The following is a 72,089-nucleotide window of genomic DNA, read 5'->3' as shown; positions in this document are numbered from 1 at the left end:
CAAATCCTAAACCTTTAATCCAATTGTCCTAGTGAGGTAGGACAAGTATCCAGATATTTTACACACCAAATGTGTCAGATGACATGATTCATGATTTTTAACCCTTTAGACTAATTTTGAGTAATTTTCTCTATGATGGGTTTTCATATTTTATCTTGGAGGTCTATGGTGAATTTTTTATTAATTAAGTCTTAATAAATAGATTTAATTAATAAATTAATTATTTGAGGAAATTAATATAAAATATCATGTTATTTGATATTTTGAATTATTGAGGAAAAAATAAATAAATAAAAGGAAATTAGAAATTAAAATTAATAATAATTATAAAATAATAATAAAGTAATAAATAAATAAAATAATAAAAGTTACAAAAATTAAAATGAAAGTTATAAAGATTAAAATGGAAATTATAAACATTTAAATAGAAATTATATAAAAGTAAATTGGAGTTATAAGCTTGCATGGGAATTAACACACTTCTCTATTTTTCATGTGTCAACAACACGGGGGTTAGTGCATCAATTAAGCACATGGTGTCTACAACCCTATGGCTCATCTTGAAGGTTGGAAAAGACCAATGCTTAGTTGGTGACACCTTCCAGCTATTTCTAGAAGCATTCTAGATGTTTCTTGAAAGCTCTCTATATTCAGGCATTCTTAGAAGTTTAGACATAGCATTGGGAGTGCAACTGGAGCATTGGAGGACTCAAGAATTCTGAAGAAGGGAGAAGCTTGCTCTGCAAATTTTTTGAGGAAGAGCGATTTAGCATCAGAATCTGAGTAGATTCTTGTAATTTTATTTATGCTATTTCCGCATCATGCATTCCTTATCTTCTTTGTGTCTTCCATATGTCTTCTGAGAAGTTTCATATTTATATGCATTCTCAATATGGGTAGATTAATTTATTGGAGAATTTTATATGCATTCTATAAATATTTTATTTGTAATTGTAGATATAATCTTTGTGGAAAAAAAACATACATGGTTATATGTTCAGATCTGCATACATATACATATACATATACATATATATATTTATATATATGCATATGTATACATTTATTATGAATCTATTATAAAATTTGAATATATATATATATATATACATATATAGATATATATACATATATATATATACATATATATATATATATATAGTACACCGAATGAGCTATTGATAAATCGCAATGGGAAATTTTAAATCGCATCGTGATTCATATCGCATGAAACAATGTTTAAGAAAATGTTTATAATGAAATATCGTGGGCACAAATTGTACCCCACGCCTGCGGAGGGCAAAGGCCTGCCGTCACAAGTTTGCGACGATAGGGGTACTACATATCCGCTGTCGGTGCAGTGCCTGCGACTGCAGGTACTATGTACCGTAGCAAGAGAAAAGGGGGGGATTATTTAATAGTAATGTTATACTAAAAACATTTATGTTAAAACATTTAAAACAATCGATATACATGAAATTGATTTTATAAAATTTAATAACTATTTATATATTTACATATGTATGTATGTATGTATGTATGTATGTATGTATGTATGTAATATGTAAATATGTTATTAATAAATTTAAGTTAATATTATTTGATAAATAATTTATATTGAAGGTTTATTTTCACAATGGTGACTTTTTAATAATTTTCAACTATTAAGATTTAATTGTTTAAATAAATAGTTGATAGTTTGGTGGAGAATGTGTCAAACAAATATTATAATTGGAAAATGGATTTTTAGTCCTATTAAGGAAAACTTATATCCAAAAAAAATATATATGTGTTTCTCCATTCATTTTTCAAACTTGGAAACTTAAACTAAGATCTCTACATTTAAATTCAAGTTGTAAAACCAAAACATGTGTTTACATTGTGTATTCTTTATGCTATTATTTTGGGTTTTGAGTTGACTAGTGTTGACCAGTATAGGATGTATACCAGAGGCTTGGGGGTTATGTGATTGTGGTGACATGATGATGTTTTAATCTCGATATTTATAAACCCAACCATGGTTATGTGATGGAATGCTCTATGTATTGGATGTGATTACTGATTGTTATAGTTGAGATTCTTATGTATGAGATATTTGACTTAACCATTATTTTTGGTCATCGATCAGTTATCCTTGGTTATTTTCTAATCGCCGTGATGAGAGTAAAATGTGGATTTATTCTTGATGATGTCATGTTGTGACATGTTTGACTCAACCATTTTTGGAGTCTTCGATCAGCTTGATTGAGATATTTTAGTTATTGAGAACCATTGGATACTTTGATTATCAGTGATACTTCAGTTGCCAATAGAGAGTTGTTGTGTTCATAAGTTTCTATGGATGCTTGCTCATAGAGATTTGATGCTTTTATGCATATTTGATGATTTTATTATGGATTATTTTTGTGATTTTGAGATTTAAGATTCCATGAGCATTAGGGTAGGATATCTGCATGTAGTGACGGGAAGTGGCTTGCAATGGGGGTCAAGGCCCTAAGAGGCTGCCAGGGTAACTCATTGTAAGTTGGATTAATAAGTGATAACATTCACACCTAATACTAACTGAATGAACCTAAAAAGATAAGTGTTTTTTTCTCGCCCATGCCTTGAGTACTTGTACAGGCTAGGATGGGAGTAGTGAGACGCATGGTTGTGACCTTGCATTCCGTAGTATGCCTCGTCAGTATGAGAGGATACTAGTGGCCGCATGAAATCAGTATGGACCTGTGGAGTTTAGCTATTTGCCAGGGTAACTTGTACGTGATAATTGCAATGAAACTTTTCCGCTTGCATAGTAGGTTCCTACATGTCATTGTGTGCCTCTGGGATTAGATGTCAGATTTTGTGTTTGGAACCTTTGAGTTAGTATAACCTTTGAGTTAGTATACTTTTAGGATTCTCAAACTTATGGAAATTTGTGCTATGTGATTTTGATAGCCTATTTGGGACTTGAGATTATCTCTTCAGCATGGTGGGAGTGGACCACTTAGGTACCATGCGGTCGGATGGTAGTTTATTTTCCACTCTTATCATTTGAGATTCATTGAGACATCGTGGCTGATGTGTCCTTCATGATGGTGGATATGTATCCTTTTTCATTGATGATTAGCATATGTTAGATGATGTTATCTTATGCTTCTATTTGCATGTTAGATTACTTTTTGCATATGATGTTGTATATATTAGGAGTGACATTCCTACTATGTTAGTACTGATGATCTCTTCGGTGATATGGAAGTTTATTTATGGAGGGATGGCTAGGATCCACAATGGTCTAATGATGCTATTAACGGTTGGGAGGAACTGTGCACTTAGTTTATTATGTTTGATCTTTATGATGGATGTATATGTTTTCTATGATGATGTATCATGGATTAGAATAGGATGATGTACCTTATTCTATGTATATATATTCTTTTGAGGTTGTCATACCTTGTGACATGTACAGTGGATGATTGAGTATTTGAAATGTAATGTAAAAACATTGGAATTATCATTATTATTTCATATGGATGTAGTACTTGATGGATTCATGTATGTAATTCAACGTTAAGGGATCTTAAAAGATGTAATCTGTTATGTATGTTATGTTTACTTTCAGATGGACATTACTATTGCTTCCATTATTGTGCATAAGTTATATGTGGTGTTTACTTTCATGGAAAAAAAAATGCTACTAAACTTAGTGAGATTCTAGGTTAATTCTTTGGATCCCTTGGCGGGGCATTACACTAATCTTAATTAAATTTGATTTAATTAGATTAGATAATAAACTATATAAAACTAATGCATATTAATAAGATTCTAATAAGGAAAGATTGCAATAATATCTTTAATTCATTCCATGTTTTGATATATTATTAATGTGAAGTTTAAGCATAAAGAACTCTTGGTTATGAGAAATGAAGAAATATCTATCCTTGAATAAAACAGTCCTAGTATAAGGGTCATATCTCTCTAATGAAACATTGGATCAGCCTGAAATTGAAATATGTTGGAGAGGGCTAAATTGCACCAATTCCGACAGAGCAATCGAATAAATTCGATCATGATAAAAACTTATGAATGACTGAGTTTGGGTCTATCCAAGGGGCAGTGACAAGACAATTTGTGATGAATTAAAAATTTTCTCTTAAAATAATTATTCTCTAAATTTAACCATAAAAGGGTTTAATTCCAAATCTTATCTTTCTAATTTAATATAAATTCAAACCCAAACCCGATTCATATTTATTTATTTCTCCTTAATTGGATCTAGGGTTTTTCTATTATTTTCTTCTCAACCACATAGTATATCTAGATTCCAACTTCAAAATTGCAAATCCAATTACAAAGAATATTCAGACACATATAGCAGATGCGATGAAGACATGAAGAGAAAGAGTGAAAATAAATTATGTGATTATCACGAGTGCACTTGGATACTGATGCTAATTTTTCATGCCTCAGAAGTCCATAGAGAATTCCTTCCTTCTCCAACATTCGCATTTCCTCCAAGATCCAAGCTAACCAAATCTTCCAAGTGACTAGAAGTGCTAGAAGAAGCATGGAAGCATATAGAAGCATATGAGCATGTAAAAATATATGAGCATGTAAAAACATATGAGCATGAAGGAGCATATGAGCATGAAGAAGAATATGAGCATATAAGCTTGAAGCTTTCATTTTTAGCTTGTAGCTTGTAGCTTTCATTAAGCTTGTCCAAACACACTAGGAGAGCCTCTATTTAAAGGCCTCTAAGATGCATCTAGAGTGTCTATAAAAACAACTAGAAGATAAGCATGACAACCAAGCATGGGTCTTCTCCAACCTTCTAGATAAGTCTTAAGGTTGTAGAGACCATATGCTCAAATAAAATGCTAACTTTTAAGTGTAGACATATTGTGTATTCTTAGAGTACAAACCCCTGTGTTGTCTACATGACAACTCTAAAAAATTTACCAACTCTTATGTGAGCAAACATTAAAATAATGCACAATCATTAAAATAATATTTACTTTACTCTTTCCAATTTTATTTATTTATTTATTAAATCTCATGCACTAACTTTAATAACTCCACTTTTCAATCTTAATATATTTATATTTCAATCACATGAGATTTAGAATCTTTTAATAATTTTAAATATATTTTTCACTTTTAAATTTTATTTTCCAAAACTTAATTGCTAAAATATTTGTTAGCTTTAATAATAATATTATTTAGTCATTTATTTAAAAATGAGCTCCAAATATATTATTATTAAAATGAATATTGTCACATTCCAAATTTAAACTTATAACTTTTATTTTTAAATTTAATTATTTTATTTAATTAATTTTTCAATTAATTAAATAAAATAAATATCAAAATATGATATTAAATTTCCATTAAATTAAACCATTAATTAAATCTTTTAATTAGTCTTAATTAATAAAAAAAACATCGAAGACTCACGAGGTAAAAATATGAAAACCCATCATAGCCAAAATACATACAAAATTAAGCCAAAGCTTAATATCATGAATTGCGTCATCCAATGTATTCAGAAAGTACTCAACTTAGATACTTGTCCTAATTTTCAATTAGAATAAATGGCTTAAAAAGTTGGCATTTGGACTTGAGAATTATCTCCCCTCTCTTATCATTGAGATAATGTGATAGGGTACGCTCATCCTAGCAATTCAGGAAAGTCAATATTCGATACCTGCAACTTGCATAAAAACCATGCATGTACAAGCACAATATATACTAACTAAACAGGTAATGGTAGTAAGTAGTGCATTGTGTAGATCTTGACTAGCAGGTGACTACGACTCCCTTCCTTAACCATATCAGACATGTCATATAAAAGCAAACTTGCACACGATACACATGCAAGTATGGGGTAAGTATCCATAAGAAAACACATATGATAAATCATCTTACTAATCATCATTAATAATTGCAAACATTGGAAATAATCGTCATACATACATGAAATATAAAGTACCAAGTAATCTCATCATGTATTAACTGAATCCATAGAACAATATCTGATAGTCTCAACACAATGTTGCTAACCATCCACATGAAACAAATTCTAAAAGAGTTTGACAATGTTAGAAAAAATATGAACTAGGGGCAGGCACTATAATTAAATAATTTTATTTAATTAATTTGAAATACTTTTCCCATTTAATTAAATAATTATATTTAATTAATCAAGATAGGCATATTTATTAAATATATGTAGAAATATGAGCAAATGTGAGTATGAATTCTAGTAGTGATTCGATGCAAATTCTTCAAATTTAGCTTCTCCTAAAATGAAGAGATGAGAGTCTCTTAAATAGACTTTCCTGAAATTCATCAATGGTTGAGATCAAATTCAATCAATGGTCAAGATTAAAGTTGAAGTTCAGTCATAAAAGTAGATTCTCAAATTAAAAGAAGTTAATAGATTTAATTTGAGTAAAACAAAGAGTTAACTGATTTAATTTGAGTAGAAAAAGGAGTTAACTGATTTAACTCATTTTTTATCAATAGTGAACTGAAAATTTCCCTTTTTGAACTGAAGAGAGGTTTTGTTGAGATATTTAATTTAATAAAATGAGATATGCTCTCATAATTACATTTTCCATTTAATTAAATAATCTTTTAATTAATTAGAGATACTTTTCTTATTTAATTAAATAACTTCATTTAATTAATTAGCAATGGCTTCCTATTTAATTAAATAATTTTGTTTAATTAATTAGAAGTAAGTACTCTATTTAATTAAATAATTACATTTAATTAATCAAGATAGGCGTATTTATTAAATGTATGAAAAAATATGAAGAAATATGAGTATGAACTCCAGTAGCGATTCGATGCAAATTTTTCAAATTCATCCTCTCCTAAAATGAAGAGATGAGGGTCTCTTAAATAGATTTTTTTGTAATCCATCAATGGTTGAGATCAAATTCAATCAACACTCAGGATTAAAGTTGAAGTTCAGTCATAAAGGGAGATTCTCAAATTAAAGAGAGTTAACAGATGTAATTTGAGTAAAATAAAGAGTTAACTAATTTAATTTGAGTAGAAAAAAGAGTTAACTGATTTAACTCATTTTTTATCAATAGTGAACTAAAAATTTTCCTTTTTAAATTGAAGAGAGATTTTGTTGAGATATTTAATTTAATAAAATGAGACATGCTCTCATAATTACTTTTTTTTTATTTAATTAAATAATTTTTTAATTAATTAGAGAGACTTTTCTTATTTAATTAAATAACTTCATTTAATTAATTAGGAATGACTTCCTATTTAATTAAATAACTTTGTTTAATTAATTAAAAGTAAGTACTCAATTTAATTAAATAATTTCATTTAATTAATTAGAAATACCATTCCCATTTAATTAAATAAATACATTTAATTAATCAAAATAGCCATATTTATTAAATGTATGTATAAATATGAGCAAATGTGAGTACGAATTTCAGCAGTGATTCGATGCAAATTTTTCAAATTCATCCTCTCCAAAAATGAAGAGATGATGGTCTCTTAAATAGACTTTCCTGGAATCCATCAACGATTGAGATCAAATTCAATCAATGCTCAGGATTAAAGTTGAAGTTCATTTATAAACGAAGACTCACAAATTAAAGGGAGTTAACAGATTTAATTTGAGTAAAATAAGGAGTTAACTGATTTAATTTGAGTAGAAAAAAGAGTTAACTCATTTAACTCATTTTTTATCAATAGTGAACTGAAAATTTTCCTTTTTGAACTGAAGAGAGATTTTGTTGAGATATTTAATTTAATAAAATGAGATATGCTCTCATAATTACTTAAATAATTAATTAATTAGAGACACTTTTCTTATTTAATTAAATAACTTCATTTAATTAATTAGTAATGGCTTCCTATTTAATTAAATAACTTTTTTTAATTAATTAGAAGTAAGTAGTCCATTTAATTAAATATTTTTGTTTAATTAATTAGAAATACCCTTCTCATTTAATTAAATAATTACATTTAATAAATCAAGATAGGCATATTTATTTAATGTATGTGAAAATATGAGCAAATGTGAGTATGAATTCCAGCAGCGATTCGATGCAAATTTTCAAAATTCATCCTCTCCTAAAATGAAGAGACGAGGGTCTCTTAAATAGACTTTCCTGTAATCCATAAATGGTTGAGATCAAATTCAATCAACGATTAGGATTAAAGTTGAAGTTCAGTCATAAAGAGAGAGTCCCAAATTAAAGAGAGTTAACAGATTTATTTTGAGTAAAATAAAGAGTTAACTGATTTAATTTGAGTAGAAAAAAGAGTTAACAGATTTAACTCATTTTTTTATCAATAGTGAACTGAAAATTTTCCTTTTTGAACTGAAGAGAGATTTTGTTGAGATGTCTAATTTAATAAAATGAGATATGCTCTCATAATTACTTTTTCTATTTAATTAAATAATTTTTTAATTAATTAGAGACACTTTTCTTATTTAATTAATTAATTTCATTTAATTAACTAGGAATGACTTCCTATTTAATTAAATAAGTTTGTTTAGTTAATTAGAACTAAGTACTCCATTTAATTAAATAATTTCATTTATTTAATTAGAAATACTTTTCCCTTTTAATTAAATAATTACATTTAATTAATCAAGATAGGCATATTTATTAAATGTATGTAAAGATATGAGCAAATGTGAGTATGAATTTCAGTAGCAATTTGATGCAAATTCTTCAAATTCATCCTCTTTTAAAATGAAGAAATGAGGGTCTTTTAAATAGACTTTCTTAGAATCCATCAATGGTTGAGATTAAATTCAATCAACGATCAGGATTAAAGTTGAAGTTCTGTCATAAAGGGAGATTACCAAATTAAATATAAGTAAAATAAGAAGTTAACAGATTAAATTTGAGTAAAATAAGGAGTTAACTAATTTAATTTGAGTAGAAAAAGTAGTTAACTAATTTAACTCATTTTTTATCAATAGTGAATTGAAAATTTCCCTTTTTTAACTGAAGAGAGATTTTGATGAGATATTTAATTTAATAAAATGAGATATGCTCTCATAATTACTTTTTTTATTTAATTAAATAATATTTTAATTAATTAGAGACACTTTTCTTATTTAATTAAATAACTTCATTTAATTAATTAGGAATGGCTTCCTATTTAATTAAATAATAGTGTTTAATTAAACAATTTCATTTAATTAACTAGAAATACCTTTCCCATTTAATTAAATAATTACATTTAATTAATCAAGATAGGCATATTTATTTAATGTGTGTGAAAATATGAGCAAATGTGAGTATGAATTCCAGCAGCGATTCGATGCAAATTCTCCAAATTCATCCTCTCCTAAAATGAAGAGATGAGGGTCTCTTAAATAGACTTTTCTGAAATCCATCAACGGTTGAGATCAAATTCAATCAACGGTCAGAATTAAATTTGAATTTTAGTCATAAAGGGAGATTCCCAAATTAAAGGGAGTTAACAGATTTAGTTTGAGTAAAATAAGGAGTTAACAGATTTAATTTGAGTAAAAAAAAGAGCTAACTAATTTAACTCATTTTTTATCAATAGTGAACTAAAAATTTCTCTTTTTGAACTGAAGAGAGATTTTGTTGAGATATTTAATTTAATAAAATGAGATATGCTCTCATAATTACTTTTTTCTATTTAATTAAATAATTTTTTAATTAATTAGAGAGACTTTTCTTATTTAATTAAATAACTTTATTTAATTAATTAGTAATGACTTCCTATTTAAATAAATAACTTTGTCTAATTAATTAGAAGTAAGTACTCCATTTAATTAAATAATTTTGTTTAATTAATTAAAAATACCTTTCCCATAATTAAATAATTATATTTAATTAATCAAGATAGGCATATTTATTAAATGTATATAAAAATATCAGCAAATGTGAGTATGAATTCCAACAGCGATTCGATTCAAATTTTTCAAATTCATTCTCTCCTAAAATGAAGAGATGAAGGTCTCTTGACTAGACTTTACTAAAATCTATCAACGGTTGAGATCAAATTCAATCAATTCTCAGAATTAAAGTTGGACTTCAGTCTAGAGGGGAGATTACCAAATTAAAGGGAGTTAACAAATTTAATTTGAGTAAAATAATGAGTTAACTAATTAGGGTCTCTTAAATAGACTTTTCTAGAATTCAACAATGATTCAGATCAAATTCAATCAATGCTCAGGATTAAAGTTGAAGTTCAGTCATAAAGGGAGATTCCCAAATTAAAGGGAGTTAACAGATTTAATATGAGTAAAATAAGGAGTTAACTGATTTAATTTGAGTAGAAAAAAGAGTTGATTGATTTAACTCTTTTTTTATCAATAGTGAACTGAAAATTTCCCTTTTTGAACTGAAGAGAGATTTTGTTGATATATTTAATTTAATAAAATGAGACATGCTCTCATAATTTCTTTTTTTATTTAATTAAATAACTTTATTTAATTAATTAGGAATGGCTTCCTATTTAATTAAATAACAGTGTTTAATTAATTCGAAGTAAGTACTCCATTTAATTAAATAATTTTATTTAATTAATTAGAAATACCTTTGCCATTTAATTAAATAATTACATTTAATTAATCAACATAGGTGTATTTATTAAATGTATATAAAAATATGAGAAAATGTGAGAATTTCCTAAAATTCATCAACGGTTGAGATCAAATTCAATCAACGGTCAAGATTAAAGTTCAAGTTCAGTCATAAAGGGAGATTCCCAATCTAAAGGGAGTCAATAGATTTAATTTTAGTACAATAAGGAGTTAACTAATTTAATTTGAGTAGAAAAAAGAGTTAACTAATTTAACTCATCTTTTATCAATAGTGAATTGAAAATTTCTCTTTTTGAACTGAACAAAGATTTTGTTGAGGTATTTAATTTAATAAAATGAAATATGCTCTAATAATTAATTTTTTCTATTTAATTAAATAATCTTTTAATTAATTAAAGACACTTTTCTTATTTAATTAAATAACTTTATTTAATTAATTAGGAATGGCTTTCTATTTAATTAAATAACTTTGTTTAATTAATTAGAAGGAAGTACTCCATTTAATTAAATAATTTTCTTTAATTAAATAAAAATACATTTTCTATTTAATTAAATAATTATATTTAATTAATCAAGATAGGCATATTTATTAAATGTATAAAAATATGAGCAAATGTGTGTATAAATTTCAACAGCGATTCGATGCAAAGTTTTAAAATTCATCCTCTCCTAAAATGAAGAGATGAGGGTCTCTTAAATAGACTTTCCTGAAATCCATCAATGGTTGAGATCAAATTCAATCAACTGTCAGGATTAAAGTTGAAATTCATTCATAAGGGAAGATTCCCAAATTAAAGTGAGTTAAGAGATTTAATTTGAGGAAAATAAGGAGTTAACTGATTTAATTTCAGTAGAAAAAAGAGTCAACTGATTTAACTCATTTTTTTATCAATAGTGAACTTAAAATTTCTCTTTTTGAAATGAAGAGAGATTTTATTTAGATATTTAATTTAATAAAATGAGATATGCTCTCATAATTACTTTTTTTATTTAATTAAATAATCTTTTAATTAATTAGAGACACTTTTCTTATTTAATTAAATAACTTTATTTAATTAATTAAGAATGGCTTCCTATTTAATTAAATAACTTTGTTTAATTAATTAGAAGTAAGTACTCCATTTAATTAAATAATTACATTTAATTAATCAAGATAGGCGTATTTATCAAATGTGAGTATGAATTCCAGCAGCGATTCGATGCAAATTTTTCAAATTCATCCTCTCCTAAAATGAAGAGATGAGGGTCACTTAAATAGACTTTCCTGAAATGCATCAATGGTTGAGATCAAATTCAACAAACGGTCAGGATTAAAGTTGAAGTTCAATTATAAAGGGAGATTCCATAATTAAAAGGAGTTAACAGATTTAGTTTGAGTAAAATAAGAAGTTAACTGATTTAATTTGAGTAGAAAAAGGAGTCAACTAATTCAACTCATTTTTTAACAATAGTGAACTAAAAATTTTGTTTTTTGAACTGAAGAGAGATTTTGTTTAAATATTTAATTTAATAAAATGAGATATGCTCTCATAATTACTTTTTCTATTTAATTAAATAACTTAATTTAATTAATTAGGAATGGCTTCCTATTTAATTAAATAACTTTGTTTAATTAATTAAAAGTAAGTACTCTATTTAATTAAATAATTTTGTTTAATTAATTAGAAATACCTTTCCCATTTAATTAAATAATTGCATTTAATTAATCAAGATAGGTGTATTTATTAAATGTATGTAAAAATATGAGCAAATGTGAGCATGAATTCTAGCAGTAATTCCATGCAAATTCTCCAAATTCATCATCTCCTAAAATGAAGAGATGAGGGTCTCTTAAATAGACTTTACTGAAATCGATCAATGGTTGAGATCAAATTCAATCAACGGTCAAGATTAAAGTTGAAGTTCAGTCATAAAGGGAGATTCTCCAATTAAAGGGAGTTAACAGATTTAATTTGAGTAAAATAACGAGTTAACTGATTTAATTTGGGTAGAAAAAGGAGTTAACTCATTTAACTCATTCTTTATCAATAGTGAACTAAAAATTTCCCTTTTTGAACTGAAGAGAGATTTTGTTGAGATATTTAATTTAACAAAATGAGATATGCTCTCATAATTAATTTTTGTATTTAATTAAATAATTATTTTGATTAATTAGAGACACTTTTTTTATTTAATTAAATAACTTCATTTAATTAATTAGGAATGGCTTCCTATTTAATTAAATAATGTTGTTTAATTAATTAGAAGTAAGTACTCCATTTAATTAAATAATTTCGTTTAATTAATTAGAAATACCTTTTCTATTTAATTAAATAAATACATTTAATTAATCAAGATAGGCATATTTATTAAATATATGTAAAAATATGAGCAAATGTGAGGATGAATTTTAGCAGTGATTCGATGCAAATTTTTCAAATTCATCCTCTCGTAAAATGAAGAGATGAGGGTCTCTTAAATAGACTTTCTTGGAATCTATCAACGGTTGAGATCAAATTCAATCAATGGTCAGGATTAAAGTTGAAGTTCAGTCGTAAAAGACAATTCCAAAATTAAAAGGAGTTAACAGAATTAAGTTGAGTAAAATAAAGAGTTAACTGATTTAATTTGAGTAGAAAAAGGAGTTACCTGATTTAACTCATTTTTTTATCAATAGTGAATTAAAAATTTTCCTTTTTGAACTTAAGAGAGATTTTGTTGAGATATTTAATTAAATAAAATGAGATATGCTCTGATAATTACTTTTTCTATTTAATTAAATAATCTTTTAATTAATTAGAGACATTTTTCTTATTTAATTAAATAACTTCATTTAATTAATTAGGAATGGCTTCCTATTTAATTAAATAATAGTGTTTAATTAAATAATTTCATTTAATTAATTAGAAATACCTTTCCCATTTAATTAATCAAGATAGGCATATTTATTAAATGTATGTAAAAATATGAGCAAATGTGAGTATGAATTTCAGCTGCGATTCGATGCAAATTCTCCAAATTCATCATCTCCTAAAATGAAGAGATGAGGGTCTCTCAAATAGACTTTCCTGAAATCCATCAACGGTTGAGATCAAATTCAATCAACGGTCAGGATTAAAGTTGATATTTAGTCATAAAGGGAGATTCTCAAATTAAAGGGAGTTAACAAATTTAATTTGAGTAAAATAAGTAGTTAACTTATTTAATTTGAGTAAAAAAAGGAGTTAACTGATTTAACTCATTTTTATCAATAGTGAACTAAAAAAATTTCTTTTTGAATTGAAGAGAGATTTTGTTGAGATATTTAATTTAATAAAATGAGATATGTTGTCATAATTACTTTTTTCTATTTAATTAAATAATATTTTAATTAATTACAGACAATTTTCTTATTTAATTAAATAACTTCATTTAATTAATTAGAAATGGCTTCCTTTTTAATTAAATAACTTTGTTTAATTAATTAGAAGTAAATACTCCATTTAATTAAATAATTACATTTAATTAATCAAGATAGGCATATTTATTAAATGTATGTAAAAATATGAGCAAATGTGAGTATGAATTCCACCAGCGATTCGATGCAAATTCTTCAAATTCATCCTCTCCTAAAATGAAGAGATGACAGTCTCTTAAATAGACTTTCTTATAATCCATCAATGGTTGAGATCAAATTCAATCCACGGTTAGTATTAAAGTTGAAGTTCAGTCATAAAGATAGATTCTCAAATTAAAGGGAGTTAACAGATTTAATTTGAGTAAACTAAAGAGTTAACTAATTTAATTTTAGTAGAAAAAAGAGTTAACTGATTTAACTTATTTTTTTATCAATAATGAACTTAAAATTTCCCTTTTTGAACTGAAGAGAGATTTTGTTGAAATATTTAATTTAATAAGATGAGATATTCTCTGATAATTACTTTTTTCTATTTAATTAAATAATCTTTTAATTAATTAGAGACACTTTTCTTATTTAATTAAATAACTTCATTTAATTAATTAGGAATGGTTTTCTGTTCAATTAAATAAATTTGTTTAATTAATTAGAAGTAAGTACTCCATTTAATTAAATAATTTTGTTTAATTAATTAGAAATACCTTTCTCATTTAATTAAATAATTACATTTAATTAATCAAGATAGGTGTATTTATTAAATGTATGTAAAAATATGAGCAAATGTGAGTATGAATTCCAGCAACTATTCGATGCAAATTCTCTAAATTCATCCTCTCCTAAAATAAAGAGATGAGGGTATCTTAAATAGACTTTCCTATAATCCATCAATGGTTGAGATCAAATTCAATCAACGGTCATGATTAAAATTGAAGTTCACTCATAAAGAGAGATTCCAAATTTAAAGAGAGTTAACAGATTTAATTTGAGTAAAATAAAGAGCTAACTGATTTAATTTGAGTAGAAAAATGAGTTAACTGGTTTAACGTATTTTTTTATCAATAGTGAACTGAAAATTTTCCTTTTTGAACTGAAGAGAGATTTTTTTGAGATATTTAATTAAATAAAATGAGATATGCTCTCATAATTACTTTTTCTATTTAATTAAATAATTTTTTTATTAATTAGAGACACTTTTCTTATGAATTCCAGCAAAAATATCAGCAAATGTGAGTATGAATTCCAACAGTGACTCAATGCAAATTTTCCAAATTCATTCTCTCCTAAAATGAACAGATGAGGGTCTCTTAAATAGACTTTCCTAAAATCCATCAACGGTTGAGTTCAAATTCAATCAACGGTAAAGATTAAAGTTGAAATTTAGTCATAAAGGAAGATTCCCAAATTAAAGGGAGTTAACAGATTTAATTTGAGTAAAATAAGGAGTTAAGTGATTTAATTTGAGTAAAAAAAAGAGTTATCTGATTTAACAAATTTTTTATCAATAGTGAACTGAAAATTTCCCTTTTTGAACTGAAGAGAGATTTTGTTGAGATATTTAATTTAATAAAATTAGATATGCCCTCATAATTACTTTTTCTATTTAATTAAATAATCTTTTAATTAATTAGAGACACTTTTCTTATTTAATTAAATAACTTCATTTAATTAATTAGGAATGACTTTCTATTTAATTAAATAACAATATTTAATTAAATAATTTCTTTTAATTAATTAGAAATACCTTTTCCATTTAATTAAATAATTACATTTAATTAATCAAGAGAAGCATATTTATTAAATGTATATAAAAATATGAGCAAATGTGAGTATGAATTTCAGCAGCGATTCGATACAAATTCTCCAAATTCATCATCTCCTAAAATGAAGAGATGAGGGACTACCAAATAGATTTTTCTGAAATCCATCAATGCTTGAGATCAAATTCAATCAACGGTCAGGATTAAAATTGAAGTTCAGTCATAAAGGAAGATTCTCAAATTAATGAGAGTTAACAGATTTAATTTGAGTAAAATAAGGAGATAATTGATTTAATTTGAGTAAAAAAAAGAGTTCACTGATTTAACTCATTTTTATAATTAGTGACCTAAAAATTTCGCTTTTTGAATTGAAAAGAGATTTTATTGAGATATTTAATTTAATAAAATGAGATATGCTCTCATAATTACTTTTTTCTATTTAATTAAATAGTCTTTTAATTAATTAGAGACACTTTTTTTATTTAATTAAATAACTTGATTTAAATAATTAGGAATGGCTTCCTATTTAATTAAATAACTTTTTAAAATTAATTAGAGGTAATTACTCCATTTAATTAAATAATTTTGTTTAATTAATTTGAAATACCTTTCCCATTTAATTAAATAATTACATTTAATTAATAAAGATAGGCGTATTTATTAAATGTATGTAAAAATATGACCAAATGTGAGTATGAATTCCAACAGTGATTCGATGCAAATTCTCCAAATTCATCCTCTCCTAAAATGAAGAGATGAGGGTCTCTTAAATAGAATTTTCTATAATCCATCAATGGTTGAGATCAGATTCCATCAACGGTCAGGATTAAAGTTGAAGTTCAGTCATAAATAGAGATTCCCAAATTAAAGGGAGTGAACAGATCTAATTTAATTAAAATAAAGAGTTAACTAATTTAATTTGAGTAGAAAAAGGAGTTAACTGATTTAATTTATTTTTTTATCAATAGTGAACTGAAAATTTCCCTTTTTGAACTGAAGAGAGATTTTGTTGAGATATTTAATTTAATAAAATTAGACATGCTCTCATAATTACTTTTTCTATTTAAGTAAATAATCTTTTAATTAATTAGAGACACTTTTCTTATTTAATTAAATTACTTCATTTAATTAATTAAGAATGGCTTTCTATATAATTAAATTACTTTTTTTAATTCATTAGAAGTAAGTACTTTATTTAATTAAATAATTTTATTTAATTAATTAGAAATACCTTTCTCATTTAATTAGATAATTACATTTAATTAATCAAGATAGGTGTATTTATTAAATGTATGTAAAAATATAAGCAAATGTGAATATGAATTCCAACAGCGATTCGATGCAAATTTTCCAAATTCATTCTCTCCTAAAATGAAGAGATGAGGTCTCTTAAATAGACTCTCCTGAAATTTATCAATGGTTGAGATCAAATTCAACCAACGCTTAAGATTAAAGTTGAACTTCAGTCATAAAGAGAGATTCCCAAATTAAAGGGAGTTAACAGATTTAATTTGAGTAAAATAAAGAGTTAACTGATTTAATTTGAGTAGAAAAAGGAGTTAACTGATTGAACTCATTTTTTATCAATAGTGAGCTAAAAATTTCTCTTTTTGAACTGAAGAGAGATTTTGTCGAGATATTTAATTTAATAAAATGAGATATGCTCTCATAATTACTTTTTATATTTAATTAAATAATCTTTTAGTTAATTAGAGACACTTTTCTTATTTAATTAAATAACTTCATTTAATTAATTAGGAATGGCTTCCTATTTAATTAAATAACTTTGTTTAATTATTTAGAAGTAAGTACTCTATTTAATTAAATAATTTCATTTAATTAATTAGAAATTCCTTTTCCATTTAATTAAATAATTACATTTAATCAATCAAGATAGGCATATTTATTAAATGTATGTAAAAATATGAACAAATGTTAGTATGAATTCCAATAGCATTTCGATGTAAATTTTCCAAATTCATCCTCTCCTAAAATGAAGAGATGAGGGTCTCTTAAGTAGACTTTTCTAAAATTTAACAACGGTTGAGATCAAATTCAATCAACATTCAGGATTAAAGTTGAAATTCAGTCATAAAGGGAGATTCTCAAATTAAAGGGAGTTAACAGATTTTATTTCAGTAAAATAAGGAGTATTTATTAAATATATGTAAAAATATGAGCAAATTTAAGTATGAATTCTAGTAGTGATTCGATATAAATTCTCCAAATTCATCCTCTCCTAAAATGAAGAGATGAGGGTTCGTTAAATAGACTTTCTTAAAATTCATTAACGGTTGAGATCAAATTCAATCAACGGTCAGGATTAAAGTTGAATTTCTGTCATAAAGGGAGATTTCCAAATTAAAGAGAGTTAACAGATTTAATTTGAGAAAAATAAGGAGTTAACTAATTTAATTTGAGTAGAAAAAGGAGTTAAGTAATTTAACTCATCATTTATCAATAGTGATCTGAAAATTTCTCTTTTTGAACTAAAGAGAGATTTTGTTGAGATATTTAATTTAATAAAATGAGATATGCTCTCATAATTACTTTTTTCTATTTAATTAAATATTTTTTAATTAATTAGAGACACTTTTCTTATTTAATTAAATAGTTTCATTTAATTAGTTAGGAATGGCTTCCTATTTAATTAAATAACTTTATTTAAATAATTAGAAGTAAGTACTCCATTTAATTAAATAATTTTGTTTAATTAATTAAAAATACCGTTCCCATTTAATTAAATAATTACATTTAATTAATCAAGATAGGCATATTTATTAAATGTATGTAAAAATATGAGCAAATGTGAGTATGAATTCCAACAGCGATTCGATGCAAATTTTCCAAATTCATCCTATCCTAAAATGAAGAGATGAGGGTCTCATAAATAGACATTCGTGGAATCTATCAATGGTTGAGATCAAATTCAATCAACGCTCAGGATAAAAGTTGAAGTTCAGTAATAAATAAAGATTCCAAAATTAAAGGGAGTTAATAGATTTAATTTGAGTAAAATAAGAAATTAACTGATTTAATTCGAGTAGAAAAAGGAGTTAACTGATTTAACTCATTTTTTATCAATAGTGAACTGAAAATTTTCCTTTTTGAACTATAGAGAGATTTTGTTGAGATATTTAATCTAATAAAATGAGATATGCTCTCATAATTACTTTTTCTATTTAACTAAATAATCTTTTAATTAATAAGAGACAATTTTGTTGTTTAATTAAATATCTTCATTTAATTAATTAGGAATGGCTTCATATTTAATTAAAAAAATTTTTTTAATTAATTAGAAGTAAGTACTCCATTTAATTAAATAATTTTATTTAATTAATTAGAAATAGCTTTCCCATTTAATTAAATAATTATATTTAATTAATCAAGATAGGTGTATTTATTAAATGTATGTAAAAATATGAGCAAATGTGAGTATGAATTCCAATAGTGATTCGATGCAAATTCTCCAAATTCATTCTCTTCTAAAATGAAGAGATGAGAGTTTCTTAAATAGTCTTTCCTGGAATCCATCAATGGTTGAGATCAAATTCAATCAACGCTAAGGATTAAAGTTGAAGTTCAGTCATAAAGAGAGATTCCCAAATTAAAGGGAGTTAATAGATTTAATTTGAGTAAAATAAGAAATTAACTAATTTAATTTTAGTAGAAAAAGAAGTTAAAATAATTTCATTTAATTAATTAGGATTGACTTCCTATTTAATTAAATAACTTTGTTTAATTAATTAGAAGTAAGTACTCTATTTAATTAAATAATTTTATTTAATTAATTAGAAATACCTTTCTCATTTAATTAAATAATTACATTTAATTAATCAAGATAGGCGTATTTATTAAATGTATGTAAAAATATGAACAAATGTGAGTATGAATTTCAGCAACGATTTGATGCAAATTCTCCAAATTCATCCTCTTCTAAAATGAAGAGATGAGGGTCTCTTAAATAGACTTTCTTTGAATCCATCAACGGTTGAGATCAAATTCAATCAATGGTTAGGATTAATGTTGAAGTTTAGTCATAAAAGGAGATTTCCAATTTAAAGGGAGTTAACATATTTAATTTGAGTAAAATAAGGAGTTAACTGATTTAATTTGAGTAGAAAAAGAAGTTAATTGATTTAACTCATTTTTTTATCAATAGTGAATTGAAAATTTCTCTTTTTGAATTGAAGAGAGATTTTGTTGAGATATTTAATTTAATAGAATGAGATATGCTCTCATAATTACTTTTTCTATTTAATTAAATAATCTTTTAATTAATTAGAGACACTTTTCTTATTTAATTAAATAACTTCATTTAATTAATTAGGATTTGCTTCCTATTTAATTAAATAAATTTTTTTAATTAATTGGAAGTATTCCATTTAATTAATGTAATGCCCCGCCAAGGGATCCAAAGAATTTACCTAAAGTTTGCCAACCATTTTTTTTAAACATGAAAGTAAAACCATTCATAACATCTACGAAAGCAATAGTAACATCGAACTGAAAGTAAACATAACATAATATATTAAATTCTTTAAAGATCCTTTAACATTGAATTACATCTAAATCAACTATTCATCTAACATCACATTCTTATAAAATAACAATGATACATCCAACATTCTTGAACCATATATGAGTGTCCTTTTTGTAACTACATTTTAGTTTAGCTCAATCATCCACTATATATGATACAAGGTATGAAAGGCTTAAAAGAATATACAATAAAGTACATCATCATCTAGTATTAATTCATGATGCAATTAAAGTGAATGAAACCACATGTCATACATGATACATCATCACAAAAGATATAAACATCTATCATAAAAGATAACTATATATCACAAACATATATAACTAAGTGCACGGTTCCTCCCAACCGTAAATAGCATCATTAGACCATCGTAGATTCTAGCCATCCTTCTGTGCGTAACATTCCAAAGCACTGAACAGATAATCGATATTAATATAGTAGGAATGTCACTCCTAAACATAGTACATCATATGTAGAAAGTAATCTAGCATGCAAAGTAAAGCATAAGATAACATCATCTAACATATGTAAATCATCAATATAAGAAACATACCAGTAAATACATCCATCATAAGGTATATCATCTATCATAATGATTCAAGAACAGAATGAAGATAAATACCAACCAAGAATATCAAGTCTCAAAAATAGAATATCAAATCACATAACACAAACATTTTTTAAAATAGGCATCCTAAAAGTATACTAACTCAAAGGTTCCAAATCACAAAATTGACATCTAATCTTTGAGGCACAACAATAAGTACACCACCAGAGGTGCAAAAAATCTATAGAGGAGACTCAAGCTACATACTAGGGAGTGTCATCACATGGCTACTTGAGTTACCTTGGACTGGTCCCTCATTAGACCTCAGACCCTCAAGCTTTGAATTACCCCGAAGTGGTTACTTTGAACTCTGAACCCTCAATGTGGCACATGTGAAAACCAAGAAGCCCTCTCAAGAAGATGAGGCACTTTTCCCATCGTTAGTCTATACAAGCACTCAAGGCATTGGTGGTTTAAATATATCTAACTTTTCTTTTTAGTGTGTTTTTTCTTTATAAATTTTAATTACTAGATTATCACTTATTACATAACATGCATTAGGTTACCCTGGTACTGACCACTTTGGGCCTCAGACCACTATGCAAGCCACTCCCATAGTCATGTACCTAGACAACCTCTCCTAGGCACATAAATTCATAGTTGTGTACCATACCACAACACTCATAAAAATCAAACTCGGTTCTTTAATAGGAAACTTGATAATAAGATAGTTCTCCCATCAAAGAACACATAAAAGCTCCACAAAATAAACTTTATAAATATAATCTCCAATATGAATCACAATATCCATTGGTTCTTAACAAGCAACCAAGAATATCTCAAAATAATACTGATCAAAGACTCCAAAATAGTTGAGTCAAACATGTCACAACATGACATCATCAAAAAATAAATCAACATTTTTGTCCCATCATGGCGATTGGAAGCAATTTGAGGATAACTGGTCAATGACTCAAAAATGGTTAAATCAAGTGTCTCAAATACACATAACTCAGCTTCACTCAAGAAGATTGATGAACAATAACAATTAGTAAATACAAACATCTCATAGAGCATTCTATCACATAACTATGGTTGGGTTTATAAAGATTAGAATACGACATCATCATGACATCACAATCATAACCCCTGAGTCTCTGGTAGACGTCCTATAACTGGTCAATACTAGTCAACCCAAAACCCAAAACAAGAAGCATAGAGAAAACACGATGCAAACACTTGTTTTGGTTTATTAAAATCACATAGATGAATAATGTTTAGAGCTTCAATTTTTTGTTTCAAATATAAATGTGTAAGGTTCTTCATTTGACCTACACGTCAACCCGTTTGTTTCTCCAATAACATTATTCTTTCCGTCATTAAAATAATATTCTAAGAATAGCTGAAGGATAAATATTAAATCATTTGACACTTAATAAAATCATTCACTTTATTTTTCTAAGATCAATGCTACAAATTGAATGAATCTTCTTAATGTTACCTCAATTTTTAACATAAATCAAGGATCATTAATCATCTAAATTACAAGAGAGCCAATTACTAGTCTTCGAATAAGAAAATTATAACTTTATTAAAATGATCAATTTAATTAATCAATTAACATAGGTACACCATCCATGACCTATTAACATTCTAATATTTCTCAATTAAATATTACTAAGTTTCACTACTAAAATATCTAAGGTCATTATTCAAGTCATGAGAGTACGACTTGTCAACTTTGATGTAATTACTTAACAACTTCACTAAAAGAATCGATATTAGCATATCAATTAAAATTTTATTACGTAACTTAATTATTAATTAAATCTAATTAACTCTAATTAATATAATTAATAATTATATATCCATGAAAATGTTTCAATTAATATCAGTTGACTAATAACTAACTATAATTTTGTAAGTTAAAAGTCAACTATAATCTAGTACACAAATAGTCATATTCATAGTTCAATAATAATAACTTGTTAATATTTAATAACAAGCTATATTGAGAATCTTATTAATAAATCTATAATGACCACATTCGTCACTCTGCAACAATGTTCCCATTTATATTTTAATAATAACAAGTTATAATAAATCTCCAATACCAAGTATTATTATCTCAAATAAGTTTCTCCTATGTACATTGATTCAGTTAATTGATACTCTTCCAAATTATTAACCAATTCAATTTGATTAATATATTTTACAGTACTTCAATCATTAACTAATCTCCTCTAGATTAACTTTGATTGTATTAATTGATAACTATTTAGACTATTTATACTATTATTTATTAATAGTTTGTTAGACCCAAAAAACATTAATAAATAATAAACTCATCAAAACTATTATTAATCGATCTAGAGAACTTTACATAAGCTTCATTAGCTAACTCTTAATATCATTAATGTATATCAATAATTTAGTTAGTAATATATAACATATTAATAATACCATAGTAATTCAAATTATAACAATATTATAACAGTGACTCCATGTCAATTAAATCTTAATCCATTATCATTAAAGTCTCTTCATTTAAAAACGTAATATAAAATTACTAACTTTAAATTATTTAATATATATTAAATAGTATTTAATATATATTATAAAAAGTACACTATATAAAATATATTAAAATCTCTTTTCTTTTAATTTTCTCTCATTTAAAAATGTATTTACTTAGATTGACTAATAATTAATTACACTTCTTCTACTATTAACTAATCTTAATTAAATTAAATTTAATTAGATTAGATAATAAATCAAATAAAACTCATACATATTAATAATATTCTAATAAGGAAATATTGCAATAATATCTTTAATTCATTCCATGCTTTGATATATTATTTTTGTGAAGTTTAAGCATAAAGAATTTTTAGTTATGAGAAATGGAGAAATATCTGTCTTTGAATAAAATAGTCTCAGTACAAGGGTCATATCTCTCTAATGAACCATTGGATTGGGCTAAAATTGAAATATGTTGAAGAGGGCTAAGTTGTGTCACTTCTGATTGGAGCGATCGAATAAATTCAATCACGATAAAAATTTATGAATTACTGAGTTCGAGTCTATCCAAAGGGTAGCGACAAGATAATTTGTGATGAATTAAGAATTTCTTCTTAAAATAATTGTTCTCTAAATTTAACCATAATTAATTATTTCTCCTTAATTGGATCTAGGGTTTTTCTATTATTTTCTTCTCAACCAAATATCATATCCAGATTCCAATTTTAAAATTGTAGATCCAATTACAGAGAATATTCAGACACATATAGAAAACATGATGAAGACAGAAAGAGAAAGAGTGCAAATAAATTATTTGATTATCATGAGTGCACCTAGACACTGATGCTAATTTTTCATGCCTCAGAAGTCCATAAAAAATTCCTTCCTTCTCCAACATTCGCAATTCCTCCAAGCTCCAAGCCAATCGAATCTTCTAAGTGACTAGAAGTGCTAGAAGAAGCATGAAAGCATATAGAAGCATATGAGCATGTAAAAATATATGAGCATGTAGAAACATATGAGCATGAAGGAGCATATGAGCATGAAGAAGAATATGAGCATTTAAGCTTGAAGCATTCATTTTTAGCTTGTAGCTTCCATTAAGCTTGAACAAACACACTAGGAGAGCCTCTATTTAAAAGCCTCTAAGATGCATCTAGAGTGTCTCTAAAAACTATTAGAAGATAAGCATGACAACCAAGCATGGGTCTTTTCTAACTTTCTAAATAAGTCTTAAGGTTGTAGAGACCATATGCTCAAATAAAATGCTAACTTCTAAGTGTAGACAACTTGTACATTTTTATAGTACAAACCCATGTGTTGTCTACATGACAACTTTCGAGAATTTGCCAACTCCTATGTGAGCAAACATTAAAATAATGCACAATCATTAATATAATATTTACTTTGCTCTTTCCAATTTTATTTATTTATTTATTAGATCTCATGCACTAACTTTAATAACTCCACTTTTCAATCTTAATATATTTATATTTTAATCACATGAGATTTAGAATCTTTTAATAATTTTAAATATATTTTCCACTTTTAAATTTCATTTTTCAAAACTTAATTGCTAAAATTTTTGCTAGCTTTAATAATAATATTATTTAGTCATTTATTTAAAAATAAGCTCCAAATATATTATTATTAAAATGAATATTGTCACATTCCAAATTTAAACTTATAACTTTTATTTTTAAATTTAATTATTTTATTTAATTAATTTCTCAATTAACTAAATAAAATAAATATTAAAATATGATATTAATTTTTCATTAAATTAAACCATTAATTAAATCTTTTAATTTGTCTTAATTAATAGAAAATACATCAAAGACTCACAAGGTAAAAATATGAAAACTCATCATAGCCAAAATACATACAAAATTAAGACAAGGGTTAATATCACAAATTATGTCATCCAACGTATTCAGAGAGTACCCAACTCATATACTTGCCCTAATTTTTCAATTAAAACAAATGGCTTAAAGGGTTGAGATTTGGACTTGAAAATTATCTCCCCTCTCTTATCATTGAGATAATGTGATAGGGTACGCTCATCCTAGAAATTTGAAAAAGTTGATACCCGGTACCTGCAACCTGCATAAAAATCATGCATGTACAAGCACAATATATACTAACTAAACAGGTAATGGCAGGAAGTGATGCATCGTGTAAATCTTGACTAGCAAGTGACTATGACTCCCTTCCTTAACCACATCAGACACGTCATATAAAAGCAAACATGCAAAACAAACATGCACACAATACACATGCAAGTATGGGGTAAGTATCCATAAGAAAACACATATGATAAATCATCATTAATAACTGCAAACATTGAAAATAATCATCATACATACATGAAATGTAAAGTACCAAGTAATCTCATCATGTATTAACTGAATCCATAGCACAATATTTGATAGTCTTAACAAAATGTTGCTAACCATCCACATGAAACCAACTCTAAAAGAGTTTGACAATGTTAGCAAAAATGCGAACTAGGGGCAGACACTAAAATTAAATAATTTTGTTTAATTAATTAGAAATAACTTTTTCATTTAATTAAATAATTATATTTAATTAATCAAAATAGGTGTATTTATTAAATGTATGTAAAAAATGAGCAAATGTGAGTATGAATTCCGGTAGCGATTCGATGCAAATTTTCCAAATTCATCTTCTCCTAAAATGAAAGGATGAGGGTCTCTTAAATAGACTTTCCTGGTATCCATCAATGGTTGAGATCAAATTCAATCAATGGTTAGGATTAAAGTTGAAGTTTAGTCATAAAGGAAAATTGCCAAACTAAAGGGAGTTAACATATTTAATTTCAGTAAAATAACAAGTTAACTAATTTAATTTGAGTAGAAAAAGGAGTTAAGTAATTTAACTCATTTTTATCAATAGCGAACTGAAAATTTTCCATTTTCAACTAAAGAGAGATTTTGTTGAGATAGTTAATTTAATAAAATGAGATATGCTCTCATAATTACTTTTTCTATTTAATTAAATAATCTTTTAATTAATTAGAGACACTTTTCTTATTTAATTAATTAAAAATGGCTTCCTATTTAATTAAATAACTTTGTTTAATTAATTAGAAGTACTCCATTTAATTAAATAATTTCATTTAATTAATTAGAAATACCCTTCCCATTTACTTAGATAATTACATTTAATTAATTAAGATAAGCGTATTTATTAAATATATGTAAAAATATGAGCAAATGTGAGTATGAATTCCAGCAACGATTTGATGCAAATTCTCCAAATTTATCCTCTCCTAAAATGAAGAGATGAGGGTCTCTTAAATAGACTTTCCTGAAATTCATCAACGATTGAGATCATATTCAATCAACGGTCAAGATTAAAGTTGATGTTCAGTCATAAAGGGAGATTCCCAAATTAAAGGGAGTTAACAGATTTAATTTGAGTAAAATAAGGAGTTAACTAATTTAATTTGAGTAAAAAAAAGAGTTAACTGATTTAACTCATTGTTTATCAATAGTGAATTTAAAATTTCATATTCTGAACTGAAGAGAGATTTTGTTGAGATATTTAATTTAATAAAATGATATATGCTCTCATAATTAATTTTTTTTATTTAGTTAAATAATCTTTTAATTAATTAGACACACTTTTTTTATTTAATTAAATAGCTTCATTTAATTAATTAGGAATGGCTTCTTATTTAATTAAATAACTTTGTTTAATTAATTAGAAGTAAGTACTCCATTTAATTAAATAATTTTGTTTAATTAATTAAAAATGCCTTTCCCATTTAATTGAATAATTACATTTAATCAATCAAGATAGGCGTATTTATTAAATGTATGTAAAAATATGAACAAATGTTAGTATGAATTTCAACAGCAATTCGATACAAATTCTCCAAATTCATCCTCTTCTAAAATGAAGAGATGAGGGTGTCTTAAATAGACAGTTGAAATCAAATTTAATCAACGCTCAGGATTAAAGTTGAAGTTCAGTCATAAAGGGAGATTCCCAAATTAAAGGGAGTTAACAGATTTAATTTGAGTAAAATAAGGAGTTAACTGATTTAATTTGAGGAGAAAAAGGAGTTAACTGATTTAACTCATTTTTTACCAATAGTGAACTAAAAATTTCCCTTTTTGAACTGAAGAGAGATTTTGTTGAGATATTTAATTTAATAAAATGAGATATGCTCTCATAATTACTTTTTCTATTTAATGAAATAATCTTTTAATTAATTAGAGACACTTTTCTTATTTAATTAAATAACTTCATTTAATTAATTAGGAATGACTTTCTATTTAATTAAATAACTTTATTTAATTAATTAGAAATATGTACTCCATTTAATTAATGTAATGCCCCGCAAAGGGATCCAAAGAATTAACCTAAAGTTTGCCAACCATTTTTTTTTTAAACATGAAAGTAAAAGCATTCATAACATCTGCGAAAGCAATAGTAACATTGAACTGAAAGTAAACATAACATAACAGATTACATTCTTTAAAGATCCTTTAACATTGAATTACATCTAAATCAACCATTCATCTAACATCACATTCTTATAAAATAACAATGATACATCCAACATTCTTGAACCATATACAAGTGTCCTTTTTGTAACTACATTTTAGTTTAGCTCAATCATCCACTATATATGATACTGGGTATGAAAGGCTTAAAAGAAGATACGATAATGTACATCATCATCTAGTATTAATCCATAATGCAATTAAAGTGAATAAAACCACATGTCATACATGATACATCATCACAAAAGATATAAACATCCATCATAAAAGATAACCATATATCACAAACATAAATAACTAAGTGCATGGTTCCTCTCAACTGTAAATAGCATCATTAGACCATCGTGGATCTTAGCCATCCCTCTGTGCGTAACATTCCAAAGCACCAAAGAGATCATCGATATTAACATAGTAGAAATGTCACTCCTAAACATACTACATCATATGCAAAAAGTAATCTAGCATAAAGTATATCATAATGATCCAAGAATAGAATGAAGATAAATACCAATGAAGAATGCATCAGCCACGGTGTTTCAGATGGATCTCAAATGATAAGAGTGAAAACACACTACCACCCGACTGCGTGGAATCTAAATGGTCCACTCCCACCATGCTGAGGAGATAATCTCAAGTCCCAAAAATAGAATATCAAATCACATAGCACAAACACTTTCTAAAATATGAATCCTAAAAGTATACTAACTTAAAAGTTCCAATCACAAAACCAACATCTAATCCCTGAGGCACAACAATAAGTACACCACTAGAGGTACACAAAATCTATAGAGGAGACTTAGGCTACATACTAGGGAGTGTCATCACATGGTTTCTTGAGTTAGCCTGGACTGGTCTCTCATTAGACCTCGAACCCTCAAGCGTTGAGTTACCCTGGAGTGGTTACTCTGAACTCCAGACCCTCAACGTGGCACATGTGAAAACCAAGAAGCCCTTTCAAGAAGATGAGGCACTTCTCCCATCCTTGGTCTATACAAGCACTCAAGGCATGGGTGGTTTAAATATCTCTAACTTATCTTTTTAGTTAGTTTTCTCTTCATAAATTTTAATTACTAGATTATCACTTATTACATAACTTGCATTAGGTTACCCTGATACTGACCACTTTGGGCCCCAAACCCCTATGCAAGCCACTCCCATAGTCATGTACCTAGAAAACTTCTCCTAGGGACATAAATCCATAGTTGTGTACCATACCACAACACTCATAAAGATCAAACTTGATTCTTTAATAGGCAACCTAATAATAAGATGGTTCTCCCATCAAAGAACACATAAAAGCTCCACAAAATAAACTTCATAAATATAATCTCCAATATGAATCATAATATCCATTGGTTCTTAACAAGCAATCAAGAATATCTCAAAATAATACTGATCAAAGACTCCAAAATAGTTGAGTCAAACATGTCACAACATGACATCATCAAGAAATAAATTAATGTTTCAGTCCCATCATGGGGACTGGAAGCAATTCGAGGATAACTGGTCGATGACTCAAAAATGGTTAAATCACGTGTCTCAAATACACATAACTCGGCTTCACTCAAGAAGAACGATGAACAATAACAATTATCAAATACAAACATCTCATAGAGCATTCTATCACATAACCATGGTTGGGTTTATAAAGATCAGAATATGACATCATCATGACATCATAATCATAACTCTTGAGTCTCTGGTAGACGTCCTATAATTGGTCAACACTAGTCAACCCAAAATCCAATATAAGAAGCATAGAAAAAACACGACACAAACACTTGTTTTAGCTTTTTAAAATCATATAGCTGAATAATGTGTAGAGCTTTAGTTTTTCATTTCAAATATAAATGTGTAAGGTTCTTCATTTGACCTACACATCAACCCATTTGTTTCTCTGATAACATTATTATTTCCATCATTAAAATAATATTCTAAGAATAGCTGAAGGATAAATATTAAATCATTTGACACTTAATAAAATCATTCACTTTATTTTGCTAAGATCAATGCTACATATTGAATGACTCTTCTTAATGTTACCTCAATTTTTAACATAAATCAAGGATCATTAATCATCTAAATTATAAGAGAGCCAATTACTAGTCTTCGAATAAGAAGATTATAACTTTATTAAAATGATCAATTTAATCAATCAATTAACATAAGTACACAATCTCTGACCTATTAACATTCTAATAGTTCTCAATTAAATATTACTAAGTCTCACTATTAAAATATCTAAGGTCATTATTCAAGTCATGAGAGTATGACTTGTCAACTTCGATGTAATTACTTAACAACTTCACTAAAAGAATCGGTATTAGCATATCAATTAAAATTTTATTACATAACTTAATTATTAATTAAATCTAATTAACTCTAATTAATTTAATTAATAATTATATATCCATGGAAACGTTCCAATTAATATTAGTTGACTAATAATTAACTATAATTTTGTAAGTTAAAAGTCAACTATAATCTAGTACACCAATATTCATATTCATAGTTCAATAATAAGAACTTGTTAATATTTAATAACAAGCTATATTAGAAATCTTATTAATAAATCTATAATGACTACATTTGTCACTTTGCAAAAATGTTCTCATTTATATTTTAATAATAACAAGTTATAATAAATCTCCAATACCAAGTATTATTATCTCAAATAAGTTTCCTCTATGTACGTTGATTCAGTTAATTGATACTCCTCCAAATTATTAACCAATTCAATTTGATTAATATCTTTCACAGTACTTCAATCATTAACTAATCTCTTCTAGATTAACTCTGATCATATTAATTGATAACTACTTAGACTATTTATACTATTATTTATTAATAATTTGTTAGACCCAACAATCATTAATAAATAATAAACTCATCAAAACTATTATTGATCGATCTAGAGAACTTTAAATAAGCTTTATTAGCTAACTCTTAATACCATTAATGTATATAAATTATTTAGTTAATAATATATAACGTATTAATAATACCATAGTAATTCAAATTATAACAATGTTATAACAATGACTCCATGTCAATTAAATCTTAATCCATTATCATTAAAGTCTTCTCATTTAAAAATATAATATAAAATTACTATCTCTAAATTATTTAATATATATTAAATAGTATTTAATATACATTATAAAAAGTCCACTATAAATAATTTAGTTAATAATATATAACGTATTAATAATACCATAGTAATTCAAATTATAACAATGTTATAACAATGACTCCATGTCAATTAAATATTAATTCATTATCATTAAAGTCTTTTCATTTAAAAATATAATATAAAATTACTATCTCTAAATTATTTAATATAAATTAAATAATATTTAATATACATTATAAAAAGTCCACTATATAAACTATATTAAAATCTCTTTTCTTTTAATTTTTTCTCATTTAAAAATCTATTTACTTAGATTGACTAATAGTTAATTACACTTCTTCTACTATTAACTAATCTTAATTAAATTTGATTTAATTAGATTAGATAATAAACCAAATAAAACTAATGCATATTAATAAGATTCTAATAAAGAAAGATTGCAATAATATCTTTAATTCATTTCATGCTTTGATATATTATTTTTGTGAAGTTTAAGCATAAAGAACTCTTGGTTACAGAAAATGGAAAAATATCTGTCATTGAATAAAATAGTCCTAGTACGAGGGCCATATCTCCCTAATGAACTGTTGGATTGAGCTGAAATTGAAATATGTTGGAGAAGGCTAAGTTGCACCAGTTCTGACTAGAGCGATCGAATAAATTTGATCAGGATAAAAAGTTATGAATGACTGAGTTTGGGTCTATCCAAGGGGCAACGATAGGACAATTTGTGATGAATTAAGAATTTTCTTTTAAAATAATTGTTCTCTAAATTTAACTATAAAAGGGTTTGTTCAGACGCATCTAAAAATATAATTGATAGAAAGATTGCATCTAATCATTCAAATTTTTACCATAAAATTTCTATTTTAATTTCAAATCTTATCTTTCTAATTTAATATAAATTCAAACCCAAACTCGATTCATATTTAATTATTTCTCCTTAATTGGATCTAGGGTTTTTCTATTATTTTCTTCTCAACAAAATAGAATATCTAGATTCCAATTTCAAAATTGCAGATCTGATCATAGAGAATATTCAGACACATATAGCAGACACGATAAAGACAGGAAGAGAAAGAGTGCAAATAAATTATGTGATTATCACGAGTGCACCTGGACACTGATGCTAGTTTTTCATGCTTTAGAAGTCCATAGAGAATCCCTTCCTTCTCCAACATTCGCAATTCCTTCAAGATCCAAGCCAACCAAATCCTCCAAGTGACTAGAAGTGGTAGAAGAAACATGGAAGCATATAGAAGCATATGAGCATGTAAAAATATATGAGCATGTAGAAACATATGAGCATGAAAAAGCACATGAGCATGAAGAAGAATATGAGCATGTAAGCTTGAAGCTTTCATTTTTAGCTTGAAGTTTGTAGCTTGTAGCTTCCATTAAGCTTGTCCAAACACACTAGGAGAGCCTCTATTTAAAGGCCTCTAAGATGCATCTAGAGTGTCTCTAAAAACTATTAGAAGATAAGCATGACAACCAAGCATGGGTCTTCTCCAACTTTCTAGATAAGTCTTAAAGTTGTAGAGACCATATGCTCAAATAAAATGCTAACTTCTAAGTGTAGAAAACTTGTGCATTCTTAGAGTAAAAACCCCTGTGTTGTCTACAAGACAACTTTTGAAAATTTGCCAACTCTTATGTGAGAAAACATTAAAATAATACACAATTATTAATATAATATTTACTTTACTCTTTCCAATTTAATTTATTTATTTATTAAATCTCATGCACTAACTTTAATAACTCCACTTTTCAATCTCAATATATTCATATTTTAATCACATGAGATTTACAAATCTTTTAAAATTTTAAATATATTTTCCACTTTTAAATTTCATTTTCCAAAATTTAATTGTTAAAATATTTGTTAGCTTTAATAATAATATTATTTAGTCATTTATTTAAAAATGAGCTCCAAATATATTATTATTATAATGAATATTGTCACATTCCAAATTTAAACTTATAATTTTTATTTTCATATTTAATTATTTTATCTAATTAATTTCCCAATTAATTAAATAAAATAAATATTAAAATATTATATTATTTTTCATTAAATTAAACCATTAATTAAATCTTTTAATTAGGCTTAATTAATAGAAAATACATCAAATACTCACAAGGTAACAATATGAAAACTCATCATAGCCAAAATACATACAAAATCAAGCCAAGGGTTAATCTCACGAATTACGTCATCCAACGTATTCAGAGAGTACTCAACTCAGATACTTGTCCTAATTTTTAATTTAAAAAAATGGCTTAAAGGGTTGGGATTTGGACTTGAGAATTATCTCCCCTCTCTTATCATTGAGATAATGTGATAGGGTATGCTCATCCTGGCAATTTAGGAAAGTTGATACTTGGTACCTGCAATCTGCATAAAAATCATGCATGTACAAGCACAATATATACTAACTAAATAGGTAATGGCAAGAAGTGGTGCATCATGTAAATCTTGACTAGCAGGTGACTACGACTCCCTTCCTTAACCACATCAAACACGTCTTATAAAAGCAAACACACACACCATACACATGCAAGTATGGGGTAAGTATCCATAAGAAAACACATATGATAAATCATCTTACTAATCATCATTAATAACTGCAAACATTAGAAATAATCATCATACATACATGAAATGTAAAGTACCAAGTAATCTCATCATGTTTTAATTGAATCCATAACACAATATCTGATAGTTTCAACACAATGTTGCTAACCATCCACATGAAACCAACTCTAAAAGAGTTTGACAATGTTAGCAAAAATGTGAACTAGGGGTAGGCACTACAATCAAATAATATTGTTTAATTCATTAGAAATACCTTTCTCATTTAATTAAATAATTACATTTAATTAATTAACATAGACGTATTTATTAAATGTATGTAAAAATATGAGTAAATGTGAGTATGAATTCCAACAGCAATTCGATGCAAATTCTCCAAATTCATCCTCTCATAAAATGAAGAGATGAAGGTCTCTTAAATAGACTTTCTTGTAATCCACCAATGGTTGAGATCAAATTCAATCAACGGTCAGGATTAAAGTTGAAGTTCAGTCATAAAGGAAGATTCTTAAATTAAAGGGAGTTAACAGATTTAATTTAAGTAAAATGAGTAGTTAATTGATTTAATTTGAGTAGAAAAAGGAGTTAACTGATTTAACTCATTTTTTATCTATAGTGAACTGAAAATTTCCCTTTTTGAACTGAAGAGAGATTTTGTTGAGATATTTAATTTAATAAAATGAGATATGCTCTCATAATTACATTTTTTATTTAATTAAATAATCTTTTAATTAATTAGAGACACTTTTCTTATTTAATTAAATAACTTCATTTAATTAATTAAAAGTAAGTACTCCATTTAATTAAATAATTATATTTAATTAATCAAGATAGGCGTATTTATTAAATGTATGTAAAAATATGAGCAAATGTGAGTATGAATTTCAGCAACTATTCGATGCAAATTCTCCAAATTCATCCTCTCCTAAAATGAAGAGATGAATGTCTCTTAAATAGACTTTCCTAGAATGCATCAACAATTGAGATCAAATTCAATCAACGGTCAGGATTAAAGTTGAAGTTCAGTCATAAAGAGAGATTCTCATATTAAAGGGAGTTAACAGATTTAATTTGAGTAAAATAAAGAGTTAGCTGAGTTAATTTGAGTAGAAAAAGTAGTTAACTGATTTAACTCATTGTTTATCAATAGTGAATTGAAAATTTTCCTTTTTGAACTGAAGAGAGATTTTGTTGAGATATATAATTTAATAAAATGAGATATGCTCTCATAATTACTTTTTTTATTTAATTAAATAATCTTTTAATTAATTAGAGACACTTTTCTTATTAAATAAATAACTTCATTTAATTAAATAATTTTATTTAATTAATTAGAAATGCCTTTCCTAGTTAATTAAATAATTACATTTAATTAATCAAGATAAGCTTATTTATTAGATGTATGTAAAAATATGACCAAATGTGAGTATGAATTCCAAAAATGATTCGATGCAAATTCCCCAAATTCATCCTCTCCTAAAATGAAGACATAAGGGTCTCTTAAATAGACTTTTCTGGAATCCATCAATGGTTGAGATCAAATTCAATCAACGGTCAGGATTAAAGTTGAAGTTCAGTCATAAAGGGAGATTCCCAAATTAAAGGGAGTTAACATATTTAATTTGAGTAAAATAAGGAGTTAATTGATTTAATTTGAGTAGAAAAAGGAGTTAACTCATTTGACTCATTTTTTATCAATAACAAACTGAAAATTTCCCTTTTTGAACTGAATAGAGATTTTTTTGAGATATTTAATTTAATAAAATGAGATATGCTCTCATAATTACTTTTTCTATTTAATTAAATAACTTTAGTTAATTAATTAGAAGTAAGTACTCCATTTAATTAAATCATTTTTTTTAATTAATTAGAAATACCTTTTCCATTTAATTAAATAATTACATTTAATTAATCAAGATAGGTGAATTTATTAAATGTATGTAAAAATGTGAGCAAATGTGAGTATGAATTTAAGCAAAAATTCGATGCAAATTCTCCAAATTCATCCTCTCCTAAAATGAAGAGACGAGGGTCTCTTAAATAGACTTTCATGGGATCCATCAACCATTAAGATCAAATTCAATCAACGGTCAGGATTAAAGTTGAAATTCAGTCATAAAGGGAGATTCCCAAATTAAAGGGAGTTAACAGATTTAATTTGAGTAAAATAAGGAGTTAGCTAATTTAATTTGAGTAGAAAAAGGAGTTAACTGATTTAACTCATTTTTTTATCAATAGTGAACTGAAATTTTCCTTTTTTGAACTGAAGAGAGATTTTGTTGAGATATTTAATTTAATAAAATGAGATATGCTCTCATAATTACTTTTTCTATTTAATTAAATAATTTTTTAATTAATTGGAGACACTTTTCTTATTTAATTAAATAACTTCATTTAATTAATTAGGAATGACTTCCTATTTATTTAAATAACTTTTTTTAATTAATTAAAAGTAAGTACTCCATTTAATTAAATAATTTCATTTAATTAATTTGAAATGCCTTTTTGATTTATTTAAATAATTACATTTAATTAATCAAGATAGGCATATTTATTAAATGTATGTAAAAATATGAGCAAATGTGAGTGTGAATTCTAGTAGCGATTCGATGCAAATTCTCCAAATTCATCCTCTCATAAAATGAAGAGATGAGGGTCTCTTATATAGACTTTTCTGAAATCGATCAACGGTTGAGATCAAATTCAATCAATGGTCAGGATTAAAGTTGAAGTTCAATCATAAAGGGAGTTTTCCAAATTAAAGGGAGTAAACAGATTTAATTTGAGTAAAATAAGGAGTTAATTGATTTAATTTTAGTAGAAAAAGGAGTTAACTCACTTAACTCATTTTTTATCAATAGTGAACTAAAAATTTCCCTTTTTGAACTGAAGAGAGATTTTGTTGAGATATTTAATTTAATAAAATGAGATATGCTCTCATAATTACTTTTTCTATTTAATTAAATAATCTTTTAATTAATTAGAGACACTTTTCTTATTTAATTAAATAACTTCATTTAATTAATTAGGAATGGCTTCCTATTTAATTAAATAACTTTGTTTAATTAATTAGAAGTAAGTACTCCATTTAATTAAATAATTTTATTTAATTAATTAGAAATACCTTTTGAACATTTGATTGTTGATGAATATTTGATGGAAAAATAAGCATCCAATGGTGAAAATTTGGGGAGGAGCGATGGTTGGTGACAGGCATCTGAGATGCTGTTCGAGCTAAGGCACCCGTGCCCTAACTCTGTGCATTTTCTTTCTGTGCTACGAAGACTGGGTTTTTGTGGTTGCAGGGTGCAGAGTGGATGGCTCTGCTATTGGGTCGTGGATTGGGCTAGACTTTTGGCAGTCAAGCATTCAAATCAGTGTGGGTGGAGTGTTGTGTATGGAGAGTTTTGTCTTCTTCATGCTATAGATTGGTCAGTCTGAGGTGTGGTGTGTTGGGTTGAGGCTTTATTCTACCCCCTTTGCGTGGTTCAAGCAGACTACTGGTGTGGGGGGATTTAGGGTGGGTAAAGGCCCTTTCCCCATTCTTTGTTTGTATGAATGGCGGATGCCAAGGGTGTGATGTTTGGAAGTAGTTCCCAAATGGATTTTTGGGTAGCTGTAGGCCCTAAGGTTTTAAGTCAGCAGATGAAGACCTTTGACAACAATCTATTTGTCTGAAAATCTAGTCCTGGTGATTTTGGGATATCGAATGCCTCAAGGATTCCAAAGACTAATGGATGCCTCGAGAGGTTCATAGAGAGGCCAAAGCTATTTATTCCAGCTGAAATGATTGCTGAAGACGTGGAGTATTATTCACAACACTCCTTATACTGTAATTTTTTGGGGATGAGAGTCTCTTTGCAATTTTTCGAGGTTTGGGCTTGAAGGACTTGGGAACTGGAAGGGGAAATGGAGATAATTTTGTTGAAAAATAGCTATTTCATGGTAACTTTTAATTGCACAACAGATCGCAACCAAGTATTTGAGGGAGGCCCTTATTTTCACAATAATTTCAAGTTATTCATTAAGCCATGGCATGCTGGTTTCAATCTTGCAGAGGAGCTTCCAAATGGGGTTCCCGTGTGGGTTCACTTGCCGAGATTTTTGGCAGAATGCTGTCGAGAAGATGTGTTACACCTTTTGGCCTCGGTGCTTGGAAAACCTATCGGGACATCATCCTAGACCTTGGGTAAAAAGGTAATAACTTTTGCATGCATTTGTGTTGAAATTGACCTAAGTAGGCCTTTACCAGATGCAATAGAGATGTGTGCAAGTTCTTATTCTTGGGTGCAGCATTTAGACTATGAAACTCTTCCTTTTCACTATCGGTTGTGTCGAGAATATGGGTATTTATAGAGGCGATGCCTAAGAAACATGCCTCAAGAATCCCAGCCCTCACAGCTTGTAAGCAACCCTCTAGAGACAGATAAAGGGAAGTGTATTTATCATGATGAGGTAGGTACTTCTAATGGATTTTCTTTGGTTAGGGTTTGCAATAGGAACAGGGGTCAAAAGAGGTCATTTAAGGAAAGGCAAGAGGACAATACCTTCAATAGATTTGAGATTTTGGATCAAGGGTTGGTGGGCTTAACCTAAGAGGATCTTGTTCTTGATTCCTCTATGGATCTATTGGGGGAGGATTATCGACAACTGGTAGAAGATAAACAAAAGGGGATTTTTGAAGTGCAGGAACCCTTGGCCTTTGGTTCTATAGTTGGATTCGATGCCCCGTCTATTGGAAAGATCAGTGGATCAACATTGGCAGAAAAGCCTAAGCCTCCTCCCAAATTGGGCATTTTGCAGAAAGATATCAAGAAGGGTGGGGCAGAGAAATTTGTTAAACTTGGCAGGAAAAAAGATATGGAAAAGATTAAGTTGATTGGGGAAAATTTGGTTGAGTCAGGGGCAATTAAACCTCTGGATTCTATCTTTTTAGGCCCCTTGAAATGATTGTTATATCATGGAATGTACGGGGCTTGAGCAGTGGCCCTAGCCAAAAAGTTGTTCATGAGTTAATGAGAAGGCAAGGTCTTGATGTTGTATTTTTATAGGAAACTAAATTATCTATTGAGAGTATGCAAGGTGTGATGCCTAGGTTGTGGAGAAGTGGGGAGTGCCAGTGCATTGGAGCTCTTGGAGCTTCCAGAGGGTTGGCATGTTTATGAAATCCTCAGAAAATTCAGCCTCTTTGGTTGATTTCCTCTAAAGCCTCTTTGTCTATGATTGCTACCTACCTAGAGTCAGGGGCTGTCATATTATTTTCCAATATTTATGCTCCTACTACTCTACAACATAAACAAGTTTTGTGGTCTCACATCAGGTTGATCCATAGCATGCTGCCCTTTCATCCTTGGATTTTGGCTGGAGATTTCAATGCTATTTGTGATTTAGCTAAGAAGTGCGGAGGAAATGGGAGGTTGGATCCTTCTGCACCATTGCTTAAAGGGGTTGTGCTTAATATGAAGAAAGGGAAAGTGCCAGGGGCAGATGGTTTCCCAATAGAATATTTACAAGAATTTTGAGGTATAATCAAGCTTGATCTTCTTGCAGTGGTTCAGGAGTCTCAACACAATAGGCAGATGTTAAGGGCTCTGAATGCTACCTTCCTTACCCTTATTCCCAAGAATGAGGGGGCTAATAAGTTAAGCCAATTTTGGCCCATCTCTTTATGCAATTTTATCTATAAAATTATTGCCAAAATTAATGCAGACAGGTTGAAGAAGGGGCTTGTGGAACTGATCTCTGAAGAGCAAGGTGGTTTTGTTGCAGGCAGGCAAGTTTTGGATAGAATTGTTATTGCAACTGCGGTTATCCATTCTATGGCTAATTCAAATGAAAAACAAATGTTTATCAAGCTTGACATGGCTAAGGATTATGATAGGGTGAGGTGGTCCTTCCTCCATCGGATTTTGAGTGCTTTTGGTTTTGCAGAGAAATGGATTCAGTGGGTTTGGAGCTATGTAACTTTAGTGTCCTTTTCGGTGCTTATTAATGGAAGTCATTCTGAGATTTTTGGAGCTTCTAGAGGGCTTCGTCAAGGAGATCCTCTTTCCCCTTATTTTTTCATTCTTTTGGCAGAAGGCTTGGGGAGGTGGATTAAGCGAAATGTGGAGGATGGCTTCATTCAAGGTTGGAAATGGGGTGGCACCTTACCTACGCAGACTCATTTACAATTTGTAGATGATACTACTTTGATAGGGATGGCTACTATGCGAGAGGCCTTTAATTTGAAAAGGGTCTTGGATGTTTATTTGGTTGCTTCTAGGTAGCAGGTTAATGAAGGAAAATCTTCCATTTTCTTCTTTAATACTCTAGATCGCATTCAACAAAGGATTGCTCGCACGTTAAGATTTCAGATCAGCAACCTCCCTTTGACTTACCTTGGTATTCCCATCTCAGTGAGGAGACTTCCTAAGGAGTCTTGGCAGATAATTTTGGATAAGTTTCATGCTAAAGTTAATCACTGGACTCATCGTTGGCTATCCTTTGCTGGTCGAGTCCAGTTGATTAAGTCAATTGTGTAGGCTTTGCCCATTTATAGATGCATGCTTCAGGTTGCCCCTGTTGGATTCCTAAAAGACCTTGATTCTGTCATGAGACAATTTTTATGGGCGGGTTGCTTGGAGTATTCTAAATGGAGCTTGGTTAGTTGGGAAGTGGTTTGTAGCTCGAAACATTATGGTGGCTAAGGTCTGAGGCAATCAGTTGTGACTGGGGAGGCCTTGGCTGCTAAACTTTACTGGAGGTGGTGTAATGAGCAGGATAAAAGCTAGTCCAAAATTCTCTCCCAGAAGTATCTCCCTAGGATTCATCAACTTGAAATCTCTAGGTACCCCCTTGTTGGTAAGGGATCGGTGATATGGGATACCCTTAAGAAAGGGGCCATGCTTATTAAGGATGGATTATTCTGGATCTGCAAGAGGGGGTCAGAGACTCAATTTTAGTTTGATTCTTGGGATGGTTTTCCTCCCATTGTCTCTCAATTTCCCAACTTAGTGGGTCTTTGTCAGAGATTCCTGGAGGCTGGTTGGTCACGGGTGAGCAATTTTAAATCTTCTATCCCCTGTGGTCAGCTGGTGGTGGCTAGTTGGAAGTCCCCAAAGGAGTGGCTAGTTGCAAGCTTGTAGGAGGAATGTGCTATGTTGCAGAACATCCTTTCCAGTAGAAAATGTTTCTCTCTCACAGAGGATGATGTGCTTGCTTGGTCCCCCAATCCCAAAGGGATCTATACTATTACATCTGGCTATGATAGGTTATTAACTCAGAAGTTGGTTGGGCCTGAAATTTAGTGGTGGAAGAAGGTATGGAACAAGCTTTCCTGGCCAAAATGTAATTGTTTTCCTTGGACATTGGCTTGGAATAAATACTTGGCTTGGGATAACATTTAGAAGAGAGGTTTTCTCGGGCCTTCTATTTGTGTTATGTGTGGGGATAGTGAGGAGGATTCTTCCCATTTTTTCTTCCACCGCTCCTTTGCCCTACAACTTTCGCATCTTTGGTGGGATGTTTGGACAGTGCCTTGTGTTCATGCTTCTTCATTGATTGAGTTTTGGCAGGGGATGGACTGACCTCCTTTTGTGGCACCTTTTTTGTAGGAGGTTTTGTTTGTGGGTCCTATTTCCTTATTGTGGCAGATTTGACTAGAACATAGCCGAAGGATTTTTAAAGGAGAACAAAGACTGGTGCAACAAACTTGGTAGAGGTTGTTAGGTATGGTTCAAGAGACAGTGGGAGCTACATACAATGTGGAAATCCCTTTGGGGAAAAGGGACAAAGAGTTGGTGGAAAGATTGAGGATTATGGGCTCTTCCTTAGCCTTGTCTTGTGTTAAGAGAAGGGGTCGGGAGAAAAATAAAATTAATAGGAATGGTAAATGGAAATTTCCTCCCTATGGCATTTTGAAGATCAATACTGATGGTTCCTCTAAAGGAAACCTAGGCTAGCTAGTGTTGGTGGGATGAGTAGTGATTCTCTGGGTTTAGTGATCTTTCTCTTTTTGAGATATGAAGGAATATAGACTATCAACCTGGTGGAAGGGTTGGCTATCTTTTGTCGCTCTTGAGAGAGCATATGCTTTGGGGTGGTGGAGAGTTGTTTGTGAATCTAATTCATAGGTGCTAATCAATTTTCTTATTGAGTAGAAAGTAGCTGATGTGAACTGGCAGTTGGCCAATGTGGTGCAACAAATTTTATGGGTTGGTTCTTTGATGAACATGGTGACTTTTGCCCATATCCCCAGAGAAAGCAATAGGGCAGCTAATTGTCTGGCTAAATGGGCTTCAAAGCATGCTGAGGGTAGGAGAGATGAGGAGTGGGAATCAGTTCCCTAGGAGATCTGCATAGATTTAATGAATATACTTGATGAAGATAAGGCTGAAAATGGCCACAATTGATGTTGTTGGTTCTTTTGCTTTTGCCTTTCTTTGGGACTTCGTTCCCTTGTCTATTTTGTAATGTTGTTATCTAATATTCAATAAAGTTTTTACCCCTTTTTTAAAAAAAATTTAGAAATACCTTTCCCATTTAATTAAATAATTACATTTAATTAATCAAGATAGGCGTATTTATTAAATGTATGTAAAAATATGAGCAAATGTGAGTATGTATTCCAGCAACGATTTGATGCAAATTCTTCAAATTCATCCTCTCTTAAAATGAAGAGATGAGGGTCTCTTAAATAGACTTTCCTGGAATCCATCAACGGTTGAGATCAAATTCAATCAACGGTCAGGATTAAAGTTCAAGTTCAATGATAAAGGAAGATTTCAAAATTAAAGGGAGTTAATAGATTTAATTTGAGTAAAATAAGGAGTTAACTGATTTAATTTGAGTAGAAAAAGGAGTTAACTCATTTAACTCATTTTTTATCAATAGTGAATTGAAAATTTCTCTTTTTGAACTGAAGAGAGATTTTGTTGAGATACTTAATTTAATAAAATGAGATATGCTCTCATAATTACTTTTTCTATTTAATTAAATAATCTTTTAATTAATTAGAGACACTTTTCTTATTTAATTAAATAACTACATTTAACTAATTAGGAATGGCTTCCTATTTAATTAAATAAATTTTGTTTAATTAATTAGAAGTAAGTAATTCATTTAATTAAATAATTTCATTTAATTAATTAGAAATGCCTTTCCCATTTAATTAAATAATTATATTTAATTAATCAAGATAGACGTATTTATTAAATGTATGTAAAAATATGAGCAAATATGAGTATGAATTCTAGCAGTGATTCGATGCAAATTGTCCAAATTCATCCTCTCCTAAAATGAAGAGATGAGGGTCTCTTAAATAGACTTTACTAGAATCCATCAACGGTTGAGATCAAATTCAATCAATGGTCAAGATTAAAGTTGAAGTTCAGTCATAAAAGGAGATTCTCGAATTAAAGAGAGTTAACAGATTTAATTGGCTAAAATAAGGAGTTAACTGACTTAATTTGAGTAGAAAAAGGAGTTAAATGATTTAACTCATTTTTTATCAATAGTGAACTAAAAATTTTCCTTTTTGAACTGAAGAGAGATTTTGATGAGATATTTAATTTAATAAAATGAAACATGCTCTCATAATTACTTTTTTTATATAATTAAATAATCTTTTAATTAATTAGAGACACTTTTCTTATTTAATTAAATAACTTCATTTAATTAATTAGGAATGGCTTACTATTTAATTAAATAACTTTATTTCATTAATTAGAAGTAAGTACTCCATTTAATTAAATAATTTTGTTTAATTAATTAGAAATACCTTTCCCATTTCATTAAATAATTATATTTAACTAATCAAGATAGGCGTATTTATTAAATGTATGTAAAAATATGAGCAAATGTCAATATGAATTCCAACAACATTTTGATGCAAATTCTCCAAATTCATCCTCTCCTAAAATGAAAAGATGAGGGTCTCTTAAATAGACTTTCTTGAAATCCATCAATGGTTGAGATCAAATTCAATCAACAGTCAGGATTAAAGTTGAAGTTCAGTCATAAAGGGAGGTTCCCAAATTAAAGGGAGTTAACAGATTTAATGAGTAAAATAAGGAGTTAACAGATTTAATTTTAGTAGAAAAAGGAGTTAACTGATTTAACTCATTTTTTTATCAATAGTGAACTGAAAATTTCCCTTTTCGAATTGAAGAGAGATTTTGTTGAGATATTTAATTTAATAAAATGAGATATGCTCTCATAATTACTTTCTCTATTTAATTAAATAATCTTTTAATTAATTAGAGACACTTTTTTTATTTAATTAAATACCTTCATTTAATTAATTAGGAATGGCTTCCTATTTAATTAAATAACTTTGTTTAATTAATTAGAAGTAAGTAATCCATTTAATTAAATAATTTTGTTTAATTAATTAGGAATACCTTTCATATTTAATTAAATAATTACATTCAATTAATCAAGATAGGCGTATTTATTAAATGTATATAAAAATATGAGCAAATGTGAGTATGAATTCCAATAGCGTTTCAATGCAAATTCTCTATATTTATCCTCTCATAAAATGAAGAGATGAGGGTCTCTTAAATAGACTTTCCTAGAATCCATCAATGTTTGAGATCAAATTCAATCAACGGTCAAGATTAAAGTTGATATTCAATCATAAAGGGAGATTCCCAAATTAAAGGGATTTAACAGATTTAATTTGAGTAAAATAAGGAGTCAACTGATTTAATTTGAGTAAAAAAAAGAGTTAACTGATTTAACTCATTTTTTATCAATAGTCAACTGAAAATTTCCCTTTTTGAACTGAAGGGAGATTTTGTTGAGATATTTAATTTAATAAATTGAGATATGCTCTCATAATTTATTTTTCTATTTAACTAAATAATCTTTTAATTAATTAGAGACACTTTTCTTATTTAAATAAATAACTTCATTTAATTAATTAGGAATGGCTTCCTATTTAATTGAATAATTTTGTTTAATTAATTAGAAATACCTTTCCCATTTAATTAAATAATTACATTTAATTAATCAAGATACGCATATTTATTAAATGTATGTAAAAATATGAGCAAATGTGAGTATGAATTCCAGCAGTAATTCGATTCAAATTCTCCAAATTCATCCTCTCTTAAAATGAAGAGTTGAGGGTGTCTTAAATAGACTTTCCTACAATCTATCAATGGTTTTGATCAAATTCAATCAATTGTCAGGATTAAAGTTGAAGTTCAATCATAAAGGGAGATTTCCAAATTAAAGGGAGTTAATAGATTCAATTTGAGTAAAATAAGGAGTTAAATAATTTAATTTGAGTAGAAAAAAGAGTTAACAGATTTAAATCATTTTTTTATCAATACTGAACTAAAAATTTCCCTTTTTGATCTAAAGAGAGATTTTGCTAAGATATTTAATTTAATAAAATGAGATATGCACTCGTAATTAATTTTTCTATTTAATTAAATAATCTTTTAATTAAATAGAGACACTTTTCTTATTTAATTAAATAACTTCATTTAATTAATCAGGAATGGCTTCTTATTTAATTAAATAACTTTATTAAATTAATTAGAAGTAAGTACTCCATTTAATTAAATAATTTTGTTTAATTAATTTGAAATAACTTTCTCATTTAATTAAATAATTACATTTAATTAATCAAGATAGGTGTATCTATTAAATGTATGTAAAAATATGAGCAAATGTGACAATGAATTCCAGCAATGATTCGATGCAAATCCTCCAAATTCATCCTCTCCTAAAATGAAGAGATTAGGGTCTCTTAAATAGACTTTTCTAGAATCTATCAATGGTTGAGATCAAATTCAATCAATGGTCAGGATTAAAGTTGAAGTTCAGTAATAAAGGGAGATTCCCAAATTAAAGGGAGTTAATAGATTTAATCTGAGTAAAATAAATAGTAAACTGATTTAATTTGAGTAGAAAAAAGAGTTAACTCATTTAACTCATTTTTTTATCAATAGTGAACTAAAAATTTCTCTTTTTGAACTGAAGAGAGATTTTGTTGAGATATTTAACTTAATAAAATGAGATATGCTCTCATAATTACTTTTTCTATTTAATTAAATAATATTTTAATTAATTAGAGACACTTTTCTTATTTAATTAAATAACTTCATTTAATTAATTAGGAATGACTTCCTATTTAATTAAATAACTTTGTTTAATTAATTAGAAGTAAGTACTCCATTTAATTAAATAATTTTTTTTAATTAATTAGAACTACCTTTCCAATTTAATTAAATAATTACATTTAATTAATGAAGATAGGCGTATTTATTAAATGTATGTAAAAATATGAACAAATGTGAGTATGAATTCCAACAACGATTCGATGCAAATTCTCCAAATTCATCCTCTCCTAAAATGAAGAGATGAGAGTCTCTTAAATAGACTCTCCTAGAATCCTTCAACCGTTGAGATCAAATTCAATGAACGTTCAGGATTAAAGTTGAAGTTTAGTCATAAAGGGAGATTCTTAAATTAAAAGGAGTTAACATATTTAATTTGAGTAAAATAAGGAGTTAACTAATTTAATTTGAGTAGAAAAAGGAGTTAACTGATTTAAATCATTTATTTATCAATAGTGAACTAAAAATTTCCCTTTTTGAACTGAAGATAGATTTTGTTGAGATATTTAAATTAATAAAATGAGATATGCTCTCATAATTAATTTTTCTATTAAATTGAATAATGTTTTAATTAAATAGAGACACCTTTCTTATTTAATTAATTAACTTCATTTAATTAATTAGGAATGGCTTCTTATTTAATTAAATAACTTTGTTTAATTAATTAGAAGTAAGTACTCCATTTAATTAAATAATTTCATTTAATAAATTAGAAATACGTTTCCCATTTAATTAAATAATTACATTTAATTAATCAAGATGGTTGTATTTATTAATTGAATGTAAAAATATGAACAAATGTGAGTATGAATTCTAGCAGTAATTGGATCCAAATTCTCCAAATTCATCCTCTCCTTAAATGAATTGATGAGGAACTCTTAAATAGACTTTTCTACAATCCATCAATGGTTGAAATCAAATTCAATCAACAGTCAGGATTAAAGTTCAAATTCAGTCATAAAAGGAAATTCTGAAACTAAAGGGACTTCACAGACTTAATTTGAGTAAAATAAGGAGTTAACTGATTTAATTTATGTGGAAAAAGGAGTTAACTGATTTAACTCATTTTTTATCAACACTGAATTAAAAATTTCCTTTTTTGAACTAAAGAGAGATTTTGTTGAGATATTTAATTTAATAAAATGAGATATGCTCTCATAATTACTTTTTCTATTTAATTAAATAATCTCTTAATTAATTAGAGACACTTTTCTTATTTAATTAAATAACTTCATTTAATTAATTAGGAATGGCTTCTTATTTAATTAAATAACATTGTATAATTAATTAGAAGTAAGTACTTCATTTAATTAAATAATTTCAATTAATTAATTAGAAATACTTTTATCATTTAATTAAATAATTACATTTAATTAATCAAGATAGGTGTATTTATTAAATGTATGTAAAAATATGAGCAAATGTGAGTATAAATTGTAGCAGCGAGTCGATGCAAATTCTCCAAATTCATCCTCTCCTAAAGTGAAGAGAAGAGGGTCTTTTAAATAGACTTTCTTAGAATCCATCAATGGTTGAGATCAAATTCAATCAACGGTCAGGATTAAAGTTGTCGTTTAGTCATAAAGAGAGATTGTCAAACTAAAGTGAGTTAATAGGTTTAATTTGAGTAAAATAAGATGTTAACTGATTTAATTTGAGTAGAAAAATGAGTTAACTGATTTAACTCATTTTTTATCAATAGCAAACTAAAAATTTCTCCTTTTGAATTTAAGAGAGATTTTGTTAAGATATTTAATTTAATAAAATTAGACATGCTCTCATAATTACTTTTTCTATTTAATTAAATAATCTTTTAATTAATTAGAGACACTTTTCTTATTTAACTAAATAACTTCATTTAATTAATTAGGAATGGCTTCGTATATAATTAAATAACTTTGTTTAATTAATTAGAAGTAAGTACTCCATTTAATTACATAATTTCATTTAATTAATTAAAAATACTTTTCCCATTTAATTAAATAATTACATTTAATTAATCAAGATAGGCATATTTATTAAATGTATGTAAAAATATGAGCAAATATGAGTATGAATTCCAGCAGCGATTCGATGCAAATTCTCTAAATTCATCCTCTCCTAAAGTGGAGAGATGAGGGTCTCTTAAATAGACTTTCCTGAAATCCATCAATAGTTGAGATCAAATTCAATCAATGGTCAGGATTAAAGTTGAAGTTCAGCCATAAAGGGAGATTTCCAAATTAAAGGGAGTTAACAGTTTTAATTTGAGTAAAATAAGGAGTTAACTGATTTAATTTGAGTAGAAAAAGGAGTTAACTAATTTAACTTCTTTAATTAAATAGGAAGCTATTCCTAATTAATTAAATGAAGTTGTTTAATTAAATAAGAAAAGTGTCTCTAATTAATTAAAAGATTAATTAAATAACTTTGTTTAATTAATTAGAAGTAAGTACTCCATTTAATTACGTAATTTTGTTTAATTAATTAGAAATACCTTTCTCATTTAATTAAATAATTATATTTAATTAATCAAAATAGGCGTATTTATTAAATGTATGTAAAAATATGAACAAATGTGAGTATGAATTCTAGCAACGATTCGATGCAAATTCTCCAAATTCATCCTCTCTTAAAGTGAAGAGATGAGGGTTTCTTAAATAGACATTACTGAAATCCATCTACGGTTGAGATCAAATTCAATCAACGGTCAGGATTAAAGTTGAAGTTTAGTCATAAAGGGATATTCCCAAACTAAAGCCAATTAATAGATTTAACTTGAGTAAAATAAGGAGTTAACTGATTTAAGTTGAGTAGAAAAAGTAGTTAACTAATTTCACTCATTTTTTATCAATAGTGAACTAAAAATTTCCTTTTTTGAATTGAAAAGAGATTTTCTTAAGATATTTAATTTAATAAAATGAGATATGCCCTCATAATTACTTTTTCTATTTAATTAAATAATCTTTTAACTAATTACATACACTTTTCTTATTTAATTAAATAACTTCATTTAATTAATTAGGAATGGCTTCCTATTTAATTAAATAACTTTATTTAATTAATTTAAAGTAAGTACTCCTTTTAATTAAATAATTTTGTTCAATTAATTAGAAATATCTTTCTCATTTAATTAAATTATTACATTTAATGAATCAAGATAGGCGTATTTATAAAATGTATGTAAAAAATGATCAAATGTGATTATGAATTCCAGTAGCGATTTGATGCAAATTCTCCAAATCCATCCTCTCCTAAAGTGAAGAGATGAGGGTCTCTTAAATAGACTTTCCTAGAATCTATCAATGGTTGAGATCAAATTCAATCAACAGTCAGGATTAAAGTTGAAGTTCAGTCATACAGGTAGATTTCCAAATTAAAAAGAGTTAACAGATTTAATTTGAGCAAAATAAGGAGTTAACTAATTTAATTTGAGTAGAAAAAAGAGTTAACTGATTTAACTCATTTTCTATCAATAGTGAACTGAAAATTTCTCTTTTTAAACTGAAGAGAGACTTTGTTGAAATATTTAATTTAGTAAAATGAGATATGCTCTCATAATTACTTTTTCTATTTAATTAAATGATCTTTTAATTAATTAGAGACACTTTTCTTATTTAATTAAATAACTTCATTTAATTAATTAGGAATGGCTTCCTATTTAATTAAATAACTTTGTTTAATTAATTAGAAGTACGTACTCCATTTAATTAAATAATTTTGTTTAATTAATTAGAAATACCTTTCCCATTTAATTAAATAATTACATTTAATTAATCAAGATAGGCATATTTATTAAATGTATGTAAAACTATGACCAAATGTGAGTATGAATTCCAACAACGATTCGATGCAAATTCTCCAAATTCATCCTCTCCTAAAGTGAAAAGATGAGGGTCTCTTAAATAGACTTTCTCTAAATCCATCAACGGTTGAGATCAAATTTAATCAACGGTCAGGATTAAAGTTGAAGTTCAGTAATAAAGGAAGATTCCAAAACTAAAGGGAGTTAACAAATTTAATTTGAGTAAAATAAGGAGTTAACTGATTTAATTTGAGTAGAAAAAAGAGTTAACTGATTTAACTTATTTTTTTATCATTAGTGAACTAAAAATTTTCCTTTTTGAACTGAAGAGAGATTTTGTTGAGATATTTAATTTAATAAAATGAGATATGCTCTCATAATTACTTTTTCAATTTAATTAAATAATTTTTTAATTAAGTAGAGACACTTTTCTTATTTAATTAAATAACTTCATTGAATTAATTAGGAATGGCTTCCTATTTAATTAAATAACTTTGTTTAATTAATTAGAAGTAAGTACTCCATTTAATTAAATAATTTTGTTTAATTAATTAGAAATACCTTTCCCATTTAATTAAATAATTACATTTAATTAATTAAGATAGGCGTATTTATTAAATGTATGTAAAAATATGAGCAAATGTGAGTATGAATTTTAGCAGCGATTCGATGCAAATTCTCCAAATTCATCCTCTCTTAAAGTGAAGAGATGAAGGTCTCTTAAATAGACTTTCCTGGAATCCATCAACGGTTGAGATCAAATTCAATCAACAGTCAGGATTTAAGTTGAAGTTCAGTCGTAAAGGGAGATTCCCAAACTAAAGGGAGTTAATAGATTTAATTTGAGTAAAATAAGGAGTTAACTAATTTAATTTGAGTAGAAAAAAGAGTTAACTCATTTAACTCATTTTTTATCAATAGTGAACTAAAAATTTTCCTTTTTGAACTGAAGAGAGATTTTGTTGAGATATTTAATTTAATAAAATAAGACATGCTCTCATAATTACTTTCTTTATTTAATTAAATAATCTTTTAATTAATTATAGACACTTTTCTTATTTAATTAAATAACTTCATTTAATTAATTAGGAATGGCTTCCTATTTATTTAAATAACTTTATTTAATTAATTAGTAGTAAGTACTCTATTTAATTAAATAATTTTGTTTAATTAATTAGAAATACCTTTCTCATTTAATTAAATAATTACATTTAATTAATGAAGATAGGTGTATTTATTAAATGTATGTAAAAATATGAGAGAATGTGAGTATTGTTTTCGGCAGCAATTCGATGCAAATTCTCCAAATTTATCCTCTTCTAAAGTGAAGAGATGAGGGTCTCTTAAATAGACTTTTCTAGAATCCATCAACGTTTGAGATCAAATTCAATCAATGATCAGGATTAAAGTTGAAGTTCAGTCATAAAGAGAGATTCTCAAACTAAAGGGAGTTAACAGATTTAATTTGAGTAAAATAAGGAGTTATCTAATTTAATTTGAGTAGAAAAAGGAGTTAACTGATTTGTCATGCCCAAAACACCAAAAAGTTTTGTTTTAATCTTTAAAAGTGATAATAGGATTAAATGTAATAAACAAGTATTCAAATAAATTCACTTAACTTCCTCATGCACATGTATAATTATAAAATTTAAGCACAACTCAAATGCAAATTTTGTTAACATATTTTAAACTTAAAATTGCATAGCTAAGTATATATCAACATGTTATCTGATTAATCTAATTTAAAAAAATGTGATTACCAATCATAAAAATGTGCAGTAAGGTAACACCATCACATCTATTTTTTTTAAATTACATATGCAAAAATAAAAAACAAATCCATAAGACTCAATGCAAGCATATATACTCGAACACCATTTTATTGGCAAACCTGATTCAAAGGCTCAGCCGGAAAAGAATGAGGAAGAAAAACTGGCATCGTTGCCATTACAACAAAGTGATAAATACAATTTTCATAAGATTTCAATCCCAAATTTTCAACAATCAAATAATTTCCTTCATGTCCCTCATCAAGGGATCCATATCTATAATTCTCCGCCAAGGGATCCAAAGAATTAACCTAAAGTTTGCCAAACATTTTTTTTTTTAAACATGAAAGTAAATCCATCTACATCATTCACATGATAGTGGAAGCAATAGAAACAAATCAAATGAAAGTAAACATAACATACATAACAGTTACATTCTTTAAGGATCCCTTAATGTTGAATTACATCTAAATCAACCATTCATCTAACATCACATCCTTATGAAATAACAATGATACATCCAACATTCTTAAATCATATACAAGTGTTCTTTTTGTAACTACATTTTAGTTTAGCTTAATCATCCACTGTACATGTTACAAGGTATGAAAGGCTTAAAAGAATAAACATCTGTGTAAATAAAGTACATCAACATCCAATATTAATCCATGATGCAATTAAAGTAAATGAAACCATATGTCATACATGATACATTATCACAAAAGATATAAACATCCATCATAAAAGATAATCATATATCAAAAACATAAATAACTAAGTGCATAGTTCCTCTCAACCGTAAATAGCATCATTAGACCATCGTAGATTCTAGTCATCCTTATGTGCATAACATTCTAAAGCACCGAAGAGATCATCAGTATTATCATAGTAGGAATGTCACTCTTAAAAAATCCTACTAACATGCAAAGTAAAGCATAGGATACCATCATCTAACATATGAAAATCATCAATATAAGAAACATACCAATAAATACATCCATCATAAGGTATATCATCTATCATAATGCTCCAAGATCATAATGAAGATAAATACCAACCAAGAAAGCATCAACCACGATATCTCACATGGATCTCAAATGATAAGAGTGAAAAATACACTACCACCCGACCGCGTGGAATCTAAGTGGTCCACTCCCACCATGCTAAGGAGATAATCTCAAGTCTCAAATAGGCTATCAAAATCACATAGCATAAGAATACTCTCTAAGTCTAAGAATCCTAAAAGTATACTAACTCAAAGGTTCCAATCACAAAATCGACATCTAATCTTAGAGGCACAACAATAAGTACACCACCAGAGGTACACAAAATCTATAGAGGAGACTCAGGCTACATACTAGGGGGTGTCATCACATGGCTGCTTGAGTTACCCTAGACTGGTCTCTCATTAGACCCTGGACCCTCAAGCGTTGAGTTACCCTGGACTGGTTACTCTGAACCCCGAACCCTCAATGTGGCACATGTGGAAACCAAGAAGCCCTCTCAAGAAGATGAGGCACTTCTTCCATCCTTAATCTATACAAGCATTCAAGGCATGGGTGGTCTAAATATCTCTAACTTATCTTTTTAGTGTGTTTTTCCTCCATAAATTTTAATTACTAGATTATCACTTATTACATAACTTGCATTAGGTTACCCTAGTACTGACCACTTTGGGCCCCAGACCCCTATGCAAGCCACTCCCATAGTCATGTACCTAAACAACCTCTCTTAAGTACATAAATTCACAGTTGTGTCCCATACCACAACACTCATAAAAATCAAACTCGATTCCTTGATAGGCAACCTGATAATAAGATGGTTCTCCCATCCAAGAACACATAAAAGCTCCACAAAATAAATATCATAAATATAATCTCCAATATGAATCACAATATCCATTGGTTCTTAACAAGCAACCAAGAATATCTCAAAATAATATTGATCAAAGACTCCAAAATGGTTGAGTCATACATGTCACAACATGACATCATCAAAAAATAAATCAATATTTCAGTCCCATCATGGCAACTAGAAGCAATCTGAGGATATCTGATCGATGACTCAAAAATGGTTAAGTCAAGTGTCTTAGATACAAATAACTCAGCTTCACTCAAGAAGACTGATAAGCAATAACAATCAGTAATACAATCATTACAAAGAGCATACCATCACATAACCATAGTTGAGTTTATAAAGATCAAAATTAAGACATCATCATGACATCACAATCATAACCCTTGAACCTCTAGTAGATGTCCTATAACTAGTCAACACTAGTCAACCCAAAACTCAAAACAAGAAGCATAGAGAAAACACTATGCAAACACATGTTTTGGTTTTGCTATATTACATAGTTGAAATAAGTGTAGAGTTTCAATTTTTGCTTTAAGTGTCTAAGTTTCATCATTTGACCTACAAGTCAACCTGTTTGTTTCTCGATAGCATTATCCTTCCATTATTTAAAATAGTATTCTAAGAATAACTTAAAGATAAATACTATACTCATTAAACTGATCATCATTGACTCTTAATCAACTTGTTCTTTTTATTTAACTATGATCTATATTCTAATTGATTAACTTTCCTATAATGTTACTTCAACTTTTTCACATAAATCAAAGATCATTATTCATTAAAATATAAGAAAGCCAATTATCAATCTTTGAATAAGAATATTATAACTTAATTAAAATGATCAATTACATCAATAAATTAACATAAGTACACAATCCACGACCTATTAACATTCTAACAGTTAAAACTCAATTAAATATTTTTAACACTTAAGCCTCTTAATTATAATCATTATAATAATTAAATCGTCACTAATAACCATTAAAGTATCTAAGTCATTATTCAAGTCATTAGAATAAGACTTATTAACTTTGATGTAATTACTTTGCAACTTTGCTAAAAGAATCATATCAATTAAAAACTTTATTATATAACTTAATTATTAATTAAATCTAATTAACTCTAATTAATTGATTTAATTAATAATTACATAACCATATCAATGACCCAATGAATATCAGTTGATTAATAACTAACTATAATTTGTAAGTTATAAGTCAACTACTATTTTCAAATTTAAAGTATTTTCTAGGTAGAAGAGATTCATGATTCCACCCATTTTTATATTTAAATGATAGGTGCAATTACTCGTAGTAATTGCTTATTTTAAACTATCAAAATAATGTTTATAAATTTTTAATTAATCAATCCATTGCATAACTTAATTGATAATTCAATGATTATTATCAAGCAAGAAGACTTCCTTTAACCCTATAGTTATCCCGTTTAAATAGTATAATCCTCGTAATGTTTTGAAATCAACCTTTCTAAACTCAACTAAGGGTAAATGTTTGAATCATTATAATTTAATGTTCTCTCAAGAGATGATTTCAATTTAATCATAATATAATGAATTTCATTTCCTCTATCTTGACCAATTAGTCTTGTTAAAACTATTTATACCATCACTCATTAATAATCTTATCCATTAAATAATGATCTCATTAATAATTCAATTATTTAATTCCACTTATTAATATCTCTTTTCTTTTAATTTTCTCTCATGTAAAAATTTATTTACTTAAATTGACTAATAATTAATTACACTTCTTCTACTATTAACTAATCTTAATTAAATTTGATTTAATTAGATTAGATAATAAATCATATAAAACTAATGCATATTAATAAGATTCTACTAAGAGAAGATTGCAATAATATCTTTAATTCATTCTATGCTTTGATATATTATTTTTGTGAAGTTTAAGCATAAAGAACTCTTGGTTATGAAAAGTGAAGAAATATCTATCCTTGAATAAAATAGTCCTAGTACGAGGGCCATATCTCCCTAATAAACTGTTAGATCGGGCTAAAATTGAAATATGTTGGAGAGGGCCAAGTTGCGCCAATTCTGACTAGAGAGATTGAATAAATTCAATCATGATGAAAAGTTATGAATGACTAAGTTCAGGTCTATCCAAGGGGCAACGACAAGACAATTTGTGATGAATTAAGAATTTCCTCTTAAAATAATTGTTCTCTAAATCCAACGCATTCGGAGGGTACTCAACTTAGATAATTGTCTTAATTTTCAAGTAGAACAAATAGCTTAAAGGGTTGGAATTTGGACTTGAGAATTTTTCTCCCCTTTCTTATCAATGAGATAATATGATAGAGTATGCTTATCCTAGCAATTCAGGGAAGTCGATACTTGGTACCTACAACCTACATAAAAACCATGCATGTACAAGCACAATATATACTAAAGTAAATATGCAATGGCAGGAAGTGGTGCACCATGTAGATCCCAACTAGCAGGTGACTAGAACTCCCTTCCTTAACTACATCAAACATGCCCTACAAAAGAAAATATGCACACCATACACATGCAAGTATGGGGTAAGTATCCATAAGAAAACACACATGATAATAAATCATTATCATTAATAACTGCAAACACTAAAAATAATCATTATGCATACATGAAATGTAAAGTCTAAGTAATCTCATCATATATCAATGGAATCCATAGCACAATATCTGATAGTCTCAAAACAATGCTACTAACTATCAACAATGCGAACTAGGGGCAGGCACTACAATATCATTTTGTGCAATACATTGCTAAGATCATGGAGAGAACAAAATCTAATCAGGTGACAAACAAGCATGACCAAGAGACAAAACCAAACATGCATATTCATACTAAGTTTTCACAACAAGATTCACAATGAGTCAAAACTAGGGAAAGGTGGATTTTTCCAACAGGAGATGTCAGACACAACACCAAACCAGGTGCCCAATCGGAGCTATAAATTAAGAACTTTCGTTCTTCCATTCTTACATGCCAAAACTCATATGTGGTTTGTGCTGACAGGTAGGGGCCCATAACACCCTACCCTCTCTCTCTCTTCTCATCCTGAGAAGAGACTCTACACTGTTGGAGTCCAACTAAAAGGATCTTTCCCAAAATTGGCCACTTCTGCCCTCTCCAAAGGTGATTAATGCCAAAAAATCCATACAAGAAAACTTTAAAAATCAAACAGAAACATGAAAGAAAATTATTCAAAAACACGGTTTTCAAATCTTCCCAACATACCCACAAACATACAAACATCCAAACAACAATAAGTAGCATAAGCATGAAATAAGCATGAAAATATGAATAAGGAAGATGAAGAACTCCTACCTTCACAAAGAGGTAATGGTAAATGAACAATTTGAGTAGAGCTTTTCCCTTGCCTTCAATCTTCCAAGACTCCTCTCTAAAAGTAGAGATTGGGTAACAACCTCAACTAGTCTAAAAAGGGCCTCTAAATAAGCTTCAAACTCAACCACCAACAAAAATAATAACTTCTCCCACCCACCTACAAATCTAGAAGCTCCTAACTCAACCCACACTATGGTTAAACACTAAGTGGAGGTGAGGTGATGCAACTCATGGTAGCCATAGTCAATTTTCGCACAAAGGCAAAAATAGACTTTTTGAGTGACCTCAAAAGTCAATAAAAGGGGCTTAGGAGTTGGAAAAGACCTCCATCCCATACCCATACCCTTTGGGCATAAATATTTCATGTTTTAAAGCCTTAGGAGTAGGTTTGGAACCAAACAAAAGCTAGGAAATAATTAGGACCAACTAACAAATCTAAAAATGTAAATTAAGCACTAATCTGGATTAAGGGTGACTAAACTCGATTAAGAACCAAATTAGCAAAAAGACACTAACTTAATCCGACTTAGGTCCAAAGGTTACACAGCTAACCGTAACTAGCATGCTAAAGAACATAAACAATTCACGAGTGTCAAGTGACACTAAAAGAACATAGTTACAAACATTAACATTTACTGATCACAGAAAGATACATACATACATCTCACAATTAATTTAATTACAAATAACAAGGTTTCCACAATTAGCACATAGGGATCAGTTTTGTTTCTTCATTAGTTTTCTTAGCTAAAATATTCTGCACACTCATTGCACCCATCAGTAGCTCAAGAAAATCACATACGTATATTAAAAACTTATCTGGATAGTTACATAAATCAAAATATGAATCTTTCATATAATTAACTGTTTCATTTGATTTCTACTCACATTTAATCATCATTAAGCACCTAATCAATATAAAATAACTTAATCATTAATTCAGATTAAAATACTAGGATAATCATCGTTAGGCATGCATATACCTAACATCATAGACATCACCATTTGATGAATACTAAACTCTTTGGAACATAAAACTTAATCATCGAGGTCTCAAAGTCAACACCCTTATCATCAGTCAAAAGAGTCTCATATCATCATTAGTGAAATTTTAATGTTTGAATAGTTTTAACCATTCTTACCTACTACAACAGTTTTAACAGGGAGATACATATTTAATAAGTACATGCGAGGAGGAATTTTACATCCTCCCCCACTAGCCTTTGACTTCCTCCTAAAATTCACACAACTAACATGTTTGTCTTATGCTAGACCTTGCCCAAAACACCAACAAGTTTTGGACATGACATGATTTAACTCATTTTTTAAAAATAGTGAACTGAAATTTTCACTTTTTGAACTGAAGAGAGATTTTGTTGAGAAATTTAATTTAATAAAATGAGATACGCTCTCATAATTACTTTTTCTATTTAATTAAATAATCTTTTAATTAATTAGAGACACTTTTCTTATTTAATTAAATAACTTTATTTAATTAATTAGGAATGGATTCCTATTTAATTAAACAACTTTGTATAATTAATTAGAAATACCTTTCCCATTTAATTAATCAAGATAGGCATATTTATTAAATGTATGTAAAAATATGAGCACATGTGAGTATGAATTCTCGTAGCGATTCGATGTAAATTCTCCAAATTCATCCTCTCCTAAAGTGAAGAGATGATGGTCTCTTAAATAGACTTTCTTGGAATCTATCAACGGTTGAGATCAAATTCAATCAATGGTCAGGATTAAAGTTGAAGTTTACTCATAAAGGGAGATACTAAAACTAAAGGGAGTTAACAAATTTAATTTGAGTAAAATAAGGAGTTACCTAATTTAATTTGAGTAGAAAAAAGAGTTAACAGATTTAACTTATTTTTTATCAATAGTGAACTGAAAATTTCCATTTTTGAATTGAAGAGAGATTTTGTTGAGATATTTAATTTAATAAAATGAGATATGCTCTCATAATTACTTTTTCTATTTAATTAAATAATATTTTAGTTAATTAAAAAGACTTTTCTTATTTAACTAAATAACTTCATTTAATTAATTAGAAATGGCTTCCTATTTAATTAAATAACTTTTTTAATTAATTAGAAGTAAGTACTCCATTTAATTAAATAATTTTGTTTAATTAATTAGAAATACCTTTTCCATTTAATTAATCAAGATAGGCGTATTTATTAAATGTATGTAAAAATATGAGCAAATGTGAGTATGAATTCTAGTAGCGATTTGATGGAAATTCTCCAAATTTATCCTCTCCTAAAGTGAAGAGATGAGTGTCTCTTAAATAGACTTTCATAGAATACATCAACGGTTGAGATCAAATTCAATCAACAGTCAAGATTAAAGTTGAAGTTCAGTCATAAAGGGAGATTCCCAAACTAAAGGGAGTTAACAGATTTAATTTGAATAAAATAAGGAGTTTACAGATTTAATTTGAGTTCAAAAAGGAGTTATCTGATTTAACTCATTTTTTTATCAATAGTGAACTGAAAATTTCCCTTTTTGAACTGAACAGAGATTTTGTTGAGATATTTAATTTAATAAAATGAGATATGCTCTCATAATTATTTTTTCTATTTAATTAAATAATCTTTTAATTAATTAGAGACACTTTTCTTATTTAATTAAACAACATCATTTAATTAATTAGGAATGGCTTCCTATTTAATTAAATAACTTTATGTAATTAAGTAGAAGTAAGTACTTGATTTATTTAAATAATTTTGTTTAATTAATTAGAAATACCTTTCCCATTTAATTAAATAATTACATTTAATTAATCAAGATAGGGATATTTATTAAATGTATGTAAAAATATGAGCAAATGTGAGTATGAATTCTAGCAGTGATTCGATGCAAATTCTCCAAATTCATCCTCTCCTAAAGCGAAGAGATGAGGGTCTCTTAAATAGACTTTCTTAGAATCCATCAACAGTTGAGATCAAATTCAATCAACAGTCAGGATTAAAGTTGAAGCTCAGCCATAAAGGGAGATTCCAAAACTAAAGGGAGTTAATAAATTTAATTTGAATAAACTAAGTAGTTAACTGATTTAATTTGAGTAAAAAAAGGAGTTAACTCATTTAACTCATTTTTTACCAATAGTGAATTGAAAATTTTCCTTTTTGAACTAAAGAGAGATTTTGTTTAGATATTTAATTTAATAAAATGATATATGCTCTCATAATTAATTTTTTAATTTAATTAAATAATCTTTTAATTAATTAGAGACACTTTTCTTATTTAATTAAATAACTTTATTTAATTAATTAGTAATGGTTTCCTATTTAATTAAATAACTTTGTTTGATTAATTAAAAGTACTCAATTTAATTAAATAATTTCATTTAATTAATTAGAAATAACTTTCTCTTTTAATTAAATAATTACATTTAATTAAATAATAACATTTAATTAATCAACATAGGTGTATTTATTAAATATATGTAAAAATATGAGCAAATGTGAGTATGAATTCCAGCAGCGATTCGATGCAAATTCTCCAAATTCATCCTCTCCTAAATTTAAGAGATGAGGGTCTCTTAAATAGACTTTCCTTGAATCCGTCAACGGTTGAGATCAAATTCAATCAATGGTCAAGATTAAAGTTGAAGTTCAGTCATAAAGAGAGATTCCCAAACTAAAGAAAGGTAACAGATTTAATTTGTGTAAAATAAAGAGTTAACTGATTTAATTTAAAAACAGAAATGAGTTAACTAATTTAACTCATTTTTTATCAATAGTGAACAGAAAATTTCCCTTTTTGAAGTGAAGAGAGATTTTGATGAGATATTTAATTTAATAAAATGATATATGCTCTCATAATTACTTGTTCTATTTAATTAAATAATCTTTTAATTAATTAGAGACACTTTTCTTATTTAATTAAATAACTTTATTTAATTAATTAGGAATGGCTTCTTATTTAATTAAATAACTTTGTTTAATTAATTAGAAGTAAGTACTCCATTTAATTAAATAATTTTTTTTAATTAATTAAAAATACTTTTCCCATTTAATTAAATAATTACATTTAGTTAATCAAGATAGGCGCAGTTATTAAATGTATGTAAAAATATGACCAAATGTGATGATGAATTCCAACAGCGATTCGATGCAAATTCTCCAAATTTATCCTCTCTTAAAGTGAAGAGAAGAGGTTCTCTTAAATAGACTTTCTTGGAATCCATCAACGGTTGAGATCAAATTCAATCAACGGTCAAAATTAAAGTTGAAGTTTAGTCATAAAGAGAGATTCCCAAACCAAAGGGAGTTAACAGATTTAATTTGAATAAAATAAGGAGTTAACTAATTTAATTTGAGTACAAAAAGGAGTTATCTGATTTAACTCATTTTTTTATCAATAGTGAACTGAAAATTTCCCTTTTTAAACTGAACAGAGATTTTGTTGAGATATATAATTTAATAAAATGGGATATGCTATCATAATTATTTTTTTCTATTTAATTAAATAATCTTTTAATTAATTAGAGACACTTTTCTTATTTAATTAAATAACTTCATTTAATTAATTAGGAATGGCTTCCTATTTAATTAAATAACTTTATGTAATTAATTAGAAGTAAGTACTCCATTTAATTAAATAATTTTGTTTAATTAAATAGAAATACATTTTTCATTTAATTAAATAATTACATTCAATTAATCAAGATAGGCATATTTATTAAATGTATGTAAAAATATGAGCAAATGTAAGTATGAATTCTAGCAGCGATTCGATGCAAATTCTCCAAATTCATCCTCTCCTAAAGCGAAGAGATGAGGGTCTCTTAAATAGACTTTCTTAGAATCCATCAACAATTGAGATCAAATTCAATCAACAGTCAGGATTAAAGTTGAAGTTCAGCCATAAATGGAGATTCTCAAACTAAAGGGAGTTAACAGATTTAATTTGAGTAAACTAAGTAGTTAACTGATTTAATTTGAGTAGAAAAATGAGTTAACTGATTTAACTCATTTTTTATCAATAATGAATAGAAAATTTCCCTTTTTTAACTGAAGAAAGATTTTGTTGAGATTTTTAATTTAATAAAATGATATATACTCTCATAATTAGTTTTTTTATTTAATTAAATAACTTCATTTAATTAATTAAGAATGATTTCCTATTTAATTAAATAACTTTGGTTAATTAATTACAAGTAAGTACTCGATTTAATTAAATAATTTTATTTAATTAATTAGAAATACCTTTCTCATTTAATTAATCAAGATAGGTGTGTTTAATAAATGTATGTAAAAATATGAGCAAATGTGAGCATGAATTCCAGCAGCGATTCAATGCAAATTCTTCAAATTCATCCTCTCCTAAATTGAAGAGATGAGGGTCTTTTAAATAGACTTTCCTGGAATTCATCAACGGTTGAGATCAAATTCAATCAATGGTCAAGATTTATGTTGAAGTTCAGTCATAAAGAGAAATTCCCAAACTAAAGAGAGGTAACAGATTTAATTTGAGTAAAATAAAGAGTTAACTGATTTAATTTAAAAATAGAAAGGAGTTAACTAATATAACTCATTTTTATCAATAGTGAACTAAAAATTTCCCTTTTTGAACTAAAGAGAGATTTTGTTGAGATATTTAATTTAATAAAATGATATATGCTCTCATAATTACTTGTTCTATTTAATTAAATAACCTTTTAATTAATTAGAGACACTTTTCTTATTTAATTAAATAACTTCATTTAATTAATTAGAAATGGCTTCTTATTTAATTAAATAATTTTGTTTAATTGATTAGAAATACCTTTTCCATTTAATCAAATAATTACATTTAATTAATCAAGATAGGCGTATTTATTAAATGTATGTAAAAATTTGACCAAATATGAGTATGAATTCCAGTAGCGATTCGATGCAAATTCTCCAAATTCATCCTCTCCTAAAGTGAAGAGAAGAGGGTCTCTTAAATAGACTTTCCTGAAATCCATCAACAGTTGAGATAAAATTTAATCAACGATCAGAATTAAAGTTGAAGTTTAGTCATAAAGCGAGATTCCCAAACCAAAGAGAATTAATAGATTTAATTTGAGTAAAATAAGGAGTTAACTGATTTAATTTGAGTAGACAAATGAGTTAACTGATTTAACTCATTTTTTATCAATAGTGAACTGAAAATTTCCCTTTTCGAACTAAAGAGAGATTTTATTGAGGTATTTAATTTAATAAAATGAGATATGCTCTCATAATTACTTTTTCTATTTAATTAAATAATCTTTTAAATAATTAGAGACACATTTCTTATTTAATTAAATAAGTTAATTTAATTTATTAGGAATCGCTTCTTATTTAATTAAATAACCTTGTTTAATTAATTAGAAGTAAGTACTCCATTTAATTAAATAATTTTGATTAATTAATTAGAAATACCATTCTCATTTAATTAAATAATTACATTTAATTAATCAAGATATGCGTATTTATTAAATGTATGTAAAAATATGAGCAAATGTTAGTATGAATTGCAGCAGCGATTTGATACAAATTCTCCAAATTCATCATCTCTAAAAGTGAGCAGATGAGGGTCTCTTAAATAGATTTTCCTGGAATCTATCAACGGTTGAGATCAAATTCAATCAACGGTTAGGATTAAAGTTCAAGTTTAGTCATAAAAGGAAATTCCCAAACTAAAGGGAGTTATCAAACTTAATTTGATTAAAATAAGGAGTTAACTGATTTAATTTGTGTAGAAAAAGGAGTTAACTGATTTAACTCATTTCTTATCAATAGTGAATTGAAAATTTCCCTTTTTGAAGGGAAGAGAGATTTTGTTGAGATATTTAATTTAATAAAATGAGATATGCTCTCATAATTACTTTTTCTATTTAATTGAATAATCTTTTAATTAATTAGAGGCAATTTTTTTATTTAATTAAATAACTTCATTTAATTAATTAGGAATGACTTCCTATTTAATTAAATAACTTTGTTTAATTAATTAGAAGTAAGTACTCCATTTAATTAAATAATTTTGTTTAATTAATTAGAAATTCCTTTCCCATTTAATTAAATAATTACATTTACTTTATCAAGATAGGCGTATTTATTAAATTTATGTAAAAATATGAGCAACTATGAGTATGAATTCCAGCAGTGATTCGATGCAAATTTTCCAAATTCATCCTCTCCTAAAATGAGGAGATGACGGTCTCTTAAATAGACTTTTCAGGAATCAATCAACGGTTGAGATCAAATTCAATCAACAGTCAGGATTAAATTTGAAGTTCAGTAATAAAGGAAGATTCTCAAATTAAAGAGAGTTAATAGATTTAATTTGAGTAAAATAAAGAGTTAACTGAATTAATTTGAGTAGAAACAGGAGTTAACTAATTTAACTCCTTTTTTATCAATAGTGAACTAAAAATTTCTTTTTATGAACTAAAGAGAGATTTTGTTGAGATATTTAATTTAATAAAATGAAATATTCTCTCATAATTGCTTTTTTTGTTTAATTAAATAATATTTTAATTAATTAGAGACACTTTTCTTATTTAATTAAATAACTTCATTTAATTAATTAGGAATGGCTTCCTATTTAATTAAATAAATTTGTTTAAATAATTAGAAGTAAGTACTCCATTTAATTAATTAGAAATATCTTTCCCATTTAATTAAATAATTACATTTAATTAATCAAGATAGGCATATTTATTAAATGTATGTAAAAATATGAGCAAATGTGAGTATGAATTCTTGCAGCGATTCGATGCAAATTCTCACAATTCATCCTTTCCTAAAGTAAAGAAATGAGGGTTGCTTAAATAAACTATCCTAGAATCCATCAACGGTTGAGATAAAATTCAATCAACAGTCAGGATTAAAATTGAAGTTCAGTCATAAAGCGAGATTCCCAAACTAAAGGGAGTTGATAGATTTAATTTTACTAAAATAAAGAGTTAATTGATATAATTTGAGTAAAAAATGAAGTTAACTGATTTAACTCATTTTTTATCAATAGTGAACTGAAAATTTCCCTTTTTGAAGTGAAGAGAGATTTTTTTGAGATATTTAATTTAATAAAATGAGATATGCCCTCATAATTATTTTTTCTATTTAATTAAATAATATTTTAATTAATTAGAGACACTTTTCTTATTTAATTAAATAACTTCATTTAATTAATTAGAAATGGCTTCCTATTTAATTAAATAACTTTGTTTAATTAACTAGAAATAAGTACTCTATTTAATTAAATAATTTTGTTTAATTAATTATAAATACAGGTGTTTCCCATTTAATTAAATAATTATATTTAATTAATCAAGATAGGCGTATTTATTAAATGTATGTAAAAATATGGGCAAATGTGAGTATGAATTCCAACAGCGATTCGACGCAAATTCTCAAAATTCATCCTCTCCTAAAGTGACTCCTAAAGTGAAGAGAAGAGGGTCTCTTAAATAGACTTTCTTAGAATCAATCAATCGTTGAGATCAAATTCAATCAATAGTGAACTAAAAATCTCTCTCTTTGAACTGTAGAGAGATTTTGTTGAGTTATTTAATTTAATAAAATTAGCCATGCTTTCGTAATTACTTTTTCTTTTCAATTAAATAATCTTTTAATTAATTAGAGACACTTTTCTTATTTAATTAAATAACTTCATTTAATTAATTATGAATGGCTTCCTATTTAATTAAATAACTTAGTTTAATTAATTAGAACTAAGTACTCTATTTAATTAATTAATTTTGTTTAATTAATTAAAAGTACCTTTCCCATTTAATTAAATAATTATATTTAATTAATGAAGATAGGCATATTTATTAAATGTATGTAAAAATATGAGCAAATGTGAGTATGAATTCTAACAGCGATTTGATGTAAATTCTCTAAATTTATCCTCTCCTAAAGTGAAGAGATGAGGGTCTCTTAAATAGACTTTCCTGGAATCCATCAATGGTTGAGATCAAATTCAATCAACAGTCGGGATTAAAGTTGAAATTCAATCATAAAGAAAGATTTACAAATTAAAGGGAGTTAACAGTTTTAATTGGAGTAAAATAAGGAGTTAACTAATTTAATTTGAGTAGAAAAAGGAGTTAACTAATTTAACTCATTTTTTATCAATAGTGAACTGAAAATTTCCCTTTTTGAACTGAAAAAAGATTTTGTTGAGATATTTAATTTAATAAAATGATATATTCTCTCATAATTATTTTTTCTATTTAATTAAATAATCTTTAAATTAATTAGAGACACTTTTCTTATTTAATTAAATAACTTCAATTAATTAATAAGGAATAGCTTCCTATTTAATTAAATAGCTTTGTTTAATTAATTTGAAGTAAGTAGTCCATTTAGTTACATAATTTTGTTTAATTAATTAGAAATACCTTTCTCATTTAATTAAATAATTATTTTTAATTAATCAAGATAGGCATATTTATTAAATGTATGTAAAAATATGAGCAAATGTGACTATGAATTCCAGCAATGATTCGATGCAAATTCTCCAAATTCATCCTCTCCTAAATTGATGAGATGAGGGTCTCTTAAATAAACTTTCCTGGAATCCGTCAACGGTTGATATCAAATTCAATCAATGGATAAGATTAAAGTTGAAGTTCAGTCATAAAGAGAGATTCCCAAACTAAAGAGAGGTAATAGATTTAATTTGAGTAAAATAAAGAGTTAACTGATTTAATTTAAAACGAAAAAGAAGTTAACTAATTTAAATAATTTTTTTTCAATAGTGAACTGGAAATTTCACTTTTTGAATTGAAGAGAGATTTTGTTGAGATATTTAATTTAATAAAATGATATATGCTCTCATAAATAATTTTTCTATTTGATTAAATAATCTTTTAATCAATTAGAGACACTTTTCTTATTTAATTAAATAACTTCATTTAATTAATTAGGAATTCCTTCTTATTTAATTAAATAACTTTATTTAATTAATTAGAAGTAAGTACTCCGTTTAATTAAATAATTTCATTTAATTAATTAGAAATACCTTTTCTATTTAATTAAATAATTACATTTAATTAATCAAGATAGGCATATTTATTAAATATATGTAAAAATATGAACAAATGTGAGTATGAATTCCAGCAGCGATTCGATGCAAATTCTCCAAATTCATCCTCTCCTAAAGTGAAGAGAAGAGGGTCTCTTAAATAGACTTTCCTGGAATCCATCAACGGTTGAGATCAAATTTAGTCAAAGGTCAGAATTAAAGTTAAAGTTTAGTTATAAAGAGAGATTACCAAACTAAAGGGAGTTAACACATTTAATTTGAGTAAAATAAGGAGTTAACTAATTTAATTTGAGTAGACAAATGAGTTAACTGATTTAACTCATTTTTTATCAATAGTGAACTAAAAATTTCCCTTTTTGTACTGAAGAGAGATTTTATTGAGATATTTAATTTAATAAAATTTTATATCCTCTCATAATTAATTTTTAATTTTTAATTAAATAATCTTTTAATTAATAAGAGACACTTTTCTTATTTAATTAAATAACTTCATTTAATTAATTAGGAATCGCTTCTTATTTAATTAAATAACTTTGTTTAATTAATTAGAAGTACTCCATTCAATTAAATAATTTCGTTTAATTAAATAGTTACATTTAATTAATCAAGAGAGGCATATTTATTAAATGTATGTCAAAATATGAGCAAATGTGAGTATGAATTGCAGCAGTGATTTGATCCAAATTCTCCAAATTCATCGTCTCCAAAAGTGAGGAAATCAGGGTCTCTTAAATAGATTTTCTTGGAATCCATCAACGATTGAGATCAAATTCAATCAACGGTCAGGATTAAAGTTCAAGTTCAGTCATAAAAGGAAATTCCCAAACTAAAGGGAGTTAACAGACTTAATTTGAGTAAACTAAAGAGTTAACTGATTTAATTTGAGTACAAAAAGGAGTTAACTAATTTAACTCATTTTTTATCAATAGTGAACTAAAAATTTTCTTTTTTGAAATGAAGAGAGATTTTGTTGAGATATTTAATTTAATAAAATGAGATATGCTCTCATAATTACTTTTTCTATTTAATTGAATAATCTTTTAATTAATTAGAGACAATTTTCTTATTTAATTAAATAACTTCATTTAATTAATCAGGAATGGCTTCCTATTTAATTAAACAACTTAGTTTAATTAATTAGAAGTAGGTAATCCATTTAATTAAATAATTTTGTTTAATTCATTAGAAATACCTTTTTCATTTAATTAAATAATTACATTTAATTAATTAAGATAGGCGTATTTATTAAATTTATGTAAAAATATGAACAAATGTGAGTAGGAATTTTAGTAGTGATTCGATGCAAATTCTCCAAATTCATCCTCTCCTATAGTGAAGAGATGAGGGTCTCTTAAATAGACTTTCTTGGAATCCATCAACGGTTGAGATCAAATTCAATCAACGGTCAGGATTAAAGTTGAAGTTCAGTCATAGAGGGAGATTCCCAAACTAAAGGGAGTTAACAGATTTAAGTTTAGTAAAATAAGGAGTTAACTAATTTAATTTGTGTAGAAAAAAGAGTTAACTGGCTTAACTCATTTTAATTAATTAGAGACACGTTTCTTATTTAATTAAATAACTTCATTTAACTAATTAGGAATGGCTTACTATTTAATTAAATAACTTTGTTTAATTAATTAGAATTAAGTACTGCATTTAATTAAATAATTTTATTTAATTAATTAGAAATACCTTTCCCATTTAATTAAATAATTACATTTAATTAATCAAGATAGGTGTATTTATTAAATGTATGTAAAAATATGAGAACATTTGAGTATGAATTCCAGCAGTGATTCAATGCAATCCATCAACTTTCTTGGAATCCATATGAGAAGATAGGGTCTCTTAAATAGACTTTCTTGGAATCCATCAACGGTTGAGATCAAATTCAATCAACAGTTAGGATTAAAGTTGAAGTTCAGTCATAAAAGGAGATTCCCAAACTAAAGGGAGTTAACAGATTTAATTTTAATAAAATCAAGAGTTAACTAATTTAATTTGAGTAGAAAAAGGAGTTAATTGATTGAACTCATTTTTTATCAATAGTGAACTGAAAATTTCCCTTTTTGAAGTGAAGAGAGATTTTGTTGAGATATTTAATTTAATAAAATGAGATATGCCCTCATAATTACTTTTTCTATTTAATTAAATAATCTTTTAATTAATTAGAGACATTTTTCTTATTTAATTAAATAACTTCATTTAATTAATTAGAAATGGCTTCCTATTTAATTAAATAACTTTGTTTAATTAATTAGAAGTAATTACAACATTTAATTAAATAACTTTGTTTAATTAATTAGAAGTAATTACACCATTTAATTAAATAATTTTATTTAATTAATTAGAAATACCTTTCCCATATAATTAAATAATTAAAATTAATTAATCAAGATAGGCGTATTTATTAAATGTATATAAAAAGATGAAAAAATGTGAGTATAATTCTAGCAGCGATTCGATGCAAATTCTCCAAATTCATCCTCTCCTAAAGTGAAAAGAAGAGGGTCTCTTAAATAGACTTTCCTAGAATCCATCAACGGTTGAGATCAAATTAAATAACTAGTCAGGATTAAAGTTGACGTTAAGTCATAAAGGGAGATTCTCAAACTAAAGCAAGTTAACATATTTAATTTGAGTAAAATAAGGGGTTAACTGATTTAATTTGACTAGAAAAATGAGTTAATTGATTTAACTCATTTTTTATCAATAGCGAATTGAAAATTTATCCTTTTGAACGGAAGAGAGATTTTGTTGAGATATTTAATTTAATAAAATTAGACATGCTCTCATAATTACTTTTTCTATTTAAATAAATAATCTTTTAATTAATTAGAGACAGTTTTCTTATTTAATTAAATAACTTCATTTAATTAATTAGGAATGGCTTCCCATTTAATTAAATAACTTTGTTTAATTAATTAGAAGTAAGTACTCCATTTAATTACATAATTTTGTTTAATTAATTAGAAATACCTTTCCCATTTAACTAAATAATTACATTTAATTAATCAAGATAGCCATATTTATTAAATGTATGTAAAAATATGAGCAAATGTGAGTATGAATTCCAGCAGCGATTCGATGCAAATTTTCTAAATTCATCCTCTCCTAAAGTGAAGAGATGAGGGTGTCTTAAATAGTCTTTCCTAGAATCCATCAATGGTTGAGATCAAATTCAATCAACGGTTAAGATTAAAGTTGAAGTTCAGTCATAAAGGGAGATTTCCAAATTAAAGGGAGTTAACAGTTTTAATTTGAGTAAAATAAAGAATTAAATGATTTAATTTGAGTAGAAAAAAGAGTTAACTGATTTAACTCTTTTTTTATCAATAGTGAACTAAAAATTTCCCTTTTTGAACTAAAGAAAGATTTTGTTGAGATATTTAATGTAATAAAATGGGATATTCTCTCAAAATTATTTTTTCTATTTAATTAAATGATTTTTTAATTAATTAGAGACACTTTTTTTATTTAATTAAATAACTTCATTTAATTAATTAGGAATAGCTTCCTATTTAATTAAATAAATTTGTTTAATTAATTAGAAGTAAGTACTCCATTTAGTTACATAATTTTGTTTAATTAATTAGAAATACCTTTCTCATTTAATTAAATAATTATATTTAATTAATCAAGATAGGCATATTTATTAAATGTATGTAAAAATATGAGCAATTTTTAGTATGAATTTTAGCAACGATTCGATGCAAATTCTCCAAATTCATCCTCTGCTAAATTAAAGAGATGAGGGTCTCTTAAATAGACTTTCCCAGAATCCGTCAACAGTTGAGATCAAATTCAATCAATGGTTAAGATTAAAGTTGAAGTTTAGTCATAAAGAGAGATTCTCAAACTAAAGAGAGGTAACAGATTTAATTTGATTAAAATATAGAGTTAAATGATTTAATTTAAAAAGAAAAAGGAGTTAACTAATTTAACTCATTTCTTATCAATAGTGAACTGAAAATTTCCCTTTTTGAACTAAAGAGAGATTTTGTTAAGATATTTAATTTAATAAAATGAGATATGCTCTCATAAATACTTTTTCTATTTAATTAAATAATCTTTTAATTAATTAGAGACACTTTTCTTATTTAATTAAATAACTTTATTTAATTAATTAGAAGTAAGTACTTCATTTAATTAAATAATTTCATTTAATTAATTAGAAATACCTTTTCCATTTAATTAAATAATTACATTTAATTAATCAAGATAGGCGTATTTATTAAATGTATGTAAAAATATTAGCAAATGTGAATATGAATTCCAGCAGCGATTCGATGCAAATTCTCCAGATTCATCCTCTCCTAAAGTGAAGAGATGAGGGTCTCTTAAATAAACTTTTTTTGAATCCATCAACGGTTGGGATCAAATTCAATCATCGATCAGGATTAAAGTTGAAGTTCAGTCATAAAGGGAGATTCCCAAACTAAAAAGAGTTAACAGATTTAATTTGAGTAAAATAATGAGTTAACTAATTTAATTTGAGTAGAAAAAGGAGTTAACTCATTTAACTCATTTTTATCAATAGTGAATTGAAAATTTTCCTTTTTGAACTGAAGAGAGATTTTGTTGAGATATTTAATTTAATAAAATGAGATATTCTCTCATAATTACTTTTTTTATTTAATTAAATAATCTTTTAATTATTTAGAAATACTTTTTTTATATAATTAAATAACTTCATTGAATTAATTAGGAATGGATTCCTATTTACTTAAATAATTTTGTTTAATTAATTAGAAGTAAGTACTCTATTTAATTAAATAATTTTATTTAATTAATTATATTTTTTTTTCCCATTTAATTAAACAATTATATGTAATTAATCAAGATAGGTCTATTTATTAAATGTATGTAAAAATATGAGCAAATGTGAGTATGAATTCCAGCAGCTATTCGATGCAAATTTTTCAAATTCATCTTGTCCTAAAGTGAAGAGATGAGGGTCTCTTAAATAGACTTTCCTAGAATCCATCAACGGTTGAGATTAAATTCAATCAACGGTTAGGATTAAAGTTGAAGTTCAGTCATAAAGTGAGATTCTCAAACTAAAGGGAGTTAATAGATTTAATTTGAGTAAAATAAGGAGTTAACTAATTTAAATTGAGTAAAAAAAAGAGTTAACTGATTTAACTCATTTTTTTATCAATGGTGAATTAAAAATTTCTCTTTTTGAACTATAGAGAGATTTTGTCGAGATATTTAATTTAATAAAATTATATATGATCTCATAATTACTTTTTCTATTTAATTAAATAATCTTTTAATTAATTAGAGACACTTTTCTTATTTAATTAAATAACTTCATTTAATTAATTATGAATGGCTTCCTATTTAATTAAATAACTTTGTTTCATTAATTAGAAGTAAGTACTCCATTTAATAAAATAATTTAATTTAATTAATTAGAAATACCTTTCTTAATTAATTAAATAATTATATTTAGTTAGTCAAGATAGACGTATTTATTAAATGTATGTAAAAATATGAGCAAATGTGAGTATGAATTCCAGCAGCGACTCAATGCAAATTCTCCAAATTCATCCTCTCCTAAAATGAAGAGATGAGCATCTCTTAAATAAACTTTCTTGGAATCCAT

Source organism: Cupressus sempervirens, chromosome 1 (assembly GCF_028749045.1).
Source record: "Cupressus sempervirens isolate cs-2001-9-10 chromosome 1, ASM2874904v1, whole genome shotgun sequence".
Classification (NCBI taxonomy): Eukaryota; Viridiplantae; Streptophyta; class Pinopsida; order Cupressales; family Cupressaceae; genus Cupressus; species Cupressus sempervirens.
The sequence above is the reverse complement of the archived record's forward strand: the minus strand, read 5'-3'. Positions refer to the sequence as shown.